This window comes from Marmota marmota, unplaced genomic scaffold, assembly GCF_001458135.2.
Source record: "Marmota marmota marmota unplaced genomic scaffold, marMar, whole genome shotgun sequence".
NCBI classification, from domain to species: Eukaryota; Metazoa; Chordata; class Mammalia; order Rodentia; family Sciuridae; genus Marmota; species Marmota marmota.
The window spans coordinates 48,496,113-48,568,201 of record NW_025999977.1 but is presented as its reverse complement, the minus strand read 5'-3'; the positions used below and the strand labels follow the sequence as shown (position 1 = coordinate 48,568,201).

The following is a 72,089-nucleotide window of genomic DNA, read 5'->3' as shown; positions in this document are numbered from 1 at the left end:
TACAATGTTCGAGTTTGCAATGATTTGTGTGAAATGGTGACTGCAACTCGTTAGTTCATATCTGTCACCTCATGGTTATCTTTGTATGTATGTGTGACAACACTTAAGATCTGTTCTCTTAATAAATTTCAAGTATACAATACAATATTATTAACAATAGTTGGTGACTGCTAACTGTAACTACTAACCATGGTTAATAAAGTATTCTTTATTATTCTTCCACTAAAAGAAATAGATTCCAATTTCATACACTTTGGAGGTGACTAATTGAACTTCACCACAGCCTTGTTGTGCACGCCTACGCCCGGGACCCATCATGTGTGATTCACCATGAGTGACTCACTCCAAGATCAAGAGCACCCAAACTGGCCTGTACCTGACCAGACTACGAATTCAAGAAGTATCCAAGGGCTTCGGAAGTGGATGTAGCAACAATGTCACTCTACCCTAAATGTTTCTGAATGCATTCTTTCAATCCCTCCTGCTTTATCATGAACTGAAAATGAATAGTTCACAGAGCAGCACCAACTGTCCTGTGACCCCACCATGGCACTGGTACACAGCTGAGCGCTGTGCAACTTCAGGGAGTAACAAGGACTGTGTAGGACCTCTGTGCATGCACCTCCTGACATTAATCAGTGAAGCACCTTAGGGAGAACTAAACACCCTGAGTCTGCAAGGCTTGGAGCCTAGACTGGTGACAGTTCCCCAATGGAGAACAGTAGAAGATAGGATGAGGCATCTCTGGGGTTACTCATCTCTAGGCTCAGTTCTTACTACCTGTACACTTAGGCCCTCTGCCTCCAAGACAGCCCAGGTTCACACTGACACTGCTTTGCTGATCTTGGTCTCAGCCTATAGGAGTGCTGTCCTCCCACTTTGTATAGGATGAAGGGTGCCACCTAGAATATGTCTAATTTTTATCAGTTGCTATGGTAAGGAAATCAGATGTATGTGTTTTTGCTTTTGCCTTTAAGGAATAGGAGAAGGACAATTCTTTGTTTGAAAAGAAGTCAATTCTCTATGGCCTGGGCATTTGTGATAGCTTAATCCAGCCTCCACTATGCCAAGAAATAAGTCAGGGGAACATCCTGTGACAATTAGGTCCCAGTTCATTAGAAACAGCACAAGGGCCTCCTCAGTGTAGGGCTGGCTGGTGGCTGCTGCTCTCCTGCATCCCCCCTCCAGGGAGGGCTTTAAATGCTTTCAATGGCCAGGTGTGACCTTGCCCCATCCCTCCAGAAAGAAGTGAATTAAGATGGCTGGTTTGTCAGGGCCCCAAGGGCACAGGAATAGTGCATCAAGTCTCACCATCCATTTCCCTGGCATGGGAGATGTCAGACAGTTTTCAAATAGAACTATTTGCCAGGTAGGACGTCCGGGGGATAAGATGCCCATGCAAATGCTCTTGGCCTCAGCTGTGACCACAGGAAGGGTGGGGAGAGTTGCAGTGCAGCGGGCCCTGGGCCCAACACTGCCTCTTCTCTGTTCTTCACCTGAGAGAGGTGTAGGCTGGTGGCCACAGCTCCAAGGTCCCCGGCAGCCTGGGCAGCAGTGACGTGGTGACACCTCATCTCTGTCCTTTACATAATTATTTGTGGAGGTGTGGGCTGCTCCATTATCTTGACATTTAAATGCTGAGCATCTTTTTCAAAGCATTCACACTCTGAAGGATGAATGTGCTTCTGCTGAGTTCCTGACAACAGTGTAAATGAGGTAACAAGAGCACGTAGGGCCCAGAGTTGGGTGGACACTGGCCATTAAACACTTACAGTTAAAAGTCAAATGTTTCCTTGATTAAGTCAACTGTTTTGTGAGTGCCAAAGTGATATTCAAAACTGGAGATCCTTCCTTGGTTGAACCTGAAGGGAGAACAGAGGGAGCTTCCTGAGGCAGACCAGGGCTGGTGGAGCAGGGCTGCCAAAGCCTGGAATGACAGAGCTGGACAGGAAGTCCCCATGGGTGGGTCCTCTGGACAACACACAAGCCCCACCTCCCATCTCGCTTGACATTTGAGCTATGAAATCTGAACAGGACATGGAATCTTCAGTAAGATACAGGAAACAGTCTTCCCCCCTGGGAAAGAAGAAGGGCAACCCTAAACCTTGACCCAGCCCAGACCCATTGAAACAGTAAAGGAGGAGTCAGATCTGAGGTCCACCATAAGAAACAGGCTCCCGAAAGGCAGATGTGTCACCAGAGTGTCCCATGTCCTTGCTGCTGCACTGTGATGGGCAGACCAAGCTTGGACTACTCAATCATCACCTGCATCCCCTCTGGCCACAAGTGGAAGGACTCCTGTGGCATGGAGAATTATAGTAGTGCCTGCTAAGAGCAACCCTTATCTGAATGGGATCTAGGGCTTCAATGGAAACACAGCTCAGATAGATCAACCACTATGGTGGGTGTGTGGAGGGGAGTGGACCCACTGCATAGACTCCCCCTGGCTGCAGCCTGGAGACTCCTTGTACCTATGCCTGGGACTTCGTAAGGAAGCCTAATGGGAGGGGCTCAGGCATGCTAATCTCTGAGCTCATTATCAAATCAGTGTTTGCATTGCTGGGGCAGCCAATCCTGAAAAATCCAATTGGTTTTCAGTGGAATCTTACAGAAGTTCTGAACTTCTCATTTGCCTTTATTAATCTGATTCAGGAAAACAGTTACCATCACCCTCTGATAATTTCTCTTTCCTATTCTAATGTTTTGTGATTCTATTTGAAATGCCCTTGTAAATAGAGGCAATAGGACAAATAAATTCTATTATTTTTCCCAAGTAGGTGACTATTGCTTGTTTAATAAACATTTACGAGCAGCTATTCAGCAGTAGGCTCGACACTGAAAGTCCAGCACTGACCAAAACTCAGACCATCTGTGAATACTTAAAGACAAGTGTGAGAGAGGGACACATATCTATCAGGGTGGTCACACAGAGTGTTAAGCGGGATGTTAGAGGGATGCTCAGGGTGCTGTGTGAGCTGTGAAGGAGATAATCGACTCTCCTTAAAAAGGGTTAGTGTAAAGGGAGGAGGCCCAGAGGAGGTAGCGTGTGACCTGGATCTGGATCAGGAATGAGAGTTTAACAGGTGCCGGGAAGAAGGAGTGCTAGTTGAAATTCTGTGCATGGAGATTGGTACATATCAATTAAGTTTGGCTTGAGATGATAATATGTCATCGTGTGCATTGATGAGGGCTTGAACTGACCAATGGCCAAGTGCCCAGAAACCAGCCTTCTAGGTCTGCAGAAACTCTGAAGGCAGACTACACAAAAGATCAAATGGATGGGCACCAGGTAGACCGCCTGCTTGCTTCATCACTGCCAGTGTGCCAGTCTCTGAACACCCTTCTATGCATAGGGACAAGAACAGAGTAGAGGAAATAACCAGGGACATCAAATACAGAGACATTTTCATATGGAAGCAAATTCTAGACTGATTATATTAGAGGGAGTGAAGGTTGCTACTTTGCTTTTTGGCAAATCTATAAGACTAAAATGGAATTCTTATGGACTGAAGAGATGGGAATGAGTTAAATGAAAATACGATTTTCCTTCTTTCGGTACAGCTGAGAGTGAAAGGGGCTGGCAGGAAATGAAACTGAAAATATAAGCAAAAGCCAGAATAAGGCTGTACGTGCTATGCTCGGGGACACACACTGAACTCTGCACAACCGAGAGCTTTTGAAGAATTTTAAGCAGAGAATTGGCATTACTGCATTGGTGTTTTAGAAAGATTACCTTGGCATTAGTGCAGTTGGATGGATTTAAGGCCATAGACTGGAATCAGCGAGATGAGACTGTCCGTGTTGTTTCAATAATCCAGGCAAGAGTCCCAGGGACTTTTGAAAGGTAATTTTTGGTGCCTTACCAGGTGTTTGGGGTGAGCAGGTAGAGGTCATGGGTGACTCTAAGGCCTTTGGGCGGGGTCACTGCATGCAGGCTGAACTAGGGAATGCAGGTGGAAGACCAGTCTGGGCAGGCTCATGTGGAAACAGACAAGACCAGGACAGACATGTTGATAAGAGATTCCCATGGGTCACCCAGTTGGGGAAGTTCTCATGTCAAAACAGTGTTGGACACGAGGCTGGTGTTTAGAGGAGAAATGAGCCCTGGGAATAGAGAATTGGGAGGTACCCAGTAGTAGGTGAGGAGGACTCCACTTGGGATGTGTGCAGGTCAAGTGTATTAAGAACAGCAGTGAAGACATGGAGGGAAATGACCTCATTGCTCACCTTGGTGTGAGCAGCTTCAGGCAGGCTGAGAGGAGTGGAGAGCTGGGTTTCAGTTAACTGAGGCGTGACCGGGAAGGGGAAGAGGTGGAGCCAAGTGCAGGAATGGCCAGGGTCCTGAGTCACAGGACAGATTGGTGAACCTCTTGTTTGTTCTTTTCTAAGATGGAAGACAGTTTTGTATGTTATCAGCTAAGCTGTCACATTGGTGTATTTTTTCAGGTGGAGCTTTGGATACAGCCAATTCCTACAGAAGCACATACTAGAGAACAGTCAGTGGAACGAAGAAAAGGATGGTCCTGTGTTTAACAAGGTAGGAGACAAAGGCTGAGGGATGCCCAGCCTGACTTTCTAAACTTTCTAAATTTATCAAAAGAGGCTTGTGAAATGAAAACTCTCCATTTGTCATTAATTTTGATTTTAACCTTTAAAAAGTAAATATCACAAAATACCATAAAGTCCTGATGTACCCGTTTGTCCCTATTCGTCAAGAATAGCAGGCAGGTGAGGGCACGTAAGAGAAATATTTCAGATAGTTGGTGAAATAAAAACTCCATACCCTAAATTAATCCAAAGCGCACGCGCGCACACACACACACACACACACACACACACACACACACACCTCTAAGGCCATGTAGAAATCCGAAGAGCCATGCTGAAAATTAGGAACAGGTGGCCTCCATCAAAAATAAATCTAATAAAACAAATGTAGCACCTCCTCTGGCTGACCTTAGCCTTGGCTCTTTCCAAATCTTGTTCCTTAGTTGGGAATTGGTAATAATCATAATGATTTAAAAAACTTGGCACAAGAATGATTGGAAAAAAGAACCCTATACAAGCAGGAACTTTTTCCTCATTCCCAAGTGCATGTACTTTATGAATGCTTCTTTTCTAAAGAGTGCATAACTGATGAAACTAGTTTCTCAGTTACTCTGCCAAGGTATGATAAGGTATATGCATACAAGTGACGAAGTGGCCACAGATTTCAGAAATACCACTAGGTATGTGTGACTCATTGGGCGTGGAACATTGAGACAGATTGGGAGAGATTTTTTTTTTGCCACTCACCTAATTTCCAAAGGCTTAGAAGCAACTTTGTTCCTTGTGAAGAGGGTGGGCCCTTCCTTGTGTGTTTGGATTCTTGTTTTTTGGGAGCTCGGACCTCTGAGCGCATCCCCAACTTCGGAGCTGATCTCTGTGGGGACCAATTGAAACACCACTGTCTGAGGGTCTCACCACAGGGCAATTCCTGCCTCACAGTGTACCTGTGCCAAAATGTGACTTTGTCATGAGAATGTTTGGAAGCAATACATATAGTGGACCCTCAAAGTGTAACAGGCTAAGCTGTTTAGGAGTAGTTTAAGTATATTTTACTCAGGCAAAATAAAAACTAATTTTCATTATTGTTTTGTTTCTGTTTCCTCTGTATCTTAACAAGATTTGCTTACAATGCATATTATTTTTTGCACTTAGAATGTAAATTCCCCTTCCAACTCTTCTTTTTGTTTTTAATTGATAAAGAAATATTTTATATATTTATCTTATACAATGTAATGTTTTGAAACATGTACACATTGTGGAATGACTACCTTGAGCTAGTTAGATACACAGCACTTCAGTCCTTATCATTTTTTTATGGTGAGAACATTTAAAACCTCTATACGATCAGCTCCATTATTCTTACCAACAACCTACAATGGTACAGCAACGGCATTCTCTCAGGCTGTAACCAAAGACATCCTATTTCCCTGGGAACTGTCCACCACATTCCTGTAAGTGGCCTCCCTACAGTCAGGGACAGGGTCATCTTGTCTGAGTGTGACACCGAGCACAGCCTGGCTGAGCCCAGTCCCCTCCTGGACTTCAGGAATTGTGGCGAGAGATTTCAGTCCCAGGGTGGCCTGGTTCCAGGAACACAGAGAAGCTGTGAAGGCACTCTCCATGGGTTAGACCCCTCCCACCATCTCCAGGGGAGCCCATCAGCCAGAGAGAAGCAGGCCTGAGAGAGAGGCAGGTCCTCCTCAGCCTTCTCTTGCTCCTCATCCCACAGGATCGCTGCCCCTTTGTACTTAGCAGGCTTTGGCCTGCAACTGCAGCACCCCACAGTGATGCACAGAGGGTTCCTTCAGCTCCACTCACACCCCCACAGGGCCTCCCGATGCCTGGCACATGCTTCCCTGGGGTTGGGCAGAAATTTTCTTAAACTCATTTTCTCATAATGGATACAAAGTTAGCCAAAATGAACTTTAGCACCCAAACAGCTTCATTCTGATAAGGACAGGGAACCTTCAAGCTTTTGATAGAATATAATATGATGATAAAATCACTTCAGACTTTTGACAAAATTCAGTTTCTCCTGTGCAGTTTCAACCTCTGTGTGTGTGTGTGCGCGCGCGCGCGCCCAAAAGCGTGCGCATGCACATAGGCTCCTACGTGTTGTAAGGGGACCCTCATTTACTTGAAACACTGACCTGAGTACTTCCAGAAAGATCAACAGACTCAGACTCCGTTGTCAAAATCAAGTGTGTCAACCTGTTGTCACTGTTCAGTGTATCAGCCACTCGGGTATTTCTTTGGCCTGAGAATCAATATTTTGGAGACACTATCTCACTTAAAACCTGTTTAGTCCACCTGGGTTACTATAACAGAATACCATTAACTTGGTGGCTTATAAACAATAGAACTTTATTTCTCACAGTTTAGGCGGCTGGGACATTTGATGTGTGATTCATAGATGGCACCTGCAGTGCCCTCACATGGAAGATGGGGTAAGGGACCCTTCTGGGTCTCTATCAAAGGATAGGAATCCCATCCATGAAGGCTACAAGGGCTCTACCTTCATGATCCACACTTTCCAAGTCCACACCTATGAATATTCCCACACTGTGGATGAGGCTTCCACACATGAGTTCTGAGAAGGCTTGAACATTTGGTCTTACAGTGGGATTCTAGACACACACCAAAAGGTGTGCCTCGGATTTCATGAAATCCAGGGATGGAGTTACCTTCCAAGTGTGGCAAGATGAACCACATCCAGCAGCTCCTTCACTGCAATGAGATGGCACCCTGCCTTCCAAGAATATCCTCTAATTAATGTCTAGAAACACAAAATAATAAAGCCTGTAGATTCTTAAAATTTAAGGTTGAATGCTATCAAAATTATTTCTGGAGTAAAATCCAAAAGCCACATCTCCAACTGCATGACTTATGATTGTGTGATTATTAATTTAGTATGTCCCCTTCAGAGACTGCATGCCCCAGGAAGCAGAAGTGGTGTCCATATGGACTGTGAGAACTCCTGTCTCTCTTTCATGGTTCTTGGCTCAGAAATGCCACTCAAAAAACATCTGTCAAATGATGAATGCATTAATAAAATCAGATTTTTGTCCTTTGCCAATATAGTGTCCCCCAAACCCCCACTATTTTTCTGTGTCTTGACTGAAAATCACAGACACCTCCATGGCTCCATGACCTAACCAGCAGCAGGCTTTTCCCATCAGGAATGAGTCCAGTTGGGGCCTTCAATATTCCCAGGCACTGACAAAGACATTTAGGATGTTGCTCAAAGCACAGAGGAAACTGGTCAAGGCCTTGAGCCAAAATTCCTTGACCCTGGTATAAACCCCACACCTCCTGCAGACACGCCCAGGTGGAGCATTGCTTTCCTCCTGCTGTCTGTCCTTAGGATAAGCTGTAGCACTCAGCAAGGAAGTTCCCCAAATAAGTTCTTTGCTGGTCACCCTGGAGTTTAGTGCTTCTTTGTTTGAAACCCAACCATCCTCATCTTGGCACAGTTTGAAGCCATCCTTGTGCAAACTCCTCTGCTGCCACTTTGGGAAGACTCCAGCAGTGTATTTGATGAGAAAAAAATAGGGGGTTCCTATGAGGTACCAAAGAAACACACTTGGTCCATGTCTCAGAAGCCCACAAGGAACTGAGAAGACAGAACAAAGTGTGTGGACGTGGAATGATGGTGTTGGGCTGCAGGGTAGAGCAGGAGGCATGAATTCCACATTCCAGAAGCCACAGGGCAGACCCTTCGCTAGGGTCTAGACCCTTCGCTAAGCAAGGCTACTCCTTCTCACCAAAATCCACTCTCCAGACCTCACCCACACTATCTCCATCATTTCGTTCAACGGTCACAGCAACTTTAACAGGCAGGTGCTATTTTATCCACATTATTTAAACAGAAGAAGGGTTTAGAAGCCACTTGTCCTATCTATGGTGCTTGATTCTTTCCCCAAGAGAAACATAATTGGAGCTTGTTGATTGACGTTAGCTGCCATTGAAGCACAATACCTGGCCCCATGAACAATGCATTTGATCATCATGCTTGGAAAAGTACAAAAAGAAACTTCCCTTCATCTTCATCTCCTTGGTTACTCAGTGGCGTAGCTAATACAGAAAAACTGGATAAATGTTTGACGTTTTCTCTTTCCTTTCTCAAGGGGCTAATTCCACCAAAGTCTTTCCTAAGGAGAACTTAGACATCTTATGGTGGCAGTACTCTTTCTTTCCTTTGTCATCTCACTTTTCTGCCCTGGCCACGGTGTCATTTCAGCCACTTTTAGGCCATCCAAAGCATCTCTGCCAAATCCTCTCTCAAGCCCCACCTCTTTTCTATGGAATTCCTGCCTTGCTTTTATTGTAGGCCAGTATTAGAGTTTTGTTTACAGTGCTGGTGTTAGAGATATGGACCATACAGCATTTCCCACCTATTTTATTTTATTTTTTCAATTCTAAGACATTATAGCGACATAAATGTTAATAAAGTAAGGGTCTTTGGAAAAATGCAAAACAAAGTGAGGGTTATGTTGGTGATTCATTCACCTCATGTTGCACCAGTGGACAGAAAAACAGTGGACCCAGCCTATTCTCTCTATCCAGCATGTGTACAACGTAACAAAGAAACCATTGTCTCTTTGTAAAAGGAATCTAATTCATCATATTTAGTAGAATATATAAACATCGGAACTACCAGGGGTATTGTGCATGATTGAGCAAATGCACTGATGGGTGGATTGCCATCACTGACCTGCCTGAATTCTTTTCTGACACTTCTGTGAGGCCCACTATCCATCATCTATAGTCCTGGGTAGTGGCAGAGATGTCAGAGTAAATTTGACATAAGCCCAGTTCATAAATCCAGCTCTACTTTATCCTGTGATTCAAAATTGTCATTGTCATTTAAAGTCCCAGTATTTCTGTAAAATGAGATAATAACATATTTTTTGAATGATATTCTAAGGATTCAATGAGATAACAAACTTAGGAACAAGGCCAGGAGCTGCTTGAATAGCAGCTAAAAATATTTCTGTCTTCTTAGTTTGTAAAAAAAAAAAAGTACAAGTTCAGCAAGCAGGTAGAATGTTCATTTTTTCTAGATCTTGAAGGTCCAATGACTACAAAAATCACTCCCTTTTTCTAAAACAGATTCTAAAATCTCCCTTGAAGAAATCACTCACTGTTCTATAAGCATCTCCTGCAGATGGCAAACTTCCTACTTCCTGAAGAGAGGAGCTCTATCTTTGAGTCCTGAACTGATGGTGCCTGACATATGCTACATGCTCAATAAATAGCTTTGAACTGAACTGATCCAGCCTTCACGACAGCACCACTCATGCATCTCTAGTTACAGCATTAGGCTTACATAAAGCTGCTTCCCTCCCAATGGTGTGAGAACCCAGGGTACCCTGCGGGAGCATGCGCCATTTTGCATGAATACTCATGTTGGTACATTAACAATATCAATTGTTCTAAAAGTGTTTTGCAACTCTTACCTCCTCCTCCCTACTCTTCTCTGCATAACAAGAATGTCTCTCTGCTCGCCTTCCTTAATAATTCAGTGTTTAATTTGCCATAAGCAAACACAAGGCCACGAAAAATCTTGTTGTTCAGGTGTCTCATCTCCCCAAGATGATGATGAAATTTTGAACCAGTTTACCCTGGATTGGAGCCAGTTCAGGCTCAGGTTTGTCAGCTATCCAAGGCACTTATTAATAATGCCTTTTGTTTTTTACTCTCAAAATGCCCAAATTTGGCCATCCTAGATAAGAAAATCCTATGCCTCATTGGTAGCCCCAAGCACAAAATTTACCCTCAACAGATGTTTGTTGGTTGAAACAAGGATAGTGCCCTGCTGACTAGTCTAATAAGAGGCAGGTGTTCTCGTCTGCACATTTTCTCTCAGCTCTTCTATGAATGGAATATCTTCTCCAAAACCCTTCATTTTTGACATATCCTTAATAATGCTTCCCTTGTCCTTAAATAATTGATGGGTTTAAAAATATCAGTCAATAGAGACAGTGATACATGGAGTAGAGAAAAACAGTGAATATTTTGGCAGAACAAGTAAAAGCTGTGTTACTTACTATATAAACCTCACTAATGGGGCTTATCAGCCTTTTTGCAGTCAGAGTTTTCATTTCCTTTGCCACCAGAACTCATAAGTCTCTGCCACATGATTGGCCCAACTGCTTTATTAAAGACTGATACTGAGTTTCTCATGGGCATTGGTGCCATGGTCAATTTGTGCTACAAGAGATGAGGTGGATGAGGCTGTCTGTCTCTGAGAAAAATGCAGAGCAGACCACACAGAGGGGAGAGAGAGAGAGAGAGAGAGAGAGAGAGAGAGAGAGAGAGAGACACTCCTAATGCCCATTGTCCTGTTCTTACCACATCTAGGTGGTTTAGAGAGATACCTTTCTGCTCTCAATAAAGTATCAAGAAGAGACAATCAAGGCAGGAATTAATTGCAGGCAATTTCATTTTCACTACTAACATCAACCATTTGGGTAAAAATATGATACTGAAAGTAACAGATTATCATTTTCACCAACATAGCAAAATGCTTTCTCCTATAGACTAGTATTAGTGCTGCTCAATTGGGAGTGCTCCTCGCCAACCAGGGATGTTTGACAATACCTGGAGACATTTTTGAATGTCATAATTGGGAACGCGGAAAGAGCTGGTATTGACATCTAGTAGGCAGAGGATAGAAATGCTCCTAAACATCCTGTAATGCAGAACAGCCCCTACAACAAAGAATTACTCAGTGTAAAATGACAGTAGCACCACTGTTCAGAATCACGGTCCTTACTGATTGAAAATAGGGGTAGAGAGGGAACCACCTTCTTTAATAACCATTTACCAAAAAATAGGCGGCATAAAGTTTTTTCTAGATTCCAACCTTAAAAATAAATATGACATAGTTCTAGGAGAAATTACTGAACATTTCAATGTACTATTACAATACCATTGTAAAAGATGGAATGAGGCTATAAGGAAAAAGCCAAGGGAATTATGCTCAGGTGAAGAGGTCAGAACACTGAGGTGAGAGCTGTAGGCGCACTCTTAACCACCTCTCACCTTGGGAGTTGATTGAATATTGTGACTGCAGCTCAATAATATTTTATTGTCTACTACAAATCAGAGGTAGTAGATAATAAAATATAAGCTGGACCTCAAATGACAAGTGAGAATTTTGCATTCAGCAGGTGTGTAAGTGTGTGTGTTGGTGTATAAGTCTGTCTGTGTGTGCATGAGTGGGCCACCTGAAATACACACAGGAGGTAGACAAATGGTAGGAGATAATAAAAGGATTATAGATAGAGCCAGGTGCATATTTTGAACAAATAGGATTCTACTATACCCTGTATTTGGAAACTCTTTTTACTTAAATTATAACTTAGAAACTGTCTCTGTTTCTAATTTAGGTCTATCTCATTTTATGTGGGCACTGTGTGGATAACCATTTCCAGCTGGAATTGTCTATACTGTGTCTGTGCACAGTGTGATGGGGCAGGTGTGTGTGTGTGTATGCATGCGTGACCTCCCCTAGTGTGCTCTTTCATGGCATGCCACTCTTTTCATCTAAGAAAACCACCATATTTACACTTAGGTGCTGTATTTAGTTGGTGACTTATTTATTTATTGTCAGTCTGCCAAGGAAAACAGAGTGTCAGTGAGCTGTCATATTTGTTGTGTTCATTTATTCCTCTGCACTCAATAATTATAACATGACGTGCTGCGTTGTGTTAACATATTTGTGCTTGCAATTGAATATTTTACAGTAAATTTCTAAACATGGCAATAGTAAATTAAAGTATATTATTAATACTTAAATTGTTAAATATTGAGAAGATGCCTTTCACACGTTTTATGCTAAGTTAAAATTCCATAATAGACGGTGAGTGAGCCATGTTTCATTGGTTATGTCAACTTTTTATTCAGATGCTTTTTGGATTTTTCTGTTGAGCTATCTTCCTTTCTGCATTGCTTTATAAGAACTCTTTACATAGTATACACACATTAATATTTAGCTGGTTTTCTATGCTTGCAAGTAACTTCTATTTTTTAACCTTTCAGTCTGAAGTGATTTTTAACTTGACGACAAATATTTTTGTGAAAATCTTTAAATTCTAATGTTATTGTTTTTTTTCAATTTTTTCCATGATATTGAGTTTTATATCTTTAGATAGTATTTCACCACTATAAACTATTATCCTCTTTTATATATTTTTTCATATTTAGTTTTAACATCATTGATACAATATGTAAACATTCTTCCACTAATTTTAACTGTGAATTCGTCCTATACAAACAAGTCATATTTACACGTCTGTTTATGAACTCTTTATATGTTTTAGTGATCAAAATGCTACCAGTATCATAGGTATTTGGTATTTTGTGTATGTTAAGACAGACAACTCGGTGTCACTCCTATTTAAAAGTTCCAAGGCTATTCTTAGACTTTTTCCACAAAGTAAATTTTAAAAACAAATTATTAATTTCCAAAATATACTTATTTAAGAAGACATTGAATTAGAGATTCCTTTGGGGAGAATTAGTATGTTTATTTTTCAATGAAAAAAATGGATATGGGGATAAAATTAATATATTTATATTCTATTTTACTTACTTATGACATGGTTTTCCATTTATACAATCAAACTTTTCATAGGTATTGTTGAGTTTTTTTATTGCTATTAATATTGAGATTTTTCTATCTTTCAGAACATCTTGCTGATGGGTTTTACCATGGCATGTAAAATAGCTATAAACATTTCTAGGTTGGTCTAGCATTCAGTTACTTCATTATATAAAAGTTTTAATGATATAAGTTTATTAATCCATAGATCAATTTGGATCTAAATTGATCCAATTCTTAATTTATATGGTAGTATAAATTATTTTTAAACTTTAATTTGTGATTATTTAGTGCTAATATACGAAAATACAATTGGGTTTAATACATTCATTTTGTATACTAAAAATTGTTAAAACTACACATTAATTCTAGTAGATGGTTTATAGATTATCAAATCTTCTCATAATATAACATTTTATTTCTCTTTCCATTCAGGAGAAATTTATTTTTCTTGTCTTAATATACTAATTAGCATCTCCAGTACAATGTTAATAGGATTCTTTTAAATGAATAGTCTTCCCTTGTTCACAATCTTTTTATTTTATTTTTTTTTATTGGTTGTTCAAAACATTACACAGCTCATGACATATCATCTTCCATACATTTGATTCAAGTGGGTTATGAACTCCCATTTTTTACCCCAAATACGAGTTGCAGAATCACATCGGTTACACATCCACATTTTTACATAATACCATATTAATGACTGTTGTATTCTGCTACCTTTCCTATCCCCTACTATCCCCCCTCCCCTTCCCTCTCATCTTCCCTCTCTACCCCATNCAAACCTAAGTTAATCAAAAGGGATAAAGAAGGACACAATCTTTTTTTAAAATATATTTTTTAACATGGACACAAAGTCTTTATTTTATTTATTTTCTTTATTTTTATGTGGTGCTGAGGATCGAACTCAGTGCCTCACATGTGCAAGACAAGTGCTCTGCCACTGAGCTATAACCCCTGCCCCCTTGTTCACAATCTTATCAGATAATATTCAGACTTTCAACATTTAGCATGAAGTTAGATGTACTTTTTTAATAGATGTTCTATTTCTCAGCAAGTTCTTCCTCATTCCTAATTTATTGAAAATATTTAAAATAAAAGTATACTGAATTTGGACAACCATTTTTTTCTGCACATATTGCAAACACTGGATTTTATAATTTTGTTTGTGGACATAAAAAATTATATTGATTAATTTTCAATATTGAACCAATCTGACATTTCCAGGATAAAGTCTTTTTGGTCATACTATCTCTCTCTCTTTCTTTATATATAAATGAATATATACACACACATATGTGTTTATGTATATATATTAAATAATGAACACATAACATATATATATATATATTCAATATTCAATACATAATATCATATACTTATTTAATAAATATATGTTATATACATAAGTCTTTCTATTTTTTATTTTAAATACAAAATATTTTTAAATACTTTCTTTACCCGTGGGGCATATTGGCCTCCAGTTATTTTTCTGGTCTTTGGTATTGGTATCTGGGCAATTCTATTCACATGAAATGAGTTATGAAATACAACTCCTTTATTACTTTATGAAAACATTTGTGTGGAATTGGTATTGTGATCTCCCTTAAAGGATTCATAGAATTCATAGATGTGTAGACATCTAGGCAAGAGAATTTCTTTTAGAAAAGTTTTAAGTCATATACATGTCATATATTTTATGTAATATTTTAAACCATATATTTTACACATTTGTACATATATTTTAGGCCACATATAAATTGATTTAAGTCATATATAAATATCTGTTTATTTATCCCATCTAATTTTTCTTGGATTAGGATTTGAATTTGTTATTTCCAAAAAAGTTTTTAATAATTTTCTTTTTCATATTTTGATGTCTGTATATTTTAAAACATTTTATTTTTCTAAATTATGTTTTTTTGTTTTTTTTTTCCTAAATTTTGAAGAACTAAACCTTTAAAGTATCTAAGTTTAATAAATTTGGGGGAAATAGATCCTTTATTAAACATTTCAATTTTTAAAAAAATACAATTGAAGCACAATATTGATTTTTCCATCACTTTCATATCAATTTATAGCTTATATTTTCTTAAATATCTATTAATTTTATCCTCCTACATTGGTACAATAACATATAGAACATTCTAATGATTTTTACTCATTACTCTAATACACCCCTCTAAACTCTAAATGCACTGATACTGTCATTACAATACACTCAAAATATGCCAAAATTGTTATTTGTATTTTTTTCTCTTATCAGACTTGCCAATTTTAGTTATTTTGTTGGTCTTATGAGAGAACTGAATTTTATTTTGTTGAGAAAATCTACTGTGTTTTTTTTTTACCTTGTTTCTTTTATCCTTATTAATTCCTTCCTAACATTTTTGGTTTCTGTTGCTGATTTCATTTTCCTTCTGTTTTGGAAGTTTCCAATCTTTCTGGTAACTGACTTTCACATGTTTATTTAAGTATGTCTGATGCCTTTGAGTTTCACCTTGACCACAGCATGATTCCCTCAAGGAATCCTCTGTATGGAGGAGTCTCACTAAAAACATTTAACAAAGCACTAGACTGATCATTTAAATGATAGTATACATAAGTGTATTCATTTTCTGCTGGTCCAGTAGTGTTTCCAATCACCTGCATTTCCACTGCATGCCACATACGAACATGGATGCCAGGTGGTGATGATAATAATAAGGGTACCATGATGGACCACTACCCACAGAACTCTCCTACATGACTAGTCATCCTAGACCACCATATCTGATCTCTACTTCACTCCTGCAGCTTGCTATTGCAGATAGGAACACAGGCCTACAACCCTCTTGTATCCTAATTCAGTCTCCCTAATCTCTAATATCTTTATGACTTTATAGTCTAATTAGCTCTTCCATTCACTTTTTCTCTTAAATTTATAAAAATTATCAAGATATGCTGTAATAGTAAATGTTATTTGAAAACATGTTTGTGATGGCTGTATAGTATTCCACCATATGATCGTTCTTATGGAACAATTTTTATGTTGTTCAACTTTTTAAAAATTTTTATGGAGGTACATTTTTTGTGGAGGGTACCAGGAAATGAACTCAGGGATACTCAATGACAGAGCCACATCTTCAGTCCGATTTTGTATTTTATTTAGAGATAGGGTCTCGCTGAGTTTGTTAGTGCCTCTCTTTTGCTGAGACTGGCTTCAAACTTGCAATCTTCCTGCCTAAGCCTCGCAAGCTGCTGGGATCGCATGTATGCACCAATGCACCCAGCTGGAAGTATATTGTGTATGCATCTCGATTGAAACCCTGGAGTATTCTAAGGTAAAATTTACAAGCAAAACAATATGATATCTTAAGGTTCCCTTGGTATTGCTAAATACTTTCCCCAAAGGTTACACCAATTTACCGAAGCAATAGTTTAATACGTTATATCCTCTTATAGTCTTTTAAATCATTGATATCTTTTTTGTTTCTTCCTACTATTAAATGAGTAAAAATAATTTAGTTTCACCTGTCTTTGGATCCACAATAACTAATAATTTTGTAGTTTTCTATTTGTGATTTTTATGAACTTGTGCTTCTCCTTCTCTACATAATACTTTGTAAGTATTTGTAGATTTTAGTGATTTTCTTATTGGTTTATGAGAATGCTCACAAAGAAAATATATCATTGCATATTTTATATGTAATATAAATATTATTTATGGAAGGCTCTAAATTTGTATCTAGTCAAATATATCAGATTTGACTTTTGTGCTTTTTCGTATTTATATCCTTGTAAATTTCATGTTATTTGTATGATCAATTAACTGTCCCTATGTACATGTTATGACTTATAACTTTGCAAATATATATATTTCACAAATAAAGTATTTGAGGAGACATTTTATCACATTTTAAACAACTTATAATTGTTTAGGGTACATTATAAAGTTTGATGATTTCAGGAGAATGTTTTTCTACAAAATGAGATTGTTTACCATAATTTGTTGAATAATTTTCATACTACCCATAGGTATGTGATTTGATAATGAGTCAAAATAGGCCACATAGAAAGTAAAGTGTACATTAGTTATATTTCCATATATATAAAACTGAAAAACATAGATCTTTGGTTTTTCAACAGAGTCTCACAGTTACTTTATTATTTCAAGAATTCAACATTTCATGAAATTGAGAAGTTCTTTCTTCCCGAGGCCTGTTTTGGACACTCAGAGTTGGAAAACTAGGAGAAACTTGTGTGTTCTTTCTAATTCTGTACAAAATACCTCCTGAAATGATCATTTCAATAAATTCTCCATTCACCTCTTAAGACCTTGCATTTTATTGATTTTTGAATACCTAAGGCTAAAAATAATCATTTCAGCCATGCTGGATTATAAACTTGCTCTCCATGACTCAGCTCATGTAGATTAATAATTGGAGGCTTTTTCCTCTGTAGTAGAAGTAAGTAGCAATGAACCACCTGCATTTCTAAGGTCACCTCCCCCAAACTCTCTTTCATGCCACTTTCAGTCTCACAAAGTTGGAACACTGACTCTCATGAGTAAGTGACCACCCCCACCTGGGCCTCACTAGCACCTGGCTCTCTCACCAGGAGATTGAAATCATACCACTCAGTGATCAGAGCAACAGGGCCATTGTTGTAGGTACAAAATTTGTCAAGTTTGCTCAATGTGGAATATAAGGCACATGCAATTAAAATAAATTGTAACAGCATGGACACTAACGGTCACAACTAAGCTTCGGCCTATCCATTCTGTATTAAATTCTTTGTTTTCCTCTAATATAAACTGACATTCTGTGACTGAGAGGACCATATTTGGCTAAAACCATGCAATGTTAAAAAAAAAAAAACCGGATGAGTTTGGGTTATTTAAACATATCCTTTGTCTTTTAAATGTATTTTATAATATGCAGGGGCAGTAGTTCTGACTTAAATTGCACTGTACCATTTGTTTTCATACTTCTATATTGCTCTTTTGTAAAATGATAGGGAATATACACAAGTATGTTCCTGAGCCCCAAAGTTTTGCATAAACAATCTTGTAAGGTGAGTTCACATTCTGTGACTATAAAGGAAATTCTTCATGCACACAGGTGTCTATCACATGGTCTGATATCGGTGTTCTGTGTTTTCTAGAGATAGGATGAAAATCTGACCTTCTGTAAACAGATGATTTCAGATTCCACTCTCTGCTCTGCCATCGCTGTCAAAGTCTCATGCTGTTGCAATGTGCATAGCCATTGGTTTTTAATGTTATAGACTGAGGTTTTTTTAGCTGTTTCCCAAGGATTTTTCAGAGCAGCCTGCAACCTCAGTGATGCACTACCTAAAGTCATCAAATTCACAAGGACATTATTCTTCTTCACTATCTGGGAATGTTCTGTCTTAGGGAAGAGCCCTTGCCATCAAAGTGAGTGTACAACCCACATAATACCAAATGGCAATACTAGTGCTCTGGATCCCTGGCATTACAGGCATGCCCTAGGTAGAAAAGGTGGTCATAGGCTAATCCTGCTTCCAGCATGTTTAAAACGGAAGGAACAAAAGTATATTAGACTGGCTAGAATTAGGTAAGAGCTGATTCTTTCCACATATGCAGTGAGACCATATTTCTGGACCCTCATCCTGCCACTGTGTCTTCAAAGCTTATATCCTCATCTATAAATCCAGACTTTGACTTGGTATCTTGACATCAATTCTAGATTATGCCCTTTGCTGTTAGTGGAGTTCAGCCTTATCTGTACCAGACTCTGAACTCTGTGGTCGACTGATCTCCTTTTCCTACTTGCCAAGTATTATCTCTAGAATGATCCAAATAAAGTTCACCAGAATAAGATTTTCACCTCCAACTGAATCTATTAAGAATAATAAAATAGCTTAAGGATTGATTTAATCAATATTTGAAATTAGAATGAGCTGCTGGAGAGCTCAGTGCTGCCTTTGCTCTTCTCATTTCCATTAATCCAAAAGAAGATAAATCATATTAACTAAATTTGCGGTTCTATATTGCATGGCTTTATAAACTAAGGAGAAATGATCCAGAGAGGGGAATTGGAAATTGGTGGCCATGGTTAACAAAAACCACAAGACTCATCTCAGCAGAGGAGAGGAACCCCCTAAAAGAAGGCCTTGTGTTTGCTTTTTTTTTTTTTTTTTTTTTTGACACTTCAAGGAGAAATAATGGAAGCAGAGGAGGCCCAGCAAATAAACTGGGGGATTTACGACTCATGTAGACAGATCACACCATTGGAAAGCTGCAATCTGTAAGGAAGAAAAGCTGACCTGGTTCCAGCAAAATGCATGGAACCCTGCTTGGTCCTTTGCTGGCAAGTAGTTGAACTTAGAAAATAGCTCACGTGTGAATAATTCAGGCACCAGTTTTAGATATATTTTCCCTGTTCAGGGTCACTAGTCTGGGCCCTAGGAAACAGTTGGACACTTTGCTGGTTACTATCAGTGTGATTTGGGGCAAGGCATTCAAATCCTTTGAGCTACAAATGCCTTATTGATACAATGAGGATAATAATCATTTTTATTTCAGAGGGTTACTTGAGATTGAGGTGAGAAAATGCACACAGAAAACTCAACAAATGTGTTTGTTATCTCAAAGTGCTTGATGCATGTTAACAGTTTTAAGTTAGTATTTTTGAAATGATAAAATAAATGTATGAGAAATAAAAGCTGAGGTCCAGGCCAATTCCCAAACTGTTGTTTTAACCCACAGGAAGAAATGATGAGGCCATGTCCCAGGTAGGGATGATTAGAGGAACAGCTTAGAATAACAGCCTTCAGAAATCTGCAGTCTGGAGAAAAGTGCAAGGATAAGAAATCCATAGATTCCAGCAACAGAGGCACACACTCCGCAGAGTGAAATTCCGAGGGGGAAAGTATCGCTGAGTCTGCACTGCAGTTAGAAAGACCTGACAGAGGGGTTGATGCGTGAGGTGGTGCTGTAAAGATGAGTGAGTCTGAAGAATCCTGAAGACCAAGAACAATGTCTGTGAGACCAAAGGGCTGGAAACCCTGGGGTGGGAGATTCGATCTATTTGAAGTAGACAGAGGAAGAGGGAGGAATGGAGGCAAGACAGGGAGGGAAAGTGGAGCAAGATGGGTCTAGTTTGTGAATGCCTTGAAGGCATGCTGGGGTGTTCCCATCACTTGGAAGATGAAAGTGAGCTGGACGATTTTACACTGAGAAAGGGCCACAACCACGGAACAGGATGTCAAGAAACCTGCAGTGGCAGAGGTGACGTGGCTTTCCCCAGTCCAAAGTAGCCCTGAAGGAAGAAAACCTCCACAGCAGATAGTTTAAGGTTCAACCAAGTGGCACCTGCGGTTCACAGGGCTATTCTCTGAGGAGGCAGTCAGGGAGTACAAGCTACAGATCCCAGAGCTTCTGACGTTGGACGGACACTCGAGAGGATGTCCCGAAAGGAAGCCTCTTGCTGTAATCAGTCCCTGATTCCCTGGCCCATTGCACCATCTTGGATATGCCTGGACCGTGGGATCGAGGACCTCCACTGTAAGTCCCTGGGGAAGATGAAGGGATGTGGTGAGAGTCATGGATGCAGTACAGACACCACCAAAGCTTGCTCTCTCTCGACTGCCCTTTCAGGGGCTTTTCTTTGTGTCATTATTTTCTGTATCTTTAGAGGAGAAATATTTGGCTGATTTTAGTGCAGGCACTTTTCTGAATACCGTGAGCTCATTTTAGTACAGCTTTGAAGGATCAACAAGATAGATGTAAAAATAACTCCCTGGCTGTTTTATTCAAAGAATATTGGTAATTGATTGCTACAGTCATACTTGAGAGGCTTTGACTGTTCAATTCTCAAAGGAAGTTCAAGCAAGTATATGAATTAATTCGTTTCAGCCAACAGGTATTGAGGATTTGCAGCATCATTTAAAATCCAATGGAAAAACAAAATTCTCTGTTATTCTTTCCTGAGCTGCAAACTGCACTATCAATAAAAGACGACTAATTTTCCAACCTCACTGCATGTTGATTTCCCATCAGCTTACTAGCCCAGAACAATAAAAATTTTTCTTATCACCTAAACTCTAGGAGTTTATCTAATATTCTCTAGAACACAAGCTTACAACCTTATGAAGAGACATAAATTATTAAAACTAAACTCCAGCCATGTCTTAAACTACTCATTGGATGCATAATAGAGAGTTCCCATGATTATGGTACACAATGAATGAAGAGCCAATATGGATGACGTGATCTAGGGGATGCAAGTCAGCTTCCCTGGGGTGTCGAGTAAGCACTGCACCCTCTAGTGCCTCTGTTTACCCATCTGTAAAAATGACACAATGGTTGTCCCGGAATCACTTCAGATAATTTAGGACATATTTTTAATGTGCTCCTGAAAAAAATGTAATACACAATATAAAAGTCTGCTGGCGTTATCGGTATTGGAAATGTTGCAATTTAGACTGAATTTTACGCTGTCAGTTTAAAAGACTTGTTTTCAGCACTGGGTTCACTAATGCCTGACGCTTTCTAAAAATAACCAGCAATTTCAGTAAATTGTAAAAGGAGAACATTTGCACAGCTTCCTGTCAGTAAAGACCATTATGTGCTTGAAAGAAATACCATTTAGATATGACAAACATAAACCAGGAAATTCTCTATAACTAACATTGTTCAGCAGAGAGAACATTCCCATAGAAACTCACCGTGTCAACACGATCTCTCTGGGATGTAAAAAGACCTTTATGAGAACAAGGGAGAGTTCAGAAGACTCCCTGTAATTTTTAAATATTTTTTTTCAAGTATAAGTTATTAACTACCTTTTATTTGACAATAAGTGCTCTCTATATGGTAATGACTCCTCAGAGTACATCCCCAGTCCAGGTAGCTCTGTTGGGATTAAGTTTCGCTCATTTAAGAGCCAACTTTCTCAAGGTCATACATTTGTAAGTGGTGAGACAGGATTTGAATTCCAAAGTAAGTGTCTTTCCTTGACACCAGGAAAGATGGTCAAATTCAATATATTTAAAGAGGTCAAGCATTAAGTTCTAGTATCAAGTATAAAATGTCTCTGGCTTCATTCCCTCTCCATTCTCCTCTTCTTCCCCACACAGTTGTGATGGTGCTCAAATGGAGATATTTACATTTAAAGAAACAATGTGTATTGCAAAGTTTTAGGCAATATGAGCATCACCATGTTTCCACCAAACATTCTACAATCATGCCTGTGTTTCCTCATTTCCTCCTGCTGCGATGAAGCGGGAAGTCTCCTGCCACAGCCCAGTCATTGGCTTGTGCCTGCCCCAACCCCACTTTCTCCTATCCACACAAGGATTTTGCCCCTTTCCTATCTTCTTTCTCTCCACGTCATCAGTCTCTCATGTTCTCCTGGACCTTGCCCGTCAACAGACATTTTGCAGCATCTTTCATAAAAAAAATGAAGGTTCCTCTTGAATCCCACATCCTCTCCAGTTATCATCTGTCTCTCTCCCTTCCCCTCTAAATATGTATACTGAGTTGCTCACACATGTTCCTATAGTACCACATACGACAGTCTTTGATCTATTTTAACATGATTCTTTCCTGTCCTCTGAAGTCAGCAGAAATTATTCCCATTAAAGTCATCACTGACCCATTTTAAACGATTTAATTTGTTTAGAAGGGGCACCGGGGATTGAATCCAGGGGCGCCTTACCACTAAGCGACATCCCCAGTCCTTTTTATTTTGAGAAGGGTCACACTAAGTTGCAAGGCTGAACTTGAATTTGGAAATCTTCCTGTCTCAGCTTCCTGAATCACTGGGATTGCAGGCATGCACCAATGCACCCAACAACTTAATCTTATTCAGCATCCTCCATCTCCCATAGTAACCCTCCCCAAATCCCCTTCTCTGTTTCTGTAGCACCACACACCAGCTGGTTTACCCACACATCAAGACTCTGAGCTCACTGAGATGCAATCTCCATCTCCTACACAAGTATGTCCTCAGCTTCTAACATTCCTATCATTACCTTCCTTATAGAAGTTTTTATTTATTTGCCTTATTTGTTAGTTTGTTTTGAAATAAACTGTCTGGACCTCCAGTTTTTTTTGTTAATTTGCTTTGACTTTAATATCAATTTAGATGGAGAAGATACTCTATTCCCCCCAAAATATAGTTTTCTTTATTTCCAGCTTAACAACAATTTATTTATGATGTGTTAGTTTGGGAATTCATATACATATATGTGAAATAAATGGTAGATATGTATCATTCTATCTTTAACTTTTGTAATTTATCACTCAATAATGATGTTCGTACTAGCCTCACAGTGAGGCTACTTGCTCTAAGTCTTATTCTGCATCTGTCCTAGATGAAGTTGTCCCATCAATGTAAATGCATTAAAATGTATCCTCTGTATTGCACAGTTACACACTTTTTGTTTGTTTGTTTTGGTACCAGGGATTAAATCCGGGGGGGCACTTAACAACTGAGCCACATCCCTGGCCATTTTTTTTTTTTAATTCTGAAACAGTGTCTCTCTAAGTTGCTAAGACCAGATTTGAACTTGCAACTCTCCTGCCTCAGCTTTCTCCCAAGAATTATAGATGTGCGCCAGCACTCCCCCTTACTTCTGCAAGTTTTGACAAATGCGCAGTTGTATAGCCACCATCACAACCAAAAACATACGGTGCAGTTTCATCATCCCAAAGAATTGCTCTGAGCCCTGTGCGGTCAAGTCCTCTTCAGTCCCCAGCTCTGAGCATGTGCTTTTTGCATAGGGAGTTAGTCCTGCCTTTCCCAGAATGTCAAATAAATGGAGTCATGTCATATGCATTCTCTTGGGTCTGGCTTCTCAGCACAAGGTTTTAGGAATTTTTCATGTCGCGTTTATCAGCAGTTCATTTCTTTTTGGTGGTAAGTAGTATTCTATTATATAAATGTACTACTTTTTATTTATTCACTGTTTGTGGCAGGTAGGCTAATAATCTATTTTTAAAATATTTTTTAGTTGTAGATGGGCACAATACCTTTATTTATTTATCTTTATATGGTGCTGAGGATCTAACCCAGTGCCTCACCTGTGCTAGGTGAGTGCTCTACCACTGAGTCACAACCCCAGCCCCAATCATCTATTAATAGTCTCCATGTTCTAATCCCTGGAGGCTGTGAATACATGACTCTGCAATCAGAGAGTTGGTAGCACTGGAAAGATCTGTGGCCCTCCTGGTGGCTCCAATGTAAGAAGCTATATGGGGATCAGAATGAGGCTTCCAGGGTCTAAAGATGGTGCTCAGCTGACAAGCACCTCAGTCTTGAACGACATGAGCTGAGTATTCTCAAAACAATGCAGCCCAACGGATCCTTTGATTTTAGTCTTCTGAGTCCTCTACTAGACTTCTGTCCACCAGAAATATAAGATAATGAATCTGTGTAGTATTAAGCCACTAAGATTGTGGAAATCTGTTACAACAGCATTGAGAAACTGACATGCTAGTGGAAAGACACTGGGTTTTTTCCTAACTTGAGGTAATTAAAAAGAAAGCTACCATAACATATAAAGTACACATTTCTGAGTGAACTTGAGCTTTTATTTTCATTAAGTGGAATTGCTGAGTGTTGTATTCAATTTAATATTTAGTACGTATTTCATTTATTAGAAATTCTGAAACTGACCCCCAAAGTGACTTCATCATTTTGTAATTTCACAATTAATGTATAAGAGTTCCATTTATTCTAAATTCTCATCAGCACTTAGTATTAACAGGGACTTTTGTAAAAAAAAAATTTCAAAAACATTTCTTTTTTAGTTGTAAGTAGACACAATATCTTTATTTTTATGTGGTGCTGAGGATCTAACCCAGTGCCTCATACATGCTAGGTGAGTGCTCCACCTCTGAGCCACAACCCCAGCCATGACAGGGACAGTTTTGTACTTGTTTGTTTACTCCAGTTTAAGTATATGTCATAATCTCATTGTAGCTTTATTTACATTTCCATAATGATTAATTACTTTGATGTGGTGAAGTATCTGTTCAAATTTTTTGCCAAGTTTTAATTAGGTTATTTATTTTCTTATTATTGGATTTTGAACATTCATCTATTCTGGTGTATTCATTATTCTGTGCTGTGTAATTAACTCAGTGGTTTTAAACAACACACTTTTACGATCACATAGTTTGTGTTTCAAAAGTCTGGCCATGACATAATTGAGTCCTCTGTGAAGTGTCTTACAAGATTAATTTAAGATGTCACAGGCTGCATTCACTTCTTGGTCTCACCTTGAGCTCAGGATTCTCTTCCAAGCTTTCCAGGTTCTTGGTAGAATTCAGTCCCTTGCTGCTTTAGATAGGACTCAGGACACTCTTTTCTTGCTGAATATTGGCCAGAGGATGCTCTCAGCTCCCGGGGCCACCCCCACACAGGTCTCACAGCATGGCTCCTCATTTCTTCAAAGCCAGGAGAATCTGTCTTTGGTTTCTGTGATGGATTCTGAGTACAGGAGTTCCTACCAGTCACATTTCCCATAAAATGAAACCTAATCAAGGAAGTGACTAGCCTATCACTGTCAGGCTAGAAGGTCTGCCAATGTTCAGGGGAAAAGGATTATCTAGGGTTTATACACCAGGGCTCAAAAATTGTAGGAACAGCTGAAAGTCTGGATGCAAGGCCATTGTCAGCAAGGTGTTTTGCAAATATTTCCCTGCATTATTTCACTTTTGGCACCCTTAAAAACCCTCTTAAGAATAGAAATGGTTAAATTTGAAGGCTAATTTTTCTTTTACATGTTGTTTTTGGTCTTGCATCTAAGAAATATTTGCCTAACCCCAGAATACAAATATTTTCTCCATTTTTTTTCTTCTAGGAGCTTTACATTTTAGGTTTCACCTTTGACTATTAATTTTTCATTAATTTATATGGTATGTTACAAGAGTGTGAGCCTAGGATTTTGTGTTTTCCACATATTTATATAGATTGTTCCAAAGATGTTTGTTGGAGTATCATCTTTCTCTACCGAATTGCCCTTGTAACTTTTTCAAACATCAGTGTTTAATACCTATGGGGGTCTATTTATGGCTCCTAAATTCTTTTCCATTAAGCTACGTGCCCATCATTTCACCAGTGTCTGAACTACCTTATCTTATGTTAGGCATTAAAATTATTATTTTTTTTTAATTTTTTTTTATTGGTTGTTCAAAACATTATAAAGCTCTTGACATATCATATTTCATACATTAGATTCAAGTTGGTTATGAACTCCCAATTTTACCCCAAATACAGATTGCAGAATCACATCGGTTACACATCCACATTTTTACATAATGCCCTATTAGTAACTTTTGTATTCTGCTACCTTTCCTATCCTCTAGAAGGCTGGGCGCAGTGGCGCATACCTATAATCCCAGAGGCAGGAGGATCACAAGTTCAAAGCCAGCCTCAGCAACCATGAAGCACTAGGCAACTCAGTGAGACCCTGTCTCTAAATGAAATACAAAATAGGGCTGGGGATCTGGCTCAGTGGTCGAGTGCCCCTGAGTTCATCCCTAGTAACCCCCCCCAAAAAAAATAATTAGACAAAGAAGTCCTTCAAATGGATTCTCCTTCAAAATTTCTTTGGCTATTTATATTTTTATGAGGTCACATTTATTTTATAGGATAAAATCTATTTCCCTTACTAGGCATTTTAAATTTTAGAATTAGCTTATCAATTTCAACAAAATATTTTCCTGGGATTGTGTTGAATCTAGAGTTCAGTATGAGGAATATTAGCATATTAATAATATCAAGGCTTCCAACCTATGAACTTGTTACAGTTCCCCATTTATCCTTTAGTATCTTTTTTTAAAATATTTTTTTAGTTGTAGTTGGACACAATATCTTTATTTTATATATTTATTTTTTATGTTGTGCTGAGGATCAAACCCAGTGCCTCCCACATGCTAGGTGAGTGCTCTCCTGCTGAACCACAACCCCAATCCCTTTAGTATCTTTTTCTAAATTGCCGTAGTCACCAGCATAGAGTCTGAATATATATTTTGTATATTTTAATACAAATATTTCATGTTTATTGGTGCTACTACAAATGCTATTTTTTGAATTCAAAGTCCAATTGTTCACTGTTAGTGTATAGAAATACTGTTAACATTTACACATTGACTTTGTGTCCTGACACACACCATTTTTTAGTTCTAGCAAAATTTTTAAGATTCGTTGAGATTTTTCTACCTAAATGGTCACAGAATTTGCAAATCCACACAGTTTTATTGCTTACTTTGCAATCTGTATGATTTTATGTCTTTTGTTTAATAAAAGAAGAGAATATGGAAACTTGCCTTATCCAAATTTTGGAGAGAAAAAGTTCACTCTTTCACATTAATATATTGTTAGCTGTAAGTACATGGCAGTTTTTTATTATTATTATTGGACTAGGAAAAGTTCCCTCTATTCCTAGATTGTTGGAGAGATTGGACTATTAATGGATGTTGACTCATATCAAATACTCTTTGTGCATCTGTTAAGAGGATTATAAGGGTTTGTTATTATTCTGTTGATGTGATGAATTACACTGATTGATTTCTGAATAATGAACTAGCTTGGCATTCCTGGTATAAACCTGTTTGACTAGAATATATATCTTTTTTAATAATTACACTCTTTGGCTAAAATCCTAAAATGTTTGCCCCTAGTTTCATAAGGCTTATTTTTCTCTCATTTCTTTTAATTTAATATTGTTATATGTTTTGAATTTAGATTGATCTCAACCTCATAAAAATAAATTTGGAAGAGTTCATTCTTCTACCTGGAAAAAAATGTATAGATTTGGTATTTTTTCTTCATTAAATGTCTGATACAATTTGCCAGTAAAACCATCTAAACCTGGAATTTCTTTCCTTGGAAATGCTGCTTTTTATCATTCTTTTAACTGAACATTTATTTATGTAAAAGCTACAGAACAATTTGGTTTGTTTATTTTCTGAGTGAGCTTTGGGGTTTGGGCTTTAGAGGAATTTTACTTTGTCTAACATACAGGCCTGAAATTATTCATAGCATACCTTTGCTTTCCAATTAACATCTGTAGGTTCCCTAGTGATGTCTTATCTTTTATTTCTGATGTTGATAATGACTGTCTTTTTTTTTTAGGAATTTTTTTTTTTTAGTCTGATAGCTATGGATTCATCACTATTTAGTGACATTTTATAAGAATCAATTTTCAGTTTTGTCGACTCTCTTGTTTCCCTGTCTTCATTGCACTGAATTTTGCTCTCAGTGTTTTCTTTTTCCTTGTAGTGAGTTCAATTTTCTTGTATTTTCCTTTTTCCCCTTACATTATGGTTTAGATCTGAAATGTCTCCCCAAATCTTACTTGTTAACCTAGTGCTGCCTCTAGGTTCAGAAGTGGGGCTTTTGTCCAATGATTAGTTCAAAAGGGCTCTGGTTCATCAATGGGTTAATCCATTGGTGGATTAATCACTGATAGCTGAATGGACTATGGGGAGGAAGGGTATACTTGGAGGAAGTAAGTCACTAGGGGTGTGATCCTGAAGGTTTTTATCTTCTCCCCAGCAGCTTCCTCTCTTCTCTTCTCTCTGTTTCCCAGCTGCTCTGAGCTAAGCAGTTTACCTGTGCACACCCCTTCAACCATGTCATTCTGCATATCCCAGGACCAAGAACTTAAGCTGGTAGACCATGGACTGAGAAGTCTGAAACTGTGAGCCAAAATAAGCTTTTTCTCCTATAAGTGGTCTTGTCAAGTATTTTGGTCTCAATGACAAAATGTTGACTGGCACACTATTTACATGGATGGACACAATACCTTTATTTTGTTTATTTAGTTTTTTTTTTTTTTTTTATGTGGTGCTGGGGATAGAACCCAGTGTGTCATGCATGCTAAGCAAGCACTCTACCCCTGAGCCACAACCCCAGCCCTCTACTTCCTTTTTTGAATGTTGTTGCCTTTCCTTAGATTTCAGGTTAGTTGCTCGCTTTACAGCTTCACTTTCTGAAATAGATAAGAATTAAGATTTTCAAGCTATGGATTATTTTATAATTTTTTAAATATTTAAAATATTATATTTTTAAAACCTGGATTTTCCTGTCATGACAGTGGGACCAATATTCTTTCCAAACTTCTATATCCTAAATGGAAGCTAGAAATCCACAATTTTTTTTTAACACAATGGAAACAATTTTTATAACACACTAAACAAGCCAATCTAGAAATCAATGAGAACCCTAGTTATGACAGATGAATCAGTGATAATGTTTCCAGGAAGTGTCCTATGCTCAAGATAATTAAAGAATCTCAAGGAAGAGTCAGAATCCATTCCTGTTCTTAAAGAGCTTGCTCTGTTGGGAAAGGATAGAACCATAGGAGAAATGTACAAAGAGCCAGTGCCCAACCTCTTTTCTAAACTCCCCTATTTCAGCTTCAACAATAGGAACAGGCTGTTCTGAAAGACTGTGGCTTGGGACATGACCTCATGGGATGTCACCCAGCCACCTCTGAGGAGCATTTGAGTTTGTGGGGAACCTTAAACCACCATCCAACTGCAGGTGTCTTCTTTTAACAGACCACTGTAAAAAGAGCATACTAACAAAACCTTAGGCAACAGATTGATAGAAGTTAGAATTCAATCTGGCTCAAAAATAGTGTTGAAAATAAACTATCTGATTCTCATTGGTCTTTGATGATGGTTGGAATACCCATTGAGTGATTAATTTCTATTTCTGTTGCTTATGCCAAGGTGGGGAGAAGGATTAAAACTGGAGATGCAAGTAGATAGGAACAAGAGGACTATCAGGAGCACAAGAGCCCAAGGAATGGTTAGCATTCAAATACATATGGAAGCAAATAGTTTTAAAATTCTCTGCAAAACCAGTTTAATCTTGGGTTATAGCATAATATGCTGTAAGGACAAACTTGGCTTTTGAAGCAGAGTACAGAAGAGAATAGGGTGAACCAGATGTTCAGATAAATTGCTGAGGCCCCACAGCAGTTTTACTTAATGCCACTCTATCATCGGCTTTAGTACAATTTAAGATCGAAAGCACAGTCAGACTGACAAACACATTTGCTCAAGACCTTCTCCATTATAATTCCATTAATATCTCTGGGCCCAGAGCCAGACAGAAACATCTGTGAGGGATTATGATTTTGCAGAGATAAATGTGCAGATGTTCAAGATTATTTTTAAAGAAAATTTATCTCTAAAATGTCATGATAACTAAAATGAAAAAATGATAAAATATGATCAGGAATGATATAGAAGTGTTCGGGGAAAAGTGATTTTTAAATATTTAAATTGAATAAAACCAATATATTTACATGATCAAAAATTTGTTAAACAAGGGTAAAAGAAAATTTAAAATTTTTAACCTCAATTTCTTGCCCCCCCCAAGTTTCACTTCCCATTTAGTTTCCCTTACAATAGTTTGTTTTTGTCTTTCAATAATTGTTAGTGGTTTTTCTCACTATTTTAATATATAAACTAATGGCTCCATTTCTTTAGCTATTAACATTATTCAAATACTGTGCCCTTATTTAAATTTTAAAATATTTGGATGATTTAATTGTACTTCTTCTCCATTCAGTTTCTTATTTGTGTTCATTTAAATCTCCCAGTTATGATTTCAATGTACCACCTGTACTTCCTCTAGCTCAGGTCCACTATTAGATCACATTCCGTGCCTCAGCACTATATAAAATGAGAACAGAGTGCCTCTGAGTCCTTCTCCTACACCAGCCTCACTCATTGTAGCCCCAACACTATTTCACAGTCTTCAATTTATTACATTTAAATTCTGCTTTATAACTATGATTAAGACATCCAAGCATTGTGTCTAGGAGGATAATAAATCCGAAAACCCAGTGAGACAATGCATCACAATCAAGTGGGATTTATCCCAGGAACAAGAAGGACTTGGTTTTCATTTTAAAAGGAGAGTAAATACAAATCATCCTATTTATAGAACAAAGTGTACGTTTTAATAGACGCAGAACTATCATTTGACAATTTTTACCATTCACACAGGATTAGAAAACAAACTCTCAGCAGGCACAGTGGTGATTTCCAGCTGCTCTGGAGGCTGGGGCAGGAAGATCACAAGTTCAAAGTCAGCCTCAGCAACTTAGCAAGGCCCTCAGCAACTCAGCAAGACTCTGTTTCAAAATAAAATATAAAAAAGGGCCAGGAATGTGGCTCAGTAGTTAAGAGCCCCTTGGTTCAATCCCTGGAATAAAAAGAAAAGAAACTTTCAGCAAAATAATCAGAGAAGAGATCATTGTGACTCAAATTACGGACATACATAAAGAAACCTGCAGCTGTAAACTGTGCAGTAGTGAGACACTGACCTCCCTCTCGTGCTCAGAAGCAAGACAAGAAGGTCTGCAACTCCTGCCACAGCAAACTGATGTGCTAGTCTGTGTTCTAAGCATAGAAAAATAGAAATATAAACATTGGAAGGAAAGAAGTAAACTGTCTTTATTCACAGAAACATGGTTGTTTACAAAGAAATATACAAGAATGTTTTAGCACTGATAAGTAAATTTAGAAAGATCAAAGGATAGGGAAAATGATTAAAAACTAAACTGTATTTCCATATTCAAGCACCAAACAAAGAAGAAATCATTCCAAAAGATTGCAATAGCATTAAAAACATTAAATTTCTTGGAATTACAAAGATTTCCAAAACCTCTAAATTGAAACTATAAAATATTGCTGAAAGAAATGAAAGAATACATACATACATTGAGGGATATACCATTTTCATGGGTTAGAAAACATTTTGTTATGGATTCAGCACAATTCTAGCCAAAACCTCAGCTGCCCTTTTTATACAAATGGCCTATTCTAAAATTTATTTGGAAATGGAAAGTATTTACACTATTTATACTACGTAAAACAATATTTAAAAGGAAGACTGAATGGGAGGATTCACACTCTTTTATTTTGAAATTGACTGTGACTGTGAAGTTAGAGTGTCAAGACAATATGATTGAGCTAAATGGATAGAAACATAGATCAAGGTAACAGAATAAAGGGTACAGAGAGACCCTTCTTCTATGATGAAGTCATTTTGGATAAAAATGCCAGGGCAATTCAATTGGAAAATGTTAGTGTTTTCAAAACTCCTACTAGAATGACTTGGCAAACCCTGGGGGAAAAGTTTATCTTTTCCCTAACACTGTTTACAACAATTCACCTTAGGTCCAAATGTAAGAGCAATCACTTCTAGAAGAATATCTAGAAGGAGAGTTTCCCAACTTTGAAGTGGGCAAACACTATACATAAAGCTAGACAAAAAGATAAATAATAAATTGGACATCATTAAAATTTGTAACTTCTCCATAACAAGGTTGCTGTGATAATCAAATGCTATCATGGGTATGTCAATAGTATTATCATAAAGAATGAAAATACTATATAAACAATATAAATACTAAATACATTTATTTACTTTCAATGAATAGTCTTTATCAGCTTGCATTCTGAGCTATTCAATCCAAGAAACATGTTTTAGTATCAACTATGTCCAACCACCAAACGAGGCTCTAGGAATAATTAACCAGGTCATACTCTATGACCAGTACAAGGAATTGGCTGCTTGCCTAACAGCTTAAATTTGCTACTTACTGAATATGAGAAGAGCTGTCCTGGGGATAAGCAGAGAATATAAGGACATTATAGTCATTTCATTCACTTAAAGCTTTTTTAAACCTGTTCTAGGACCCAGAATGAGACAACCTAAGTGAACACCTAAAAGCTGAGGAGAAATCATCCAGGTGGAAAAATGAAGCATGGTGTTTGGGAGATGAAGGAGCAGAGGCAGGTTGAAGTAAAGAAATATTTCATGCAGATTTTTTTTTAATGCAATGATCCTGGGGAAAGAGAAAGATGGAGATTTGATGGAGACCCAATTGTGCTCAGGATAACACAGGGACAGTGTGGGTGTGATAAAGAAAGAGATGAGAAATTAGGCTGGGTGTGAAGGCTGGAGTTGCTTTTTGAATATTATATTTAGGAGATTAGATTTCACCATGAGGTCAGTGAGAAGATAGGGTTGTTGGTTTGTTTGCTTTCAAGCAGGGAATCACGGGACCCACTGGACATGGCTAGGTGCCCTGTGTAGGGCAGGCTGTGCATACTGGCAGGGCTGTGGGACACTAAAGCTGGAGTCAGAGGCACCTGTAAAGAAAAGGACAAGTGCAGATCATAGGCAATCATGCCAGAACGGAGTAGCAGCAGGTCTGGAGGGCACTGAGCACAGGAAGTATGAGGGAGACTTGAGGGAACTTCACTTCTGCATGTGAAGAACAGGAGAGGGTAAAGAGTTGGGGACATCCCCATTATGCTGGGTGTTAAAACTTGGAAAAGACCTTAATCCTGTGTTGCAGGATTATCAAAATTAAGTGGGAAAGCTTGTCCACAAATTTGACAAAAGGTCATTCTTGGTGGATAAGGAAAAGATCTTCAGTTTAAATTTTAGAGTTCGAAGAGTGAAAAGGAGGAGAAAAAAATCATACAATCATACTCATTTTAGACCGTTTCTGTTTTTAAAATTTTAGACCTTTCTTTCTTTTTCTTTTTATTTATTTATTTATTTATTTATTGTGATGTGGGTGAGAGATGGTCTCACTATGTTGCCCAGACTGGACTCAAACTCCTGAGCTCAATGGATCCTTCTGCCTCAACCTCCCAAGTAGCTACATGGGCAAGTGCCACCTGACTTTAGTTTTGAATGCATTTTTATAAATTTAACTTGAAGAGAAAGGAAAAGACTATATGTAAGGGAAATGAGGGGTTAAGAGTAGAGGTTATTTATTTACATTTATAGTAGGAAATTTAGAACTACATTGCATAAAAGGTTTCCAGGTTAGCTAGAAGTATATTAGTTTTCTGGGAGTCTCTGAGATCTTAGTCTACGTTGGTGGTGACCTTGAGTCTATGAAGCACTGAACTTCAGAGCTCTAAAGTTTGGTTTAGCAATGTTCAGGAATGTAAGTTAAGGAGCACAGAAGTTGGTCCACTGGATCACTTCATGTTAATAATTTTTCAAGCGAATGTGACAAAGCATAATGAGGAAAGCTGATGTTATTGGAGTGAAAGGTCATGGTGTATACTCTGCACATAGAAAGGAACACGAACAGGGAAGCTGAGAGGCAACAAGCCAGTGTGGGAGTTTGTAGCCCACACATCTTGATAAGGGTAGAGAATTTAGCTACTCAGCAAGTCATTGAAAGGCACTTGCAAGGGCAGGACGGGTTCTAGTTAGAGAGCAGCAGGTTGAAATACAAGATCTGAGAAGTTGAATAATGAATGCTAGGTGTGGCAAAGTCCAGAAGTGTGTAAATGAAGCAGGTGGACATAAAGTCTGACCAAACCAATAAGGCGAAGGTTTGCAATGGCCATCAGAGAAGACATGGAAAGACTCAGAATCATGGCTTGAATGAAGTGGTGAGGAGAGTCAAACATGGGGAGATGAATAGAAGTGAAGAAGGAACAGAGGAATGGCACACAGAGGTGACTGCAGGCAGATGGAACAGCAAGGCAAGGTCACGGGCACCCAGAGGAACATGGCAGGTCTTAGAACTATGAGTGCAAGCGTACCTGGGGGAACAGGGCAGAGGAAGAGACAGCCTGGGAGAGAAGGAGACTGCAGAGACGGGGACTTCCACTGTATCACAGAGGAACTTGTGAAACTATATTTCTCAACAGTAAGTAAACAAATAGCTAGATGTTCACAAGCATGTGTCCAGCCTTTGTGATTTATGTAGCAGGTTGTATACCAGCAGGGAAGTGAAATGGTACTGTTATCATATCTGATTTGAAAAAGTTGTTCTTCATCTTCAGAAAACTTCTAGAATGAGAGACTTGATGAAGAGGTGACTTTAAAATGAATAAAGATATTTGCAGCAAGGGGAAAAAAAACGAGAAGACTGCCGGAGGAGACAGAGTTGGTCCATAATTAATATGAACATCAATCTTTTTGAAACGTTAGGAGGAAAGCCTATTCTTGCTGAAATAATTTGATTCACTGCCTCTTAAAATAGCACAGGAGGGAAGAGAAAGGGGCATTGGCAAGAAGAGGAGTGTGAAAACAAGAGTGCCTGCTGTCTTCCCATGTTTCCTTTGGTGCACAAAGTCCTAGGAGGGGAGATCCTGTCTATGTTACATATAGGGTCAGTCTGCTCCTGGCCCCATCCCCTGGGAGAAGCTGTCACTCGTTGTTATGGTTTAGATATGAAGTGTCTCCCAAAAGCTCATGTGCAAGACAATACAAGAAAGTTAGAGGTACAATGGTCAGGTGATGAGAGCCTTAGCCTAATCAGTGCGTTGATCCTCTGATAAGAATTAACGGTAACGGGGTGGTAAACGTAGGTAGGTGGGGAGTGGCTGGAGGACCTGGGTCACTGGGGGCATTCCTTTGGCTTATGTTTGTCCCTGGTGAGCGAGAGCTTTCTGTTTCCTGGTTGTCATGTCCTGAGCTGTTCTCCTCCTCTACACCCTGAGTAGCAGAACTGGCCACCATCTATATACTGAGACCTCTGAAACCATGAACACCCAGTAAACTTTTCCTCCTCTGAGTTGTTCTTTTCAGATCTTTTGGTAACAGTTGCCAAAAAGGTGACTAAAACACTGGTTCAAGCAGTAACGATAGCTCTGGGAAACAGGTGTTCCTTGGTCGATGTTTATTGCAAATGAAGTTCTGTTCCACTGGTATTTTAACCCAAAGAACCATCTTCATGATGCAATCTAGCAACATTCCAGACAAATGGTGACAATATGTATCACATAACATCAATTTGGCATATTGCACAATATAGCATTATAATTATCTTTTATTGAAAGGCTTTGGGATAGGAATATGCTATATATGTATCATTCCTGCCCATCCTTATACCAGCCCTATGAGGTAGACATACCTCGGATTTTGGAGAGAGGGAAATAGAAACCCAAAGAGGGTGTCAATATTTTAGAGGTAAGTGGGATCTTTGTGGCTGTGCATCCTGTGATCTTGTCACATGTCACACTATCTTCTGAGCATCAGCATCTCTAGTCAATGGCACTTCCTTAGAGAGTGTCTACAGATGACATGACAAATTACACCCTGTTGCAGCTCACAGCTATGCTCTTTCCACCTCAGTGGCTCTGTGATCAGAGATCAAACTTGAGACCCCAGGCTAGTACAATAAATCCATGCCATCCTTTACAACCATACCTGAAAGCTAAGCTCTGTCAGGAAGTGACTCAAGGCAAAGTGGTGATTTTTGCCCTTCCCAATACTGGAGAAAGACAATATGCCTGGTGATTCTCTTCATTCATTCATTCATTCATGCATTCATTCATTCAACATGCATTTAGCAAGCACCATCTATGGGCTCTACTATGATGGACATCCAAAATATACAGATCATTAAAAAGGTGTCTGGGCCCTCAGTGTGTTCACAGGTGAGGGAAGGCAAAGCCAGCCATGAGGATATACTAGTGCAAAGCAGTGTGGCAGAGCAAGGATATTGTCATGCAAACTCTAAGGAAGTGTGCAGAGTGAGAGAAACAGAGAGGAGCAAGTGTGTCATAGTTGGGCCGATGGGTCTGGCGGAACACCCCTGTTCTCACATTCACTGACTGCTCACTGTTTCGGCAGAAGCGATGTACATCAGCTCTATGCAGGCCTCAGTCAGGTTGGTCCAGGAGCAAAGGAAAGATCAAAGACTCACCTTCCAAAATCATCTAATTTTATATTAAAAGTTTTTCTATTGAAATTCTAGCTATACTAAAATAAGAACAGAATATACTTGTTATTGCTGATTTCTCAAACTCAGTCCTCTCTTTCCAGATTTCTGAAGATATCTTTATTTTGAATACAAAAATTAGGAGTTGTACTCCCTGCACACAACAGAAGTTCTGGAAAATATAGGTAAGGTATTCTGTTTCCTTTTTTCTTTATAAAAATATAGTCTGGCAGCAAGCTCTGGTGAGATTGTTTTGGATGCTCACAAAATTCCCTGGGTTCTCTTTCTGTCCTTACAGAGTATGTTAAGAGAACTACTGATGTTCCAGATGGAACTTGTGTGGCCTAGGCAGCAAAAAGAGACAAGCAAAGAAAAAGTGACTGCCCCAGGGGTGGGCAGCAGAAAGAGGGCTGCACCAGCCCCGTCTGACTCCTTGTAAAGCAGCTTCTGTGGAAGACCACACAATAGTTTCTATTTATGTTTCAAAGACAACTAGTGTGTCATAAACTCATCTAAATGGACTCCCACCTGTGAGGTTCTAGAATAAAAAAACAATTGAAGAACCAGTACCGCAGGTGCAAATATTACTCTCATACAATCACCAACATTTATTTTTAGAAAATTGCATTGCTTTGGTGTTTTAGGGAAACATTTATAAATCACTATGTTAATAAATTCTAATATAACAGGAAGAAAAACAGCTAGTGTGTTCAGCTCCACTAACACTAACACAGATATGTTTATGGCTCCAAAACCAAAAAGACCTGCAGACAGACAGGAAGGAAATTAAGGTATTGCTGATTCATTTGTACCAACTGATTCAATTTATGAATTTACATTCATTATATTATTCTGCTTAATAACTTTATGTTGACATGTATAAGCACTGGTTCCTAAACTATGTATCTTTCTCTTAAGAAAAATGCAAAGGGTGGAAAGGAAAGAGGCTTATATTTTTGTGCTTTGATTCACTAAGCATTAGAGAAAGAAAGAAAATACAGCATGAAGCAAAAATGTAATCTGATTTGAAGTTGGTATTCTCTGCCTAGCAATTCCAACTAGCAAAGCAATCTACTGACTCAAAATAGTACCCTTCTTAAAGAGGAAACTGGAATTTGTGTACATGTGGGTATTTATGTATGTATTATGTATCTACATATGTATCTATATATGTATATATATGTATAGTATATACATTTAAAATATAGGCATATGTTATGCACAGGTGTCTTGAACATCTCATTTAACATCTCAAACATGTATTTCCTTCTAAAATAGGTGCTTGTATTTTAGGTGGCTTTATTTGTTTGCTTTACTTTTGCTAAAGAACACTACCCACTCCTTGAGGCAAATCCTTCCATCAGGAGGAGACTGCTCAGTATTTTATGTAGGGGAAACCTCGAAATGTTTATCATCACAGGAATGAATTAGTTCATCAAACTATTTCCATTGAAAATATTTGATCAACTTAGTCTCATACAATCATTTTAATCTCAGTCATTCTAATATTTGAATTTAGTAATTGCTGAGTCTACTATATTTTACAAAAGTACCATTGAACATATTATAGCAAATTAAATATTTTTCTAATTGAATAGCTATTTTGTCAATTTGTATCTATTTATCAGCTATAATACATGATAAGACATTAACTTATATATGTTATATAAAACTGACCACAGAGGTCCCCAAGCTTCAGCGGGAGCACACATTTGTATTCTCAATGCTTGCAACAGTTGGTGGGCAATTATAATCTCATGTAGTAAGTTTTGCAACAGAAGCAAATGATCTGAACCTTGATTTTCTGAAATATAATTTGAGTAGGGAAGGTTGAGGGGAAATATTTAGACATGGCCAAACTCAACATCTTGGTTCCACAAAAGTGAGTAAACACACACACACATACACACACACACACACACTTTCACTTGGGCCTGCTACTCTAACACAACTGAAGTGGATGATGATGATTATTTTTCCTAAACTAATTACTTTTTGGAGTTCCTTAGTGGAATAGGTATGAGAGTTACACTCAGTCTTTTAAAAGGGCTTTGGATTCTTCTCAGCTCTTCAAAAAATATGTTTACACAATTGTTTTGAATAAATATTAAATCAATGTACTATGCTAGTTTCTAAGAGATGAAAACTAAAAATCATTTAAGTGCAAATATTTTATTCTTCTGACTTTGGAAGAGTAACCAGGTCTTTTTTAAAGCTGATATGCAGCATGGAGTATGTGTGAGTGAGCATATGTACCTGAACATGCATACCTGTGGTAGGGGTTGTGGGGAGGAGGAGGTTTATATTTCCTGTTATTTTTTTTTAAATCCCTTTAAAAATGTGGTATACTTGCAGAAGCTACTGATGTTTCTTGCACCTCTCATTTTAAAAGAATGTAGAGCTCCTGCTTCCTGAAAAAGAAAAAGTTCTAGGAATGCTTTCTAACATCTTTGAAGATGCTTCAATCTGGCCACTGGATTAGTTTTTATTTGAGGGAGGCAGTACCTGCTGTGGACACCTACAAGGCTGGACAGATGGAGAGGAGCAGACCTAGACTGGGTGATTTGGACATGGTGCCTCGCTGTTAAAATGAGCCCTTCACACTTCTGTGATCAGGGTACTGTGAGAATGCAAAGTCAGTATATGTGAAGTGCCCACCCCAGTGAGTGTCCTGAAAGTACAAGCAACCACTATCATTTAGTCATTGAAAAACACCTTGTTAGTTATCCCTCTTTCATTAATTGACTTTGTTTAATTAAAATCAACTGAAGTATAAGAAAAGAAGCGAACTTCTATTATGAAAAAGAAATGACCATTGCAACAGGCCCCATCCATTTCCACAATGTTATTTACAAATATTCCTTAAAATTTCAAGTAATTTTTTTTCTTGCCCAGGGTGTAATTCAGAAAGTAATGAATATTAAATAGATATAACTGACAAAATATTAGCTGGATAAGTTATGTCTAAATAAGTTGGACAAATATTTTCAAAATATTCCTTTTATTCCTTGATAAAGAAATATTTTGAGTTTCTCTAATTGAAACATTTTGAAAAGTATGTTTCCTGTCAAGCTGTCTAAAACATATCTTTTTCTTTCTACTATCTCTTTGCAGTGGAAAAAAGAGAGAACATTCATGAATAGAACTAATGAGACTAAAGTACAAGAATTTGTAAAAGTGTGAATTCCACTTGGAAGTTATAAAAGAAGACTTGTATAAATGAATAAATATACCATGGTTCTAAAAGAAAGATAAATATCATAAAGGTATCAGTTCTCCATAGTTAATATTATTATCAAGTCAAAATGCCAATAGTATTTTTCTTATTAGTCACCTAAAAAGTTGTAAAATCCATCTAAAATAAATATTTTTAAAAAATGAGAAGCAACTCATCCTAAAATACGTTAGTGTGTAGTACAAAGTTGAAATGTTTTCAATAGAGGAGTAGTTCATAGATCTTGGTGGAAGAGGGTGATATTCTAACAATAGATCATTTCCTTGACTAAAACTTTCTATGCATTTAACCTGGCACCACAAATCATAAAAATACTTTGATTTATCAAAATATTCCTACTAACTGAGTAACAACAGGGATTTAGGTCAATTTAGATTCAGGTGACACCATTTACCCATATAAATAAAGCCTTCATGAACTACACCGTGAAAATGTAGAAAGAATTATGGGTATATCAGAAAGTATAACAAAAGAAAACAGTATAAATAAAATAAAAACTTTCAGAAGAAAGAGAAAATGACAATTTCTAAACCTGACTTATAATTTGAACCCTGTGTGGACTCGGCTCTCTCCAACCCTCCCTTTGTGGGACCTGCTCCTTCATAGTTTTCCTCTTGTCCAAGAAGATGTATCCTTCATCCTGGTTATTCTATTCCTCTGTACATCTCCTAATTTGATATCCCAGGTTCTCAGCACAAATCCAGGAAAGGGAACAATAAGAAAATGATAGCCTTTATTCGGGGAGCCTGTTGCTTTTTTCACAACTACTTCCTAGACCAAGCAAGGTGTTTGTAGCTATAGGTCCTCAGTTCTATTCATTGAATAAACAAATACTCGGGGGAGAAGGATGGCAGTGGCCATCAGTGGAGTTGGAAAAGGCAACAGCAGGGAAAAAATGATTGAAAACTCACTCAGTTGCAATTTGCAGATGAAGAAACCAGAGATCAGAATAATGAAATAAGTCCTTGAGACCACATAGCTTACTAATGCAAAGGACTAAATGAATGGAAGTTAGTTTTTCCACTTGACACTTTTCTGAATATGCCAGAAAACCCAATACACAACTAAGGTTGCAACTACAGATCTGATCATTCAAAAAAATTCTCTTCATATTAAAAAAAAAAAAGATGTAGACATTCTATGAACTTAACCAGAGAGGGGTTTTGAGGCAAATACATTCTATCTATAGACTGAAAATAATTTTGTCAAGTTTCCTGAACTTTGTTTGATGAGATCTGAACATAATCTTTTTGCCAAATATAAGGTTGATTTTGGGTGGAGTAGGATAGGAACTCATTTCTCCTTGGTTCCTATTTAATGCTATTTCCAACAATGCTTATACTGACCAGAACATTTCTTCCTAAAATACAAAGATACTGAGGAAAGGAAACAGGACACAAATTGCATCCAATTTTAAGAATAAGTGAAGAGTATTGTAAAACACCATTTACTTAATCAACATTTATTTTATTCAGCTTCTATTTATAATCACCTACTGTATCAGGGCCCAATACAAGGTGCAAGAGATGTAATGATAAACAGAAGCTATCCCTGTCCTTATAGAATTTTCCATGTAAGGATCAGACATGAAATTAAGATATCACAATGTGTTCTCTTGGGATCCAGCTACTTAAAAGTATAAACGTGACCACATATCTGGATTACCCTGGTTAATTAAAAACAGCTTAGGAATTGAGATCTTCAGACAAATATATAAGTAAAAAATAATCTTTGATGGAAACTATGTTCAAATGATTAGCCTCAAGAGTTTATTTTTTAATTTATGTTTAGAAAAATTTCATCTTAACAACCACCAAGATAAACCAGACTTCAACCTCCTGAACAATATAAGTCTCATTAGAATGTGCACAAAGTTGACTGCAATGAAGAAAAAAATAAGATCTTTAAGAAAGATAAAGTAGAAAGTTTTAGAAATTTTTGAGGAATAACAAGTTCTTTAACATTTATCAAATGACTATACAGATAGCTACACATATCTATACTGTTAAATGAGTTTACATATCTATTATCTCATTAGGACTCCAGGACCTGATACCTAAGAAGTTTGATATCACTGTGGGGTGGTAATGGGGGAAGCAATTTTCATCAACTCTTCTATGGAAGAAGAAATTCTTTTGTATAGCAAAATGACAGAAATGGTGGTTCTTCCAGAAAAGCACAACTAATACAGGACAAAGCTAAACAAGGACACCATCTCTTGGTGGCACCTCATTAAGATGAGTCCCAGGGAGTGCCTAGAAATTCCGACAGGCAATATTCTCTTCCTCAAACTCTGTATTTTCTTAACTGGGAGAAAAGAAAGGAGGACCGTGGAGAACTGAACTGTAAGGGAAAGTGATGCTGGCCCAGTCTGACAAGATCAGAGGCTGGGGTGACAGGAAGAAAGACTTTAGGAGAAAGCCAGACCCAAGGAGAACTTAGAACTCTTTTTAAGAACAACAGACCTCTTGTGCTGTGACAAGAATTGCTTATTTCCTCTAAAAACTTCGTTGAAGTCACATATAACGTTGGCAGATAGTCTTAGAGGATTGCTGTACCCCCAAGCATTATGCTCCTGGCTTTATGTCTTTGCCTTTGTATCTTCATAATGAATTAGCCTTGTCATCTCTTCTGTCCCTGACAGTTTGACATGCATCCATGTGTCCCCACAGCTGTACCATTCTTGACATCTAGATGAGGCTCTATGGCAGGAATCTCCTTTTGGATTTGTTCCTTTTTTTTTCTTTTTTTCTTTCTTCATTAGCCTACCATTCTTATTTGTGGATCTTCCAAAAGTACAAGTGAAATCCAAAAACCTCGCTCTTTTATTTTTTATTTTCTTTTTTAGTTGTAGATGGACACAATATCTTTATATATTTATATGTGGTGCTGAGGATAGAGCCCAGTACCTCATACGTGCAAGGCACACACTTTACCACTGAGCCACAACCACAGCCCCCCAAAACCTCTCTTTTAAATGAGAGGAGAAATGTGATATTTATCCAAAGTACAACTTTTACAAAAGGGCTTGTGCTCACACTGGTGAATCTAAAGCTTGAGGTAACATTGGAATAATGTCAAGGTCTTGGTTGTCCTTAGATCATCATCAAACACCCAGTGCTGGTCTGCACAGGGCAGCAATTGAGAAAAGTCAGGAGGCATTTCTGATGAGGGAGAAATCAATGTTTCCTGGCCTTGTCTCTCTGCTTTTAATTTCCACAGATGTGTAAGGTTGCTGTTCTGATCAATCTGACCAGGCATATGATAGCAATAATTTATCACAGAGTCACTAGAATTAAGGAATATATGGGAAAGTCAGCTACAAACCTAGGTGAATACTGACTTTGTCATTGTAACATAGGGAGAAGATCTGGGAGAGAAAAGAAAGTTAAGGATAGAATTGCCAAATAGCAATAAAAGGTCAAAGGAAACTGTGTAAATCCAATTGCCCTGTCTTAGTTCTTTGGACTGAGTGTTTGGACCATTTTCCTGGTTACACAGGCCGTCTCTTTTTAGAACAAAGAGAAAAGAGGATTGATGTCTATTGTTTATAATGTTAGCCACACAACTTCACACTGTGAGCCGGGTGTGTGTTGATATGTACATGTACGCACACCCAAAGTACTCAAAGTGAGCTCTGCACATTCCTGCCATAATAGATTTAATCCTGAAAGTAGCTCGGACACACACCCATTTGTCTTTAACTTGAGATCCCTGGCTCCATATCCTACTTTTATGAATTCCAGGCTCCCCTTTGCTTGGGGAATTCAGAGGATTCGTCTCCTAGAGAGGAGCTGAGTTTATTGCCCTTGGCTTCCTTTTTTTTCCTTCAACCAGTCCTTAGACTTTCTGAAGGAGCTGTTGAAGTTCTAAAAATGAAGAGTAGCTTTTTGCAGAATCTGGAGAGGGTTGAGGTGGACAGACAAGAACACCTGGATTTCTGAATACCTGGATTTTCTAATTGCAACACAAGGAGTGTCTGTTGGGCCTCTGCATAGGCTTTTTTTTTTTTTTTTTTTTAGAGAGAGAGAGAGAGAATTTCAATATTTATTTTTCAGTCTTCGGCAGACACAACATCCTTGTTTGTATGTGGTGCTGAGGGTCGAACCCAGGCCGCACACATGCCAGGCGAGCGCGTTACCGCCTGAGCCACATCCCCACCCCTGCATAGGCTTTTAATGTTAATTTCCTGCTTCACTAGAAGCCTTAGCCACTTCAAAACATCCCGGTTTGCTGGCCTCTATTTGGTACAAATACTGCCCTGAAATATTGGGGTCCTTTTCATTAGGAATCCCAGCATTTACAAGGATATCCAAACTCAGGAGCATCTGCAAAGGGAAAATGAGAAAGGGTGGCGACAAAGTGCTCCAAGCTGATGGTAGAGATAGAATTATTATTAATGGGAAATCATTGAATTTTGGTTCCAGTTAAGCGTGAAACATTAAGCATTCCTCTAGCGTTTCTCTCTGTGGTATTAAATTGACTACAAATTGTGATTTTTAATGGAAAATATGATGAAGCATTCAGCTGCAGCCCAACCTACTCAGCTCAAATTCCCTCTTCCATTGTTTATTTGCTATTTTAATACTCCAGGCTTTAGAAACAAGAAAACTGTTCTTAAAGGTTTGGGGAAAATTTGCTAAGAATCCAAGCTAAGTGAATCATCACCATTCAATGTCACTTTTTAAAGTTTCCACTTATCTTTCCACTAGGTCAGAAAAGGAATATTTATATTTTTTAGTGCATCTCAGCTCTTTGGGTACAAGCATGAAATGGCTTTATTTTTCCCAAAAAAAAAAACTGCTTCCCAACTGTGCTGTGTCATTCCCCTTCCCTAATGGGTAATATCTTTCCTAATAATATCTTAGTCTTACTTCTAGATTGTTATAGCTTGGATCTGGAATGTTCCCCCAAAGGCTTATTTCTTGAAGACTTGTCCCCAGCTGATGACACTACAGGGAAGTGATTGAGACCTTTAGAGGCTGGACCTCTCTAGAATACCTGGGTCACTGGGTATGTGTCTTTGAAGGTTTTATTTTGTTTCTGGACCTTTTCTAATTTTTATATACTTCTTGGCAATGATATGAGGAGCTTTGTTATATCATGTATCCCCTCCCATGATATTCTGTCTCACAACAGGCCTAAAAGCAAAGCAGCCAGCCACCACCCATGGACTGAAACCTGTAAAACCATGAGTCAGAATAATTCTTCCCCCTTAAGTTGGTTTTTCTCAAGTCACTGTGATAAAAAGCTGACTAACACAGAAAATTGGTACCAGAAGTAGTATCACTGCTGTGACTGCAATTGATGGTGTTGTTCAGGAGCCTTTGGAACTGGTATGTGGGAGAAATTTGGAAAGGTTTAGAGATGCAGAATAGAGAATCCCTAAAATGTTATAAGAAGAACTTAATGGACAATTCTAATGTGAACTAAGAAGACCAGAATAGTGCTATGGATACAAACAGTAAAGGTTGTGCTCATGAGCTTTCAGATAAAAAGTGAGAACTCCATTGAGAATTGGACTAGAAGCCTTTCATGTCACATTATGGCAAAGATCATGCCTATATTTTGTCCATGCCCTGAAACTTTGTGTGAATCTGAGTTTAAAGATGATGGACCAATTAATCTGGCAGACAAAATTTCAAGGCTGCACAGCATTCAGGTAGTGGCATGGGCATTGATGGGTTTTTTAGACAGATTGACTGTGAGAATTTAGAGTAAAAGGCAGAGCAAAAAGTTTTGAAATTTTTACAGTTTGTCCCAAAAAGAATCAAGTTTAAAGTTAGGGCCAAGGAAGCTGTGGTTGCCAAAGAGATTAGCACCTCTAAAAAGAAGCCAAATATTTTATACCAAGTGCCTTCAGAGCATCTCAGAAATTTTCCAGATGCTATCCCTTGCAGGTTCAAGGATGTAAAGTTTAAATTTGTCTTAAAGACTTTGCTTTGGAAGGGAGCACTGGGCACTCTCTTCACATAGAGCCACCTAAGAAGTTGTTTCCCTAGGATTCATTTCATCATGCTCAATTGTCCAGGCACTCAGAGGCCACAGCAGCCAAGATTCAATGGAGCCAGGCTACTGCTCAAGCATTTGGCAGATCTTGGTGTCATCACATGATGCTAGTTTTGCAGGAATGCAGAACACAAGAGTTATGGGGCCACAGATTCATCCTCTGAGATTTCTAAAGAAAGCTCAGGAGGCCAGGCATTTTATAAGAGAGCCAGAGTCCCTGATAGGGTGATGCTTGAAGCTATGAGAGTAAAGGCAAAGCTTCAGTGGAGACCCCAAGAATTTAAAGATGCCAGAAACAGGGAGCATCTACCAAGGTAAGCTACAAGCAGTGGCCAGACCCAGTTCAAGAGGAGAGCCATGTGGGCTGCAGCCAGCAAGACCATTCAGGAGGAGCTGCCCAAGCCTCCATGAGCTCGTCTTTCCACCATGTGCCCTGAATGACAGACATGGAGGTACAAGATTTGCTTTGTTCTGATTCTTCCTTGTTATTCTCGTATTTCTTCCTTTTGGAATGGGAGTTTTATCCTGTGCCATTGTGGGTTATAAGCATGTAACTTGTTGATTTTAAAAAAATTTTTTACAGGAGCTCACAGCTAAGAGTTTGCCTTGAGTCTCAGAGGAGACTTTTGGACTTGGATTTTTGAGCAATGCTAGAACTATTAAAAGTTTGGAAACTCTTAGAGCTGGACCAAATTCATCTTGCTCTGTGAGAAGGGCATGAGCCTTTGGGGTCCAGTTTTGCTCTGGAACATCACCCCAAAGAACTATGTGTTGAAGGCTTGCCCCCAACTGGTGGCACTACTGTGAGGTCTAAACTTTAAGAGGTGTGTCCTAGTTGGAATAGGTGGTCACTGGAGGTGTGTTTTTGAAGGGCTTATCTTGTCCAAGAGTCTCTTTATCTCTGAATCTCCTTTCTGGTCACCATGAGATGAGTAACTTTGCTTTACTATGTATTCCCCCCATGATATTCTAACTCACTACAGATCTAAAAGCAATGGAGCTAGCTGCCCATGAACTGAAACCTCTGAAACCATGAGCCCCAATACATTTTTACTCCTTTAAGTTGTTCTTTTCAGGTATTTAGTCACAGTGGCAGAAAGGCGACGAACACTTGATTTTCAGTCACATTAAAGTATAGGGGAGTCTTATTCTGGTATACAGACTTTACTTGTAAAGTATTGTCTACATCTGAATTAAACTTCTTTTCTCCTTTACCAGTTCTGGAGTGTGTTGTGGGCTGGGGAGAGAAGGGGTGGCTAGTTCCAGATAATCTCTGACTCCTATCTGTTTCCTAGGTAATAGTTTCTCAGATGTTGCATACACCAAGGAATGATGGACAGATAGGACCCTGCCTGATTTACATATTCTTATCAGGAAAAGAAAAAAGTTAGAAAACTTGCTGCATTACTCCAGCCTCTTTGACACTCTCATGGTCTCTTTTCTAATTCTTTACTTGGCAACATAAGCTACTCAGGGGGTGATAGGCAAGGTCACCAGCAAAGAAGACAGGCAGGGAAGGGTATGCAGTGGCAGCATGCATCTCACAGGCTTTCTACATAATTTTGAGTGATTCTCTTGGAACTCATCCCCTTCCCTTACTCATAGAAAGAGAAGCACTCTCCTGGTGGGAAGTAACATCCTTCAAAAGGCTGGTTTCCTTTCTCTTTGTGTGCCCTGTGTTGGTCAGTGGTGAGCACTTGGCAGGGGTGTTGATGCTGGGTTAGTTCTGTGTCTTTCAGCAAATCCTGCAGAAATGGCTGGAAATGAGATGCATTCACTACTTCTCATTCTTTGGTTGGGACTTAACTTTTCATATGATGAGACATGAAAAAAATCTCAATTAATAGCATCCTAAATTTAGTTGTGACTATAATCTTTTGCTCCACTGCTTCTAAGAAGAGTCTTGTTTAGATAAGAGCAGTGTGAGTACCTCTAACCACAGCTGGGCAGCTGTATTCTAATCATTCCACTCTTAATGGAGCTGCCTTGGTGTTGTCTTCAGTCCAAACAAGCTTTTCCGTGCATGCTGGTTTCTTGGATAGATTAACCTTTCTTTATGTTCCTAGCTAAACTTGATTATCCCTAACGTGCATTCAGTTTCACTCAGCACCTGTCCACTGCCCCTCATTTCCACACACATACTCTCTCTTTCATCAGTGATTGCTCCATCTCCTACCTTGAGATGGAATTGCTGAAGCACTAATAAATCCCCATGATTTCCAACCTATCTTCACATGCCCCGACTTGCAACCTTCCCTAGAATCCCTTTTTCATCAGGAGAGAGCTGATCATTAATCTTCCCTTTACGGACAAATGCAGCTGAAGCCCCAGTCCCCACGGCCTGATTCTTCCCCTTTCCTCCTGACCTTCTCTCTCATCTTTACTTCTTCCAGTGTGTGGTGATGAATAATTCAGAGGTTTGCCTTTGCTCCACCATAGGTGTGGATTCTCTAAACTCTTCAAGGCAGTGTTCAAGCTAAGTGTCTCTGTATGACTCAAGAAGTTAGTATCAAACTCGGCATAGAGACTAAAGGTACCCTCAAATGTTTGCTCCTGACACCAAAAGTTTTATGGTTAAAGTGACCACAAGTGACACAGAATTCACCAATCAGAAAATCCAGTGCCCCATTGGGCTTCTGTTATCCTAGAAATCATAAGAGAAGATAGATTATATCAACAGAATGAAGGGTTTATCCTAAACCAAGTGTTCATTTTTACTGAGTTAGACAATGCCTTTTCAAAGATGGAGAGTATTTTAAAAGTGTGTTTGATTTCATTTTATTCAGCAAGCACATTAATGAACACAGTCCTTAACCTTGAGAATCTCCCTGCCAAGGAGGATGGTCAAACATCTACCCAAGTAGTTCCAGGAAAGGTCGATGGGATGGTGGGCAACATCCTGAGAAGGAAGAGTTTGGGAGCATGTGAGGAGGCCACCTGGGTTAGAACCTGGATGGTTACTGAAGTGGGTGGTGCAGAGCCAGGGAGGAGAGCCTGAGCAAAAACAAAGAAAGTAGAACTCAGGGTGCATTTCAGGAACAGCAATTAGTCCACTGACTTTGAAGACTGGGAGCTGAAGGAAAAAAGGGGATTAAAGAAATGGGGAGAGGTAATGCTGAAGACCAGATTTAGTTTGGATCTGATTATATAAGCAAAAATGTGTTGCTTAAGAGTCCCGGAGGAGGAGGAAGTCCAGTTAGACAGTTAGACGTAATCACATTTGATTAGGACAACAACCCAAAGAGGTAGGTACTGCCCTTATCCCTGTCCCACAAATGAGGAAATTGAGAGTCTAAGGAATTTAGCCATGCTCCAAGGATTTGGGGCTACCTACAGACCAAGTAGAAACTGAACCCACTGCTTATTACTCACGCAGCCTTTGACGTCAGGTAGTTTGTGCTCAGGTTTCAGGCAAGGGCAGGTGTTAGGGCTGCAGGACTTGGGGAGATAGTAAACTAAATTAGGGCTGCATTTGGGAGTGCAGACAGGGAAAGATTTCTGGAAGCACAGAGTGCTGAAGGTGGAGCGGGGAGCTTTATGCTTTTCATAATGTGCCAATGCCGGGAGCACTGGGTACCACAGAAGTTAGATGAAAGTGGAGTAGAGTGAGAGATTCCCTTCATCACAGATTAAGGAAGGCCTCAGGAATGAGCACAGTGGCCTTTTGCTATCTGTATACTCTGCTGCATCCCTACAGCCCAGAGTCAAACATGCCATAGACAGCCGTGCTCAGGAACTGAATGAATGAGGCGTGAATGAGTGCACGTAGGATGAAGAGGAAGAGTCAGGCTGAATGGTGTACTGTGAGGACATATTTCCTCTGTGTATACTTCTCCTTTCTCCTTAGATGTGGTCACTCCCCTCAAAGATGTTTGCAAATGATTTTTTATTGTGCTCATTTCAATAAACATATCCTACCTGGAAGACTGACTTTCTGCTAGAAGTCTTATCTATAGATGTCTATTCAGGGCTGCAAAAGTGGTAGAGCAGGAGAAGAAAGGGACTCAGAATCAAGCAGACTTGGTCTTGACTCCTGCCACCTGATTTTGGACAAGAGAGATACCTCAGCCTTTATTTCTCCATCTGTAATAAAAGAGTGATCGACAGCTCTTGAAAATAACCATCCTTAATGTACTTATATAATTAGTCTATTTTCACCCCCACAAAAATACAAGTACTGGGCATGCGCACCATGCCTGCTGAGTGTATGCTCCAAGATTTAGGAGGAAAGTTCAAACCCAAAGGAAAACCTGACCACCACCATACTGGAAAACCATTTGCTTGGTATAAAGAAAAACTGATCTAAATATGGAATTTAAACATTAAAATTTCATTCTTAGAGTGCATGGCTGAATTGAGTGATGCTCTGGGATCACTCCATTATGCTGTTAAAACCTCTGCTTCATATTGGAGAAGTGTGTTTAAAAACTTGATGATCCAAGGGGAATTTCATAGTGGCAAATAGCTGCAATGGGGGGAGAATCCTAATGGACTGAATGATCTTAACAACTGCCCATTGGACTCTTTCTAGCCAAGTCATTGTTTCCCTGTTGTGGTGTTGCTTCTGAAAAAAAAAAAAAAAAGTCTGATTGTGCTGAGAGCCATAGCCAAGTAGGAATGACACATGGCAATTTCCTTGTCAGCCTACCCCATGTTGCTTAGAGGGAGGACTCTCCATTGTGGAAATGGGCTTGCCTTGGACCCAGGTCATTTGCAGTGACATTGCATGAATGTTTGAGAAAGGTGACCCTGCTCAAGGACCAGGGCGGATCCCGGTTTAGGGCGGTTCCAGGTTTAGGGTGTGGATCCTGCTGAGAATAGGGCGGTTCCAGGTTTAAAGTGGATCCTGCTGGGAATAGGGCTTATCCTGCTGCCTCGGGGCCCCACTCCTTGAGTTCCCCTTGAGTTCTCACGGGATTCAGAGAGTATTTGGGATGCAGAGCCCGGTGGAGTGTGTGGATTTTCCCAGAACGTGCGTGTAGAGTGCCGGTGAGAGTTCAGGAATAAAGAATTGCTGTTTGAATCTACAAGGCGGTGTGGTGGCCCGGTTATTTTGTGCCCAGCCAGACTGCGGCATGATTGAATTCGCTATTGAACTTTCATTTCCTTGGAATAATAATATAACAACAACAGTAGCAAAACAGAGCACCAAGACCCACCATCTACTGAACATCTTCTCAGTGTAAGTACCAGAAAAGGCACATTTTACTTGATTGTAATTCATCATCACAAAACTTTATGTGATAAAAATTATCACCTGCCTTTTAGATATAAAACGATTGAATCCTAGAAAAATTAAATAAACTTTTTGACATCATCTTCTAGTAAGTGCTAGGCCAGGATTTGTATCCATAGCTATTGATTTGAAAGTCATTTTGTTACCCTTCCTTTCACAGTACAGGACGTACTTACTCTTCACAACCTACAGTCCTGGAAATTTATTGTCAACAAATGCAGCCGACTATGGGCTACTACTTGTCTGCCCCACCTGAGCTCTGTATGACCTGGATTCAGAATGTAGCTGGGCCTAAGAAAAATGCTTTCCTGTCCCCACCAATAAGGAATGGGCTCAGAGGTACAGCCAATCCCATGTCCCACTGAGACCAGGATATGTCTTAGTTTTCATTCATAAAGCAAAGTGACTCTATCTGAAGCTTGACTCCTACATGGCTTGATTTATTTCAGGGATCTTGGAAAAGACACCCAGTGGAAAAACCCTATAGTCTAGCTAAACATTTGTCAATTTTGTTGTTCATTTGTAAGAACCTACTTTTGGTTTCATTTCATCTCATTTTTTTTCCATCCTCTATTTTATCAATGTCTATTTTCACCTTTACTACTTCCTTCCTTGTTCCTGTTTGGGGTTCTGTTTGCTCTTACTTTTCTAGTCTTAGGACATGAGGTTAGTTATTATTTGGGGACTTGTTTTTAATATATGCATTTATAGCAATAAAATTTTCTCTAAGCATTCTGTTCCCTTTGCCCCACATTTGTTGAGATTTTGTTTTTATTCATCTCAAAGTACTTCTAATATTCCTTGTGACTTCTTTGATCTACCTAGAATTGTGTATTTAATATTCACATATTTGTGAAATTTTCAAATTTTCTCATGTTATTTATTTCTAATTCTATTCCATTATGTTCATACAGTGTACTCTGCATAATCACATCTTTTCAGGTTACTGAACACTTTTTTGTGACCCAAGAATTGTCTGTCTTGGAGAATGCTCCATGTGTGCTTGAGAAGAATGTGTATTCTGCTGCTTTAGCACGGATTGTTCTATAGAAAACTACTACGTCTAGTTGGTTTATAATGTTTTCCATGTCTTATATTTCCTTGTTAATCTTCTGCTTAGTTCTATCAATTATTGAATTCTATATCTTATTGATACATAATTCACATTCCACAAAACACATACAACTCAATGGCTCTTAGTATAATCACTAAGTTGTGCAACCATCACTCCTACCCAATTACTAAATATTTTTATAATCCCCCAAAGAAACCCCATTAGCCATCCACTCCACCATTCATTCTCAGAGGCCACGTTAACCTGCAGCATGATTTCTAAGGGCTTGGGCCCTCACAGATGAATTTGAGATTGCTTCCTTTGGCTCCAAGTCACTCCTTTTTTTAAAAAAAAAATCTCGAACATATTGACAAGCAAAGTAATTAAAGGATAAAGTATGGACTATTACTTAGAATTCAGATGTACATTGAAATTAGAGGTAGACAACCTGTATTCAAATTAAGGAGCCACGACTTGGCACTCCATCCATAGAACATGCCACCTCCTCTATTATTTTTCTTACCCATAGAAGGAAATAATGGTACCTTTACAGAATTTTTAAGCAAAACAAGTGAAATATTGGGATTTATAAGTAAAGGTCTATATGGATGTGAATTGTTTTTCCATAACTCCACAGGGGAGTTATGGAGCTTGCAGTTTGCCCAAATCCTCAAGTCTGGAATAGAAAATGATTATCTCCAGAGACATGAGCCCATGAAGTCCACCTTCTTCAGCTTGACCATCTAGATGGAAAGTGATTGATCCTTTTCTACAACATCTTCAGAAGATGGTCCCAACATTCCTTAAGGTGTCATTTGTAAACAGGTGTTCACCAGCCTCCAATCCTTGCATCACTGCTACTTCTCCGGGATCTGGACATGCAGTCTGCTGCTGAGCAAACCTAATAATCTTGACAGTGGTCAGCCCTGTGTTGTTGGGCCACAACCTTTTCCCAGAATAATAGCACAGGAGTGACCAGCTCAGGAATCATCACAAAATAATCTCATATGCCATAACAACATTTCCTACTTCAGTCTCATCTCGATTGTACCTCTGGTGGCAAACAAGATCTGGTCAACATCATCAATCAGATTATCTTGCTGAGAACTTAAAGTCCGTAACCAATCACCTTCACTTTTGTGGGCAAATTAACTCAGGTTTTATCTTACTTTATCAGCCTACTTTTCAATATTGGGATCCCCTTGGTGGCTAAATTCCTAATTATATCCATACAAAGTTGCACTGGCTAGAAAATATACTAATTACCTAATATTTCTTTGATCTGCTGTGTCAGAGCCAAGGGTTGTTGTCTAAAAAGAAGAGATTATGAAAGAAAATAAGTACCTTTCTCAAGGCCACTAGCTTAATTAGTCAGTTGTGAGACATAGAACACTGGCTCTAATTGGTCTGCACATTCAAATCATCAGGGGTGTACTTACATTTTTGATGCCCAGACATGTACTACAGATCTATTACATCAGAATCTCTTGGGGGTAGAACTGAAATCAGTATTTTTAAAACTCTTGATATGACTCTAACATACAGCCAAGAGCCAATGATTTAGAAAATGATTCTCAAACTTTGATGCACAATAAATAGCATTACTTAAGGATGCTAAAATGTCAATTCTGATTCAGGAGGACAGAATCACGGGAGGGCTGAAATTCTACATTTCTAACAAGCTCTAGGGGTTGGTAATACTACAGATCCATAGGCTATACTTTGAACAGCAAGATCAAAACAGCATTAGTTTTGACTTTGCTGCACATTAGAATTCACTGAGAAGCTTATAAAACTCTCAGTGCATGGATGCACCTGATATCAGACTAAATTAGACTTGGCAAGAATGGGACACTGATATTAGTGTTCCTTAACATTCGTCAGATGATTCTACTGTTCAGTGCATTTGTGGAGCAGTGACTGAGAATTTCAGCCCTTCTAGCCTGATTTCATCCAGTGAGCAGGAAGGATGAACCATAGAGAAATTATAATTCACATAACAATTTTTTTAGAATAACACACAAGTCATGTCTGATACATCTCTAATTCATCAGTCAATCCTACCAGGTCAATCTTGATCCATATAACGAATGCACATACTTCCATGACTGCCCTCCAAGAACCACCATCATTTCTTGCCCTGAGGATGGGATAGCACTTCAACTGAAACCATCTCCACACTGAAATGACTTGCACATTGAAACGAACTCCCAATGGGAAAGGCCTACTAACCAGAGTAGTCTCCCAACTGGAATATTCTCCCAATAGGAACAGCTTCCTGACATGCTTTGTCTGTCCTGCCTTCCTATGTCCTCTAACAACAGCCAGATTGGCCTTTTTATAACATTAATTACATCATGAATTATATCATTAATTAGATCATGAAAGGTCATCATGATATTCCATGGAACTAAAAGATAATCCACATCCTTGACCATGACCACTAACTCTTCTTTTTTTGTTTACCCACCTAGATCTATCTCTTTTCATTGATCTCTGAGGCCAGTCTTCACCAGGTTGTCCACATAGGTCTCCTTGCTGAGTGTGAATATCCCAAGAACATCCATTTTGGGGACCTTTGCACTTGTCACTTGTTTACAAAACTAATCTGCACACAGTCAATCCCTTTTTGTCATGTAGTACATAAGTGCCACCTCTTATGAGAGGCTTTCTTTGTCTACTACCCTAAAATTCCCATTCTATTCTTCCAGTCTCTTTGAATCACATCACCATACTTTATGTTGTTTTTAGATAGTATTTAACATAGCTGACTCATTCCTGTGTTCAATAAAATGTTTACGGAGCACCTATCATGTTTTAATGGCTCTTCCAGGAAAGAGTGATGCTGGGAGCCATTAGCCAAGTAGGTATGACAATTTCCTTGCCAGCGTACCCCATGTTGCTGACATTTTGCAGTGACATTGAATGTAGGTGACCTTGCTCAAGGACCAGGGCGGATTAGGGTGTTCCCAGTTTAGGTTCCAGGTTTAAGGTTTAAGATTATTCCTGCTGGGAATAGGGCGTATCCTGCTGCCTGAGTTCCCCTTGAGTTCTCACGGGATTCAGACAATATATTTTGGAGATAGAAGCCCAGAGAACGTGGATTTGGGCAGAGAACGTGGATTTCCCCAGAACGTGATTGTAGACGGCTGGTGTGAGTTAGGGAATAAAGAGTTGCTGTTTGAATCTACAAGCTGTGTGGTGGCTCGTGATTGTGTGCCCAGCCAGACTGCGGCATTTGTGCCCAGCCAGACTGTGGCATTGATAGGTACGTGGGCAAGACAGTCAAGTTCATAGCCTTATGGAATTTACAGTCCAGCTAAATTCTCACTTGTGGCCTGAATTATCATATACCATGTTCTCTCTCTCTCCCCGCCCCACCCCCCCGCTTTTTTTGGCTGCTGCCTGTCTCCCTCTGCTAGACTCCCACATAGTAGGGATCTTGGAAAATTTTCCTTCACTGTGTTCTTGGTTTCTAGAATACCCATAACATCAGTGATCAAATAAATGTTTAAAAGATTAAGTAGCTTTAAAACACTGAAAATTCTGAGATTGATGAATTCTATCGATCAAGGCACAAATTTTCTTTTCTTCTTATCCTTTAACCTCTTCTTAACTCACTTTATCTCCTAATGTCAAGAGCTTTTGAATAAAATCTAATCCCATGTTATCCAAAATATAGACCCCAGAACAGCATTACTAATATCACCTGGAACTCTTGAAAATGCATTCTCAGGCCCTATCCCAGAACTACTGAACATGCATTTTATGAGATTCCTAGGGGATTCCTATGCACGTTAGAGTTTAACAGCAATAGATATTCCATAACCCCTTTGTTAGAGGCCAAGAGAAGGGACTCTCCCAGGAATGATATGCAATTCTTCTGACCCATAGCATGAAGCTTCACAAGTATCATATTGGTATTTCAGTAAGGGACTGAGACACAAAATCTGTAACCTGAAAAGTGTCCCCAATGGCAAATATTTCTGGAAGAATCGCCCTTAGATAGCTACCAAATCCCAGTGCACATGTGCCTACCACCCTTTCCTCTTACTCAACCAAGCACCTGTTGCCAAATGACTTCCAGGTGTGCGTGGTTCCTCTCTAAAGCCATTCCTTGATGCACATCCAGATCCTGTTTCCTCCACACAGAAACTCATGTTGTCCTTTTATTCTCAACCATCAGGCAGTTTCCATTCAAAACCTTTCCTTAGAGAGGGCTGTTCTCTGCTCACCTTTCAAAAGATAACAGGTGTCCTTTGAGAATTAAGCTGTGCATATGCAACTCTGAGGGCTTTGGAAATGCAGCTCCACCAGCACAGCCCTGGCAAGCACTCTGACTGCTGTTTTCCACACGGGTGTTATTCTGACTCTGCAATGCAGTAGATTCTCTCTGCTGTCAGGGCTAACCAACTTCTGGGATGTCACATCCTCACCTGACTCTATAGGAAGGCTTGTAGTAAAGCTATTCCATTTCTAAAGTACGTTGCAATATGTGTAGCAGATTCTATTTCTTTGACTTAGCAGTTAATAAAGAAAGGGGTATTTTAAAAAGCTGCACTTTACCTTCTGTGTTCAAGCATCTGCATGTAGATCCCCTGGCTCAGGCTAACCCTGAAGATGTTACTCCCTTACGGGGCCCCAGATAAATTCACCTAGTCTCATTCCAGTCTAAAATAACTAAAAAGATAAGAAAAATCTAAAATGATAAATATGAAATAAATCACTGAATTCTCCTCCTGAAAAAGTAAAACTGAATCTTCTCCCAGCAAAACAGAATTTTGAAAGGCTATAATTTATACTCAAAAATAATGAAAAGACATCATTTACCTGGCCTTCATGTTGGTGGAAGCAGCAGGGATTTGGGAATGAGGCAGATTTGGGTTTGGATCATGTTCTGCTGCTTATGACACTGCAACCTGGAATATGCCACCTGATCTCTCTGACCCCAAGGATTCTGTGTCACTGTAGGGGACTAATCCACTGCAAGGGGAAATTGAACCTGCCTGAGACCTGGGGTGTGGTAGGCATCAATAGACACAGCAGAATGATTCCAACAGTTGTAATTATTAGTGTTCACAGCCTTCACCAGCAATAGTAGCAGCAGCATATAGATACACCATCTACATTCACCAGGTAAGTGGCTATGGATCTGGGATTTAAATGGACTTAAACACTGAAGGTGTGCAAGTGTATACATAATAGATGAGGATAATCAGTCAACAGGAAACATTAATTAGCAAATTCCTAAACCATGGCTTCACTTACAAAGTCAGTAAAGAGGACAAGCATCTATTGGCTCATAAGGCCGCATGGCTGCTAATAATAAGAGATGCCCCCTGTGAGCACAAACATTCCTAGGTGTCAGTGTGGGTCAGGGTTGGGCAGACAGGACCCAGGCTGAGGCTCTGGCCTGGATAGTACCTCAGGATTTCAGCAGACACAAGCAGGAACAAAATTCCGAACCCTCACACATCAGATGGAACACTAATCTCTAGTGTATATAAAGAACTCAAAAAGCTAAACACCAAAAAAAAAAAAAAAACACAAATAACCTTATCAACAAATGGGCCAAGGACATGAGCATGAGCAGACACTTCTCAGAAGAGGATATTCAATCAATCAACAAATATATGAAAAAATGTTCATCATCTCTAGCAATCATAGAAATGCAAATCAAAACTACTCTAAGATACCATCTCACTCCAGTCAGAATGGTAGCTATTATGAAGACAAACAACAATTTGTAGGTAAATAGGTGGAGTTGGAGAAGATAATGCTAAGTGAAGTTAGCCAATCCCCCCAAAAAACAAATGCCAAATGTTTTCTCTGATATAAGGAGGCCGATTCATAGTGGGGTAAGGAGGGGGAGCATGGTGCCATTTCCAGTCTCAGGGATCATTCTTAGGCTTTTTCCCTTTAATAAAAGCTTGTCTCAAGATGGGATATCATATCAATTATAAGCAACTCACAGATTGGAACAAATCTCAGAAAGTTAACCGTAATGCATGACATAGAGTAACTTAGAAAACATCTCTGGGGAATTACCTGGAAAGAAAAAAAAAGTTCTGTAAAAGAAGCCTTTTTGTCCTAAGGTGTTGGGGCCTATACTTGCCACAGAGCTGCGGGTGTGTGAGGAAACAGCCTTGTGACTCTGGTCTTGTGATATTTCTGTGTACGTGGCGATTTGAGTTTGAGAAATGGCTTCCGTATATGTGCCTGTACGGTTATGAGATATGGCTTCCGCAAACGTAGCAGGATGTTAGAATAAATCCCCAGCAACAGGGACATGCATATTTCTTATTGGGTCCCATCTCGTCTCTCCTCTACTTCCTACTTTCCTCTGCTATAAAAGTCACCCCCCCACATAATAAAGTTGAGCTGCTGCGCCATCACAGCTGACTCAACTCCCCACTCGGTGTGATTTTTGGCCAGGTGAGGTGCCAGGAGCCGGGTCGAGACACTCATCATCTCGTTCAGCCCCGGAGACACTAGCTGGTCTAGTGCTCTCCCCTAATCTCTGTCAGAGGGCGGTTCCGACACTAAGGAAGGAATTTGGGCTGCAGCTAGGAAAGAGGTTGGGGAAGCCCCTCTTGGAGCATCTCAAAGTGTCCAAAATGGGCAGTTCCTCATGCAATATCAGTGTTTTCATTGTCACCATTGACAACTATACCCTGGTGCTAGGGACTTCACAAATGTCATCCATGATCCTCGCAGTAACCCAGCAAGGCAGCTCATCTTCCCAACACTTTCAGTCTCAACTTCAGGGCTTCTTGATCCCTAGGCTATTCTAGAACATTCTAAAAACACCTCACATTATTCCCCCACAGCCTTTTTCAGATCACATAATTATTTGGACCGTGATGTCTTCTTCTTCTTCTTCCCTGGATTCCAAGACCATAGGATAAGAACCATGTCTTCTTCATGCTTGTCTTCTACTCTCAGCAACCTGAAAAATGCCTCTATCATAGCTATTCAATAAATATTCTGACTCATGAATGACTGAAATGAGTGAACATCACTTAACTATTTCTGAACCCACTTTATCAATGAGGAGACTTAGGCTTGGCATGAAAGTTCAGCTCAAGGTCAAGATCTAGTTTTAGTAGCTTAAGGACAGCTGAGCCAGTTCTCCCAGGTGCGTCGGCCTCCAGAGCTCCCTCTTGTCCACTCCACACTGAGCCTGGCTCAGCGCTGGGCAGGAACACACTTGCTAGTGGAGTCTGAGGCATCTGTCTACTTCTTCCTCCTGATCCTTCCACATACAATCTAGTGTCTTTTGATCTCTGCCCTGGACTCTTGCTAATTGGATTTGCCAGGGCATCGTCACATCAAGAGTCAGTCACGAAGTCACTCTCTCTGCTGTTGTTTTTCTGGCAAAGATAAGGACTCATAACAAATTTTTTAAAATGAAAAGAGACTAAGGTCAAGAGTAGTTGTAGAACGCATATCTAAGAGGCCCCATCAAAGCAGAAAACCATGTGTGGCTTGACGGTGACTTATGTCACACATAAGCAGCAATGACAGAAGAGTTCTGAATGGTTGAGAGGAAAACCCAGAGTCTTGGAGGCCATGGGGCAAAGGGTGAGAGCCTGAGGTGCTGGTGAGGGGACCTGAGGCCCCAGGTCCTCATTGGGCATGATGACAAAACCCACTAAGCATGATTGCTCCAAGGGCTAAGTCATATATTATATTTGGAAAATGATTGCAAAAGCCTTCATGAGTATGAAAAGTTGAAGGCTGACAAATAAAGATTGAGAAGCGAACATCTTATTTCCTTGGACAGGCTGACCTCACAAGAACCTCACAAAAGTATATATATTTTATGACATTTGAATACCTGGGAACAGGGAAGTTATCTCAGAGTAGGGAAGTCGTACCTTTGTATGCAGGAAACATTTTAGGTTTGAATTCTGCAGACTGTGCCTGTTCAAGAAAACAATCCTCAGGGAATCCATCAGACTCATCCATAGCTCAAGGAGCAGCTTTAAAGTTGTTGGCGTCATTTGCAGCACAAACTTAGATTAAGCAATTTATAGGCAGGAGAGAATGTCTAATTTGCACATAACTGATGGCAGGAAGATGAAAGATGAGTTCATAATATTTCGGCTGACTCTGCAATACAGCTTGGAGCCTTTTTTCTAATTTCCTTCAAAATTCAAAGAAAGAGAAATACAAGCAGAACAATTTCACTGCCTAAGGATGGGACTCTGCCCTGTGCTCCAAGCCCTATCCAATTTGCTCCTATCCTCCCAGTTCAGTCTCACCTGGAACAGGGCCATGGTGGAATTTGCTTTCCAGGGTATCTCACAGCACCCCCGTGTCTACCCAGCTCTGGGCTCTCCTTTTACTCATGAATTTACTGCACTTCATTCACAGGTGCTGGGTACTGGGCGATTCTGGGAAATGTGACCTCAGAGATGACATCACCCACAGCCGACTACTGTGACATGTGCCTCTCCCCAGTTTCCATCATTTGATGTCCTGCTCCTCTTTCCCAAACATTGCTATTTCTTGATTTCTCTTCTGAACCCTGTAATCAGGCACAACTTTCCTCCTTGCTTTGTTACTCACCGAATAGCTGTCATCTATTAAAATTCTGTAGCAATTCCTAGGGTGGGTGCAATACTTTAACAAGTGGTGTGGGCTAAATGCTCTGGACAAGTCACCTGGCTTAATTTTCAAAATAACACTATGAAGTAGATAGTATCATTAAGCTCAGACTTACATAAGATCACACAGAGCTGGAGGTGCAATGTGTCCAAGGTCACTCAGCTGTGTGTGATGAAGAGGGCTTCAAACCCAGGCAGTCTGGCTTCAAACCCAGATCAGTGCAATTGGGCACATCATCTGCCTCCACGCTTGAGCTCAGCCATTTTTCTCTAGGCTGTGACTTTCATGAAAGCAGGATTTGTCTCATTCACCTCTCATTCTACCCTGCCTACCACCCACTACCCCCTGTCAAGTGGGATAGGCACTGAGTCTGTATTTGTTGGATTTAAATGAATTCCATAGTTACCCAGTTTAAATTTATGACCTTTTGGATTCTTATACCACATCAGCTCACTTTGTACTTCAACATTTTTGCATTTTCATTTGCATAAACTCTTGGTGTTTGTGTCTCCAGATGTCTTATCACGCTACAAAGCTGGCTGAGTTTGCTTTGACTCATTCAGCGGCTGTTACAGGAAGTGGGCAGGGAATTCGATTTGTCCAAGAGGCTGAAAAGCATTTTAGAGGATGGATGGATCAACTAAGAAGGCTGCTGGGCTTTGCCAGGAGGACACAACTCAGGAAATGCTTTGAACAGAGGTCCCTGCAGACTCATCCTTCTTAGCCAGAGGCCACCTGGAATGGTTACCTCTATCCCCCCTCACAAGGTCCAGGCTGCAGGATCCAACCTAAAAATACAGCCACATTTTCTCTCTTAGCAATTCTGGAGAAACTTTTTTGCTAGGAGTCGTAAGTCTGATTGCAGCAGAGTAACTAGGGCATTGATCTTGTAATAGCGCCTGATCTCTAGTCAAGGCGTTCACTGAGACAAAAATGTGTAGCTCCCAATGACAATAAGTCCACACAGACCTCAGGAAACTGAAGGGGATAAGTGTGAGGGGCCTGACAGCACTGCTCTTAGGATTTAAGCAGAATAAAGCAAAAGACAGCCATTTATCCTGTAATTTGTAGCTATGGTTTTGGTCTCTAGTGTCCCCCAAATGCTCATTGAGTATTAAAGGCTTGGTCCTCAGTGAGGTGATACTAGGAGGTAGTGGAAGTTTCAAAGTTTTTTCACGTCCTAGCATGAGGTGAGTGCTTTTGCCCTACTACAAGCCCCAACCATGATGTACAGGATTGCAACAGCAATGGGACCAGTGGGTCATAGACCGAAATTCCCTAAACTGAGCAAAAATAAGTCTTTATTCTTTATAAACTGATTATCTCAGGTATTTTCTTATAGTGCCAGAAAGATATCTAATATGTTTGGTTAAAAAAAATGTATGTGTGTTTTCTCATTTACTGGATTAAATTTCTTAAAGACATAAAAATTATTGGTTCTTTGTGATCTGAATAGGTAGGCAGTAATAGCATGACTATGACTATAAACCTCATTATCTGTGACATCATAGTTTTCAAGGTCAAAGGAATTGGCAATGAAATTGGGGCACTGACTACCAGTTTCCCACTACTGAACCCATATCTTATTCACTTCCAGCAAGAGGTGGCTTCTCAGGAAGCCCAAATATAGAAAAAAATTCCAATACCAAGGAAACAGGTGATTAAATTTTGATATACTCATTGAAATATTGCACATTAGATACATAAACTACTACAACACATGACAACATAAAGAAATGTTTCTGCCACAGTATTAAATGAACAATGTGATGAACAAAAGAGCACGTATTCAATGATTCCATTTCTGTGAAGCTCATGAATGTCCAAAACTCTTCTAAGCAGAATGCACTCAGTGGAAGGAATATTGAAGCAATAGGCTTGTTCTGTAACTACATTATTTCCCATTTGAATATTTTGCATGTGATTTCCCTCCCCCAGCCCCAAGTGTCTGGTGGGCACCTGCTCATCCTTTAACACTTAGCTCAGTGATGACATTCAGAAAAGCTTCCTTTACTTACCACAGAGGACCTCTGGTAACTGGATACCGGACACTAGTAACATGTTTCCTCTGGAGAAATGGAGTGGATTTATGAGCACAATAAGTTAGTAAAGAATCCTACTGCTACTGGATACTCTTGCTGAATGGGTTACCATTTAAAATAGAACTTAGGACAAAAAAATAAGTAAAGGCAACAGTTAGGAACCTGAGTTAGCAGTTTACCACAGTTTGGAATAAAGGGATAAATGTTGGATAACCCCCACCCCCAGGAGTTTTCTCCCTCCCAGCCACCACAACCCAGAGGGCACTATTTCTTTCTAAAGAAGGCAATAGCAAGTGAAGAGAGACTTCTTTTAAAAACTCTACAATTTGGTCAGAGCAAGGCCCTTACTTCATGAACAGAGCTGATGAAATGTAAAATATACAAATAACAGAATTGACTTTATTACCCAGACTAAAACTTGACTGGACCAAATGTCCCAAGATGGAAACCCTTTTACTTGCTTTATGGGGTCCCTCAGGCCTCTTCTGCGTGATGATATCCCTCTAGAAGGAGATATGGAGAATTATTATAAAACATCATGCTTTTCACCTTGAAATCAAAGGATTTGACTTTGGAAAGCTTGGGACATTTTTACAAAACAGGATCCAGAATTGATTATGGATAGCATAAATTTAATGTTACCATAAACTGAAAACCACAGCTAAGATGCTGCATTCTAGAATCTTAAAATCCTCCAGTCTACTCTTAAATTGCTCTCATAACAAATGTGAACTGGTGAGATATTTATGACACATTCAATCTGTACATGACATGAAAATAATACATAGTTCTAATTCTATTCAATTTACCCTCTAATAAATTATAAGTAGGAAGAAACTGCAACGAAAGGATGGATCTCATGTTTCACAAAAGGCTATGGTTCAAGTCACATTTCTAATATTTTGTAATGTGATATTTAGCCCATCACTAAATTTTCTAAATCTTAACTTCATCCTTCACTGTAAAGCAGATTTTTTTTGAGAATTGCCAAAATTTGCAGTCAAAAAGCATCAAATATACAGTTAGTGTTCAATAAAATCTTTCATGTCCTTTGTGTTTTTTTCCGTATGGTATATTATTAGTATGGCTTATAGAAATCATAAAACTATTACCTCTCATGTCTCCAACAAAGCAGCAGAACACAAATCAGTTAAAGAGTCAATATGATGTAGTTGTTGAACTTTAGTATAGAAAAAGCCACAAATAAAATATTCTCAGTTACTTTGGGAGAATTTACCTGTCTTTATGAGTTCTGATTTTGTTTATAAGAGTGATAATAAGTCATCTCTTTTTGTTTTGGACTAAATATCCGTGTTTCCTCAAAAGTCATATGTTGAAATCCTGACTGACCGATGGGATGGTATGGGGAAGTAGAGCATGTTGGAGATAATTCAGTGATGAAGGTATAGACCTCTTGTTGGGATCAGTGCCATTTTTAAAGAGCCTTGGAGAGCTCTGTACCCCTTAGCCCTCCCTCTGCCATGTAAGGACACAATGAGAAATCGGCAGTGGAAACCTGAAGGGGGCCTTCACCAGAACAAGACAAGCTGGCATCCTGATTTCAGACCTCCCACCTCCAGAACTGCAAGAAATTAATGCCTCTTGCTGATGAGCCGCCTGGGCTCAGTGCATTGTTTTGTGGCCAGACTGGCTGAGACGCCTTCTTACAGGCAATGTAAGGATTCGTGTAGCAACTGCTTAGGATCCTCCTTAATTGGAGTAGTCACTGAAAAAGCATTTGCTTTACTTCTTCATTCCTTTAAATATAAGTACATTTTCTATTTTCAAATATAACTTTCTGAAATTTGTTGAGATAATTGGAGAAAATCATCAGAAGAAGGAACATAAAACAAAAGGACAAGCACTAAGCTGTAGTGTGCATTCCTTGATTCTGTTTTCCAAACCAGGAGCACCATCAGCAAACCCTCCTGTGGACCCAGCTGCACTTGGCAACTTGTCAGTTGTCAAATGTCACCTTGACAGTCCTCCCGGACCTCAGGGCTTTGTGGATTCCAGGTAAGATGTGGTTTTCCCCATTCTTTTTGTCTAGTTGACTTCTTCAAAACATAGACCTCTCTCTGATTTGACCCCTTTAATTGATCTGGGCTTCAGGCCAGCTCCCCAGTGCTTTCTGACTAACCCAGCAACTCAGGCCTTGGAATCTACAGCAGGTAAGGCCCTAGGCATGTACGCTAGAAAACGTGTTCACAGTCAGAGCTAAGCTGTATACCCTCAAAAATGTCCATGTTGGAATCCTGACACCCAGGAACCTCAGAATGTCATTTTATTTGGGAATAGGGATGTTACAGATAGAATTTTTTAAGATGAGATCATACTGGATAAAGGTGAATTTTAATCTTAGCTTGGGCCACTGGAACACATTATCACAGAATGAATAGCGATATTTATTTCTCTCAGCTCTGGAGATTGGAAAGTCCAAGATCAAGTTGGCAGTGGGTCAGGTGTCTGGTAATGGGCTGCTTCCTGCTTCACAAATACTGGCTTTGCCTTTGTCTTCTCACCCAGAGGAGCACAAAGACAGGGGAAAGGCTCTTCTAACTCTCCTTATGAGGTTGCCAATCCCATTCATAAGGGCTCCACCCACATATCCTAATTACTTCCCAAAATAGGAGTGAGGGAGTTAGGATTTCTATGCACATTCTGGAGTAGCACAGACATTTAGGCCGTATCAACAGTTACCTAACAACAACAGTAAGAATCACCACACAATGAGAGAGGAGTACAGGGGAAGAGAACACTATGGATATGCTTGGTGTCATGCTGCCTGCAGCCAGCCACTATCAGAAACTAGGAGAAACTTGGAACAAATCCTTCCCCAGGGTTTCAGCAGAATCATGGCCCAAATGACACATGGATTTCAAACTTTCTGGCTTCCAGAATTGTGACATGATAAGTTTTTATTGTTTTAAGCCACCCAGTTCCATATCACCTTGTTGTGGAAGCCCTAGCAAACCCAAACTGGCTGATAATCAATATGTTCTTTTATAGCCACCAGTTGTCCAGATTATTGATTTTTCTGATTGGTACATAGATGGTGCGTCACTATTCTGAGTCCTCCAGACAACTCTGGCCTCCCTGCCCACTCAGACTCTTGGGATGCCTGGACTTTGCCTATGATACAAAATTAAAGCCAACTACATCTTTAAAGCTACAACCACCTACTCAGACTGGATTCCCTGTTTCCTGCAAGAAAGTTTGAAGAACATACCCATTCTCCTCAACCTACTGTTATCTCACTGCTTCTTATGATCACACTATTTTCACATGGTAAATATTTACCACCTAGTTCTCCAGAGAAGAAGGCAAATTATTTGTTACATTTGGAGACTGGGAAATCTGTACCCCTTAGCCCTCTCTCCACCATGTAAGCAAATCCTCTGCCTGGTGATCTGCTTTCTGGGTTTCAGGTGGCTGCCTAATGAAAAACCGTCATCCCTACAGGCCTAAAATAATACCGGTCGAGGGGGAACAAATGCAAACTACAGTTTTAATATGGACCCTGACTTCCCAAGGAGATTATGTTTCAGAACCTGTATTTGTGCATTTCAGTTACCATGGATACAAGCAGCCATGTGGGTAAGTAGCTAGCTGTTAGGTAGTAGTCAGAGGAGACCTATGATTACCCTAGATCTCAGCTGATTCAAGGAATAATAAGATATCCTCTATCTGATACTCAACTATTCAAGGTAACATCCAGAGTAGTTTACTTTATTCCAATAACACTATTAAGTCACATTTGTTGCATTAATGAATGAATTGTTTATTTAATGGATATGTACTGAGGGTCTGAGTGTGAGCGTATGTTACACAATCAGGAAGGGATATCAAAGTACACAAAACAATCAGGAAGGGAAGTCAAAGTCAAATATATATATATATATATATATCGCTTTATTCTCCAAGGATCTCATTCTAGTTCAGAAGGCAGGTATCCATTATGGTAAATTTTAAAAGAGATAAATTTTCTAAACTACAAAAGGAACCATTCTTGGTAGAACAGAATCAAGATGGAAAAGGCTACACAAAACGAAGTGGGTGGAAGCTGAGTCCTAAATGGTGGGTGGGCTTGGGAGGGTGGGCTTTGAAGATAAAGAGCACCGTTAGCATTGAAAGAAGGGGGCATGGAAAATACAGAGTCATGAAACATCACGAACGCTAGGAGACTGCTAAGAATAATTCTCTTTCAAACAGACAGTTCTGGCATTATGGAAAGTACTAACGAATAAAGCCTCCAGAGTTTGAGAATCTTAGTCATAGGAACAGGGTCAAAATCTGGAAAGAGCTCCTCAGCATGGGAGCAAACTATGACAAAATCCACAACTCCACATCTTTAGAAATAGTGACATCATTGTCAGAGCAAAAACCTAGCAAGTTAAACATTTCAAATGACATTAAGTTTACTCATTTCACAAACAGATTTCAATAGTCTTTGGAGGACACCCCAGAAGAATAAATATCAACTGAGAATGAGAAAACAACTACTCCCCCAAAAAATACCACATCCAGTTACTAGAGCACTCTGAGAAAATGTGCACATATATGGTCCCTCCACAATGTCCCTCTAGTCACTGAAATCAGCCAAGGTTTCTAGTCTACTGTTTGTAAAGGTAATGTGTAATGACACTAGAAAGCATCTCTTCAAAACCCTTACGTATCAAAAGCTGTCTTCATCAAGTTGATAGTTTCTGCTCATTTAAAAATTTTGTTCATGGAATTATCTATTTCTAAAAGCCCAAGTGGAAAACAAGATATCTGTGTATTTTCACTTTGCTGGTGGTTAATTAAACAGATGGTGACTTCCTTATCCTGTGACACTTCTGTATGATGAACAAGATAAATAAGTTAATCAGAACACAGTTTGTATAATTAAAATACATATGTTATTTAGACATAAGGAGCAGAAACATTATTATAATAGGCTTCAAACTGAAAATCAAATGAAGATATTAAGTAGAATTACAAAAGAGTTGAAACATGTCCAGAAACTCCGATAATTTTCCAAAGCTGACAAACAATGGCCAATAGGTATATATAGAAAGGTACTCAACATCAATAGTCATCAGGAAATTCGAATCAAAACCACAGTGAGATATTACCTCACACCTGTTAGGATCTATCAGCAAAAAGACAAGTGATGACAAGTGTCAGGTACAGGGGAGAGAAAGGGAGATCTTGTCCACTCCTGGTGGCACCACAAACTGATCCAGTCATTATGGGAAACAGTGTAGAGATGCCTCAGAAAATGAGAACTAGAACCCTATGACTCGGGACATGTATTCTGAGTACATATCCAAAGGATCCAAAGGAAATGAAACCCGTACCTTAAAGAGCTATGTGCACGCCCATGTTCATTGCAACATGATTCCCAATAGACAAGACAGAAAGAATCTGAGCATCCATCAACAGATAGATCAATAATGAAATTACTATGTTAAATTTTATTCAGTGCTAAATATTATTCAGCCTAAAAAAGAAGGAGATTCTGCTATTAGTGATAACATAGACATACTTAAAGGAAATTATGCTAAGTGAAATGAACAGGAAGACAGATCACATGATATCATTAATATGGAATTTTAAAAGGTCTAACTTAGAAAAATTGAGTACAATGGTGTTTGCCAGATAACAGAAGGAGTGGTAGATTTGGAAAGATCTGTAAAAGGGTAAAACCCCTCAGTTATAACATGAATAAGTTCCAGATATCTATAGTGCAACAGGGTAACTTCAGCTAATAATAGTGTCTTTCATACCTGAAATCTGGGGAGACAGTAAATCTTAAGTATCACAATACCTACAAAAAATGACAAGTGAAGTACTGAATTTGTTAAGTCACTTGATTGTGCAAATCATTATACAAGAATACTTATGTCAAAACACCATGTAGTACACCTTAAATATATACAAGTTTCGATTTGTCAATCATACCTCAATAAAGCTGAAGAAAACAAAAATCAAATAAAATACTGGAAGGAGTCTGTTCTTGTAAGAATGGGGGCCATGAGTCTCACTAATGGAAGATTTTGATAGTCCTTATACATTTCTGCAAAGACACAGAAAAGCATCAATATATGCAATTTAAATCTTCTGTACAACAAATCCATCACATCATCTGCTTTACCCCAAAGAAAAATAAAGCTGCATCTGAACTCTACTTTCTATTACATTTTAACACATCTGAGAGCTTGTCTTACTCTGAAGCACTGTTTAATCTCTAGAAATTGATTTATCTATCTGGCTTTCAGAAACCCACTCACCTTTGAAATTCAAATGAAGCACGCCTGTATAAATGCATGAGTTTCTTTCTACAAATCTTCTCTTTTTGCCGGGTGTCTTGAGAGAGCAGAGGGGACACCTGGGAAGCCTATTGCTTTGCTTTTGCCCTCCCCATTTCACGGGGTTTTGGTAAGATTAGAAATCACATGTTAAGTGTTGGCACATATAAATGGTCAATAAAGCTGCTACTGTGATGTTAGCACTTTGGAGCTGCACCTTGAATTGTGTTTCTACAGAAGAAAATGATTAAAGAAAATTTTTGATTTAAAAATAAGTACACAGCTCTTCTTCCATTAAAAACCTGACTCTCTTCTCAAGTTACAAATAATGCCCTCATCGATTTTTGGTTTCTGCAATGATAAGATTTTATGCTTAGAAAAGGATTTATTGTAAGGCTTAGTCTTCTAGAGCTCTTACTGGCACAGGTCCCTTATGGCTCTGAAATAGGAAAACAATGCATTTCATAAAGTTTGCTGAATGAATGTGTTTTAGCAGCAGAGAGTTAAGATCATTGACTTCTGTCTTTATCTCTGTCCCCCATGTCATATATGGAGTAGGAAATTAAATTTGAAATACATTTAGTTTGCTTTTAGAGAAGCAAACTTGATGTTCCCAATTGCTTCTGTGCATGGTCACAACAGGTTACTGTTATCTAAGGAATGGATTCCAGGGATACAATGCCAACTGGCCCCATGTCTTGACTTGAAGGTAGAGGGCAGAGTTTGTATAACAGAATTAAATGGAAATGAAGGAGAGGCAAAGGTTGAAATTTACAGAGGTGGAAGTTTGACAGCAGAACATTTTCCCAAATCTTATCTCTTATGGATAAAAATGCATGAGAGGAATTGTCCTAAATTTAACAGTGATCTAAAAAATTGAAATGCATTATTAAAATTATTAAATTAATAAAATTATTAGAGATCTATAATTTTTAAACTCAGTTAACTATTTAACTGAAAAATGAATATGATTTTTATTCTTTCTATAGATAACATTCTAAGATAGTATCATAAGAAAGGATAATCAAATAGTACTTACCTATATGAAGAAAGGAAAAATAAAACAGAGATAGGTAGTTAATAACAAATATGATAGACCTCAACTTTAAACCTTTGTACTGTCATCTGTAGTTTTCATTCTGAATTAATATTCATTTTATCTCTTACTTTACATGTCTCTTGCAAGGAAGATCTCACAAAATAGATAAGCTTCAAATCATAAAAATCTGTATCGGCCAATCCCTGACCCCACATTCACTAAGATCTGGAAATGTCTGTGTATACACAGCCTTGGGCAGGCAGTTCAGTTGGCTTTTAACTATCCTCCCCACCTCCAGCATCTATCAGTAGAGAAAGGGAACCAGGAATAAAATGGAGGTTAAATGTCACTTTTGTTAATGGCAATAACTCTTTAATTAGAGGGCTTTGAAGCATGGAATTAAGACCTGGAGCCAACCTGGGCTTCCGGTCTTTTCCCTCATGGGAGGCAACATGATTTACTGACCAGTGACAATTAGAGTGTATGGGAAAGAGCGGGACTCTTTCCCAAACCAAAGAGCCTATTCCATGGTTTTATTTTCATGCAAAGTGGAAACCCATTGCTATGGTTTAAATATCTCTGAGGCTCCATGTGCTGAAACTCAATTCCCACTGTGACATATTAAGAAGGTAGAAACAACCCGATCCCAGAGTTCATAAAAGGAATATGTGGGGGGGAGGGATTGGGATTTGATAACATCACTAGGTGTAGCCCCCATGACTGTATCCTGATGGCTATGTAGAAGGAGAGAGAAAGAGAGCAGAAGAGACACATGTACAACCCATGAATGCCCTCTGTCTCACCTTGGCTGTCTGCCAGCAGGAAGGCTGTCCCAGACGCAGCCCCTCAACCTTCAACCTTCAGAGTTGTGAGACCAAATAAGCCTCTTTTTGTTAAAACTTACCCAGTCTGGGCCATTCTATTATTAGTGACAGAAAATAAACTAATATTTCCATCTATCCAAAGCATCTGGGCACACAGAGTTCAAAGATTTCAAAAAAGTAATAGGGAATCCACCACCACAGTGTCTTCTAAATTAAATCACACTGGGATGGAAGAGGGGATGGAGAAGAAGGAGCAAATGTTTCTTCAAATATCCTTCTCCCTGAGTGTTCCTTCCTATAGAAAATGAGCAAAGAGTAATGGCAGTAAAAGATTTCTCACTGTCAAAGGGTCCTGAGTCTGATTTAAATAAAATACCCATTTTTAAAAAATTGATAGCCAAACACAGTAAAAGCTAATAAGTATATTGACCTTACAGATGACATGTATATATTAACTGTTAACCTAACTTCTTAGAGGCCTTCTTAATCTTAGAATAAACATATACATTCTTTGGCCTTATGAAAATTTCCCCAAAGCCAATAATAAATCAATTGCTATAAAGCAATTATTTTTCAATAAATGAATAACCTAGAACTGCCACTAAGATTCAGTTTGCTTCAGTGAATCATACAATTCCGGGAAATTGATTTGTGCAATTTTTCGTTGTGTGTGTGTGGCGGGGGAGGAGTATATATTTGTAGTATGAAAAGGAGCATATTTTGATGTATTTGAAACTATCACGAAGGAGAAATAACCTACAACTTGTAAGCAAGAAGACTATAAGATTTTAACTACATTCTCCCTGGACTTTCACAGATGCAACCACCTAAAAAAAAAAAAAAAAAAGCCCAGAACTCATCCAGTTCAAGTCTGTAGTATGG

At 39.0% G+C, this 72,089-nt stretch overlaps 2 long non-coding RNA genes across 4 annotated transcripts in view; one reads left to right on the top strand and one right to left on the bottom strand.

Annotated features, from left to right (window-relative positions):
• LOC125617250 overlaps window positions 1–5,419 on the bottom strand; it is a 79,238-nt gene extending 73,819 nt beyond the window's left edge. The window contains exon 1 of the long non-coding RNA XR_007348183.1: window positions 5,296–5,419. This is a non-coding gene — a long non-coding RNA (uncharacterized LOC125617250). The remainder of the gene's footprint in view (window positions 1–5,295) is intronic.
• Window positions 5,420–34,233: 28,814 nt separating this feature from the next.
• On the top strand, window positions 34,234–70,247 carry LOC125617249. Of its 3 annotated transcripts, none has more exons than XR_007348182.1 (5): window positions 34,234–34,843; window positions 36,967–37,047; window positions 39,977–40,725; window positions 64,959–65,067; window positions 66,514–70,247. It is a non-coding gene; the product is annotated as an uncharacterized LOC125617249 (long non-coding RNA). The 3 variants fall into 3 exon arrangements; XR_007348181.1 differs by having other exon boundaries at window positions 66,480–70,247; XR_007348180.1 differs by having other exon boundaries at window positions 66,104–70,247.
• Window positions 70,248–72,089: the final 1,842 nt, after the last annotated feature.